Source organism: Diadema antillarum, unplaced genomic scaffold (assembly GCF_040938485.1).
Source record: "Diadema antillarum isolate AM-2024a unplaced genomic scaffold, OU_Dant_1.0 seq00000015_RagTag, whole genome shotgun sequence".
Classification (NCBI taxonomy): domain Eukaryota; kingdom Metazoa; phylum Echinodermata; class Echinoidea; order Diadematoida; family Diadematidae; genus Diadema; species Diadema antillarum.
The window spans coordinates 1,582,796-1,654,884 of NW_027271135.1; the positions used below are offsets into that span (position 1 = coordinate 1,582,796).

The 72,089-nt window shown below is 36.5% G+C and overlaps 1 protein-coding gene across 1 annotated transcript; it reads right to left on the minus strand.

Annotated features, from left to right (window-relative positions):
• Positions 1 to 17,409: 17,409 nt before the first annotated feature.
• Positions 17,410 to 51,514, minus strand: LOC139725120 (pregnancy zone protein-like). The gene is made up of 20 exons (XM_071636207.1): positions 51,413 to 51,514; positions 49,805 to 49,858; positions 49,375 to 49,518; positions 48,603 to 48,678; positions 45,240 to 45,423; positions 43,427 to 43,655; positions 42,181 to 42,322; positions 39,632 to 39,735; positions 37,974 to 38,025; positions 36,189 to 36,281; positions 34,920 to 35,096; positions 34,081 to 34,322; positions 33,096 to 33,170; positions 30,258 to 30,432; positions 29,324 to 29,547; positions 28,500 to 28,739; positions 27,678 to 27,817; positions 26,562 to 26,739; positions 19,346 to 19,448; positions 17,410 to 17,471 (listed from the first exon to the last, which is right to left on the minus strand). The coding sequence occupies exons 1-20, from the start codon at positions 51,512 to 51,514 to the stop codon at positions 17,410 to 17,412; spliced, it is 2,796 nt and encodes a 931-aa protein (XP_071492308.1).
• Between the last annotated feature and the right edge of the window lie 20,575 nt (positions 51,515 to 72,089).

Here is a 72,089-nt window from a genome sequence, read left to right on the forward strand (position 1 = left end):
AAACATGGATTTAGGCCACTGAAGCAGGCACTCTTGTCTTCATTTTGGGAACCTGGTAAACCAGGTTCCCGTATATCAGTTGCTCCCACGGGAACCTTAAGGAACGGGTTAAGTTATTCAATAGTACTGTTATTTTAAACCTACAACAATATATTTTTTTTTTTCAAATACGGCGAGATCTGTACAGTCTGGTTTGAGCGATATTCGTGTGGTTCATTGGTTCATTCTATATGTGACCGTGCACCACAAAACGAACAAAAAGTCGCACACACTGATTTTGTGTGAGGACTGAATATAGGTGAAAAGGGTCAACCGAGCCGAGATTGACTTTTTCATATTTTCTGAACGATCAAGTCTTCTTCTACATAATGCTAAAATTTGGATCATAAAACGGGCTGAAAAAGTGTGCTTTCTAGCCGTTTTTCTGGAACATTATTTGGCAGAATAGTGTGATTACATGTTAGAGTCCCGTTTTCATTTCTTAAAAACCTTTTACACACTCTTCACTTTCAAGTCCTATAACTTTTGAAGGGATAACACTACTGCTTTGAAAGTTGGTATCAATTAAGGCATAATGTTTTGATAAGGCCTGATGATTTTCAATTTTTGTAATCCCTTCATTGTTGTTACTCCGGTGGTTTACATCCTGTTTTTTGTCCCATTCATTGCACAGCCAGCACGGCTTGGTAAACATTAAGCGCTTGAACAGACTTCAGAGCCTCTTTTCTCAGTTCACACTTTTCCTGAGTGTGTGCCTTCTTTCCAATATTTAGATAGGTTAGGAGTTATTGATATGAGTTATATATCATTTTAAAGCTAAAAGTCTGCTGTTTCAGAATATGCTCTTAACTAAAATATCATGTCTGGTGACTCTTTGTTTTGTGGTGCAGGGTCACATTTGTATATTGATTTTTGCGCTGGTATAATTTTAGTAGGTCAAGATAAACATATTCGTTATCCGTCTAACTTCATGGCTATGAATTCGAGAACCTGCAGTTTTACAAGGGTCATTGCTTTTATGTAGGCCCCATCATATTTCTGACATTTATTTTTGACATCCTCAGATGATATGACCATATGCATGTTGTGTAAAGTATGTTTGTTGCTTTTTTTCTTTCTTATCCAATCAAAAGATATGATTGTATATATTTTGTATTCTTGTTTTCATTGTCAATCATTTTGTAATCCCATCACTGACAAAGTGGAAATAATTTGTGAAATAAACCTGAACTTGAACTTTCAAAGGAATATGCCCTATTAAAATATCATAACCTCCAGAGCTTAAAGGGATTGTATAGTTTTGGTTGAGACCTAATTTCAGGTTTCTAACAATTTTTGGTGAGATGATGAGAAACCTCTTGTGAAATATGAAAGAGCGTGTAATTCCACGAGGAATTTAACGTTTATTCGATGAAAATTGGTTTTGAAATGGTTGAGATATTCAAAACAGAGCGAGTCTAGTAAAGTGTGGGAACCACATTTTATTACGATCGCTTTGTTTTACTTTGTTTTTGGATGTTTCAGTCATTCCAAACCCGATTTTCATTGAATAAACTTTGAATTCCTCCTAAAATGGTATGCACTGTACTATTTCGTAAGTGTTTTCTTGGTATCTTGCAAAAAGTTAAAAGCACAATTCTCATCTCCACCAATACTGTACCATCCCTTTAATCTGGGAGACCTATCAAATGATACTTTGGAATTAGTGAGCTTGTTCTCTCATAATCTACGGTTCTGCTGATTGACCTGTAATGATTGACTGATAATCATTGTTTGAAGTTTGGATTAAATGGACCACCTTGTATTGAATAGGAAGTCAGCTTCCATAAATCCACGAGGTGAAAATTAGAGGCGCCCCATTCAACAAGGCGGAACCGAGTTGAATAGTGCGCTTTATCTTTCACAGAGTGCGAGATATTGTTCCATTGCACTAGTAAAGACCATACACTATCTGTTTTATGCAACACCTCGAACTTCAACAGATTTGGTTCTTGAATTTAGCATAGAAATGACTGCCATTTTCCGTGAAAGACGGATGAGTAGCCGCACAGTCGCAACCACAGTGTACAAACGAAGCTGTTTACAACAATGAGTGACAAAAGTACGCTTTTGTAAGCGCGCTTGTAATTGTTGAGTGCGCATGGCAAATATTTGTTTATTGTGACATTTGAGCTGTGCAATGGAACAAAAACTCGAAATATCTTGAGCTTAACACCACGGGAGTCAACGAAAATGGGTGACCTCAGCCATGCGCTATCCATTTTTGCTCAAACACAAATTGAACTGCTGACAGGCAGAGCGTGCGCTGAAACTTTTCAGTAAACGTCACGTGATTGGCAATCGACAAATCGGATAACTAAATTTTAAATGGATGTTGTATAATACAAGAATCTCAACAATACACACACACACACACACACATACACACACACACACACACATACATTGTAATTGCACTCGTGTTCGTTGAATGCAGCCACTTTTTATTCTCCCCTTGAGGTTTCTCGTCTAATTTCACAAAGAGGTGCACAGGACAATATAGGTAGGCCATTTTGTATTTGTATTTCATTTTGTACATGATGGTAGAAAAAGAAGAAGAGAACAACAGCAAACTTGTAAATTGGTCATCCAATTTTATAAAACCACCAATCGTCCTACATGTCTGTAATAATGCGACAAAAATAGATAGGCAATCGGCATTCAGATTGATTTTAGGGCATCTAATGCCACCAACCTGCCAATGAATTTGTACACTCTGATCCGGGTGAGAAATGACCAAGAAACAGTCAGATGGGGTCACACTCCGTTCCGGGTCAGAAATGACAAGGAATGTGGTCAGATATGACCCCATTCAGAATCATAAAATTGGGTCAGGGTGACCCCACTCCGGGGCGCGTGTTTTTTTAGACGGCGCAGATTGGGAACCCTATCCCTAAACCTAACCCTAAGCCTAATCCTAACCCTAACCATCAAACCCTAACCCTAACCCTAACCCTAAAGGTGCATTCACACTGCATTCGACGCGACAGCACGACACGACACAACGACACGACACACGACAAAAACAAATTACTCCAGTGCAAACCCAATGAGACCGTTCACATTTCAAGCATGTCGTGTCGTCCTTCCTGATTCGACGAGGACACGACATAATTTGTCGATTAAGCAAATCGCTCACAGAGCGATTTTTCAAGCACGACACACGACACTTTTCGCGGGGGTAAAGTTTTAGCCAATCACAAACAAGTATCCTCTTGTTAAGTTTGCTCGTGTCGCTGGAAGCGGGAAACAGGCGAAGCCTCTCTATGGACTTTTACATACAAATACCAAAGTTGTAATCGCTTAACTTTTTCAGTCCCATACTTAAGAAACTGCGTTGTTAACACATTGGAGTCAGTGCAAAGTATTAAAGTTGTGCAGATAACGATTACAGTCAGTATGCAGAAGGAACGGCCGGAGCTCGCGAAGAACATTGCGCACATCACGTGAGTTAGCCTAATTTAGTGTGTCACGGCCCGTCAAATCAAACATTCTCGCGGTGCGGCGGCCCCAAACCAGGCTCTCCATCCAGTCTCGATCTCCAGACTACCACCAGAGATATTCTAACATTTGTATTGTAGAATTGTTGAACTTTTTACGAAGTTAACCCTCAACTCCAACTTCCAAGTCAAGCTGCCTTCGAACTTTCAAAGTCGTTACAATTCAAAGGTAAGACAATCAGAACGAGAGTGTCAGTAACATAAAAAACATTAACTTTAAGTTTAAAAAATTAAGAATGTGTGTACGTCTAACAACTCCAGAGTCCAAGTCCAATTCATGAGATTGAAGTTATAAAAATTCGGACAGACTGAAGAGTCTTAGACACATCATGATCATTTACTTTAACAAGTTAGAGTAATAGGATCTAGCTAGGCTAATAATATACACAGGCCAGTCGCTGTACGTAGATTCGTTTTCGCACAGCGTACTAACAGCGTCTGGTTGGGCTAGATCTAGACCGACGCCGCAACGGTGCATGATTTTGGTAACATGTCATTGACGTTGTTTTGAAATTTAATGTGATGATAATCAAGACATTTATTTTAGGTCTAGACTCTAGATCTAAATCAACTTAAATTTGAAATGATGTTTTTGTGTAAATCATAAAATGCATTTCTATCTAACTTTTACTTGTCCGCGATACTACCCAGTCATGATTTTGAATGCTACAGTCCGCAGCCCCATACGCTATGCGTATACGTATGATATGGGGCTGGTCGCAGTAACTTGCTTGTGTTCATGTGTAGTACGGTACCGTATTACCGTATGTCATGTGCTTTTTTAGCCCGACCAGACAGACGATGTTACTACGCTATGACGTACCATGTACAGCGACTGGGCTGTGTATAGTTAGTGCTTTTTTAGATCCTAGCCACTCTAAATTAGTAGAAATTGTGACCGTGCACCTCAAAACGAACATAAAGTCGCACACACTGATTTTGCGTGAGGACTGAAAATAAGTGAAATGGGTCAACCTAGCCGAACTTGACTTTTTCATATTTTCTGAAAGAGCGGGTCATCTTTTACATTATGCTAAAATTTGGTATCATAAAACGGGCAGGAAAGTGTGTTTTTTGAGTAGTTTATCTCGAACATTTTTGGTAGAACAGTGTGATTAGGTGTGTCTTTAGAATCCCTTTTTCATTTCTGACAAACCTTGTCCACACTCTTCACTTTCAACTCTAATAACTTTTGAAAGGATAGTGCTACTGCATTGAAAATTGACAATAATTATGGACAGAATGTGTTAATGAGGCATACTTAATTTCAGCTTAATCTGATAATCCCTTCATTGTTGTTACTCTGGTGGTTTACTTCCTGTTTTTTGTCCCATTCATCGCACAGCCAGCACGCTTTGGTAAAGATTAAGCGCTTGAATAGACACTGTACTTCAGAGCCTCTTTTCTCAGTTAACGCTTTTCCTGAGTTTGTGCTTTCTTTCCAATATTTAGATAGGTTAGGAGAGTCCATTTGATTTGAGTTATACATCATTTTAAAGCTTAAAGTCTGCTCTTTCAGAATATGGTCTTAACTAAAAATTCATGTCTGGCGACTTTTTGTTTGTTTTGAGGTGCAGAGTCACAATTTGTCGAAGGGGATCCTTATTCGTGGTCAGAGATAAAGCAAGCCTCCCATACAACCTTGATGCATTTAAAAAAACCTAAAGTATCGTAGAATTTCTTAACTAGAAAAATATCGTGTAGCAATTGCCAATACCCAGGTAACAAATAGAACTGTAAGAAGGCCCTCTGTAGATGTAATTCATTATTGTATTCAATAAAGATTCATGTTGTCACATTAAAAAAAGAAAGAAGATATTTTAAGTAAGAATGAGATTGCATGAAGAGACTGTTTAGTGTTCAATTGTGTTAAGTGTTAACGTTAGAGTTACATAGCTTCCTTAAGCTGAGGAAAGCTACTCTGGCCTTTACTGTCTAATATAAATCTTGCATAAACAGTAACTTTATAGGCTCTAGAGCTAACGTTCGTTAGGTTATATTTACCGGTACTTATTTTGATTACCGGTAACTTTTACCAGGTACACAAATGTCAGTGAACTTTCAGAAAAATTAAACAAAGTTGATTACTGGTACCGGTACCGGTACTCACAGTTTGTTTAACACTCATGTACATGTATTTATAAGCCTATATATCCAGAAAAGGATTTGTATTTTATATAAATTTTCCTATTTGTGCACTGATTTATAACACAGACATAATTTTCCTGATTTATATCTAGGGGATAATTCTAGGAGCAGCACCACTACAAGCAGGAGCCGAGTCCCCACAAACAAAGGCAGCACCGCTACCATAACAACTGTAGCAGCTAACATCCCAGGAACATCAGCAGCACCTCTCGACGCAACAGCAGCATTAGCAGAGCCTGTAAAGTGCGACCGTAGCAGCTGAACTTCTGCATACAATTGTAGAGGCACAGCCTCTACGTACTACGGTACTGTAGCAACAGAGCCTCTATGCATGGTACCCGGTACTGTAAAACTGTACATTTGTAGCAGCATGACCCTAACTTACAACTGTAGCAGCTGAGACTGTCAGACTGTAGCAGCAGACTAGCCTCTACGTACAATTGCAGAGAGTGGTGGTGATGAGGATGTTTTTCCTTCTGCCTATAATGGTAAGTTTGATTCATAATAAGTGATTACCGGTACTTGTGGATCATACAGTGTACCGGGTACCAGGTATTAACAAACATTTCTCTGGTTTGCATAGTAGTATGTAGGTGAATGGAATGGGTTGTTTATTACTGTCAGTGGAACAGATGATTGGACTATATCATGTCATTTGACAGAAATCACTGTTTTGATATCTGGAATGTAATACTTGTACATTTATTGTAATGTGGATCTTATCTAACTTTACTGTCAAATATCTTATGTAGATATTAACCTGGTGATGACAGGCTGATGTTGATATTACAAGCTCTTCCCTAGACACCTGCCCGAGCATACTTGGGGCAAGTTTTTAATGGCCTTACTGTAATTATTTCATTTATAGCAATGTTGAATGCTACTCAATGTAGTAAAAGATTGTAACCAGAAAAAGAGGAAAATGCAAGCACTTTATGTTTTTACGTGAAAAATATCACATTTCTAATCAATGCGTATCAGTTATCATTATTTGCCTTTGCCAACCCAAAGGTGTAAAAGCTCAAACCAATTGCACTTGAATTACTGTGCTCTTCAGAGATCAGCAGACTTTGATGACAATTTGCAGTTCAAATAGGTATGCTGTAGCTATTTTCATTTTGTCTCACATAGTGTTGTAGTTGATTGCCTGTGAAGAATGTTATTTGTTTTTTCTTCTGAAATTGTGCTTAACTCTAAGAAATACTCTTCTTCACATTTTTTTTTTCAAACCTGCAAGTACATGTAATGTTTTATTACATAGTGTATGACACAACTGTCAAATTTCTTACTGAAATTGTCCGTACAAGTTTTTGTATTTTTTGAACCACCGTAGGCATAGATGTTCTTGTCAAGTGGAAGAGGGACGGTTCTATGAATCCTGTCAGCTCAAGTGACCTCCATCATGCTCAACGGACCAAACTGCAAACGAGGTTCCTGCGTACATGTGAGAAGTGAAAATGGCTGGTGGAAAGGGAGGGTGCTTCAAGTCTTCAACATACCCATGGATGGATGTAGAATGTCGGATGATGAGGGCATTCCTCTTTCTGCCTGAGGTAATTTGAATACATAGTTACCGATACTGATTTATTCTAGATCAATAACTGTACCGGTATCAAGAAAATTATGTTTCTATTCATTTTAAAATATGTAGAGATTTTTATGCATAGTATCATGTAGGTACAATGTACTTTCATTGCATTACCATTTGAATATAAATATTCAATTCTGTGTAATGAATAAAATGAATGTTGTAATTGTAGTTTGTAATGACTGTAGGATGCTGAAGATTGTTAGCTTTCCACTTCCTTTCTTTAAAAGTCTGATATTGATTATTACTTATTATGTCAATGTCTCTTCTCAGTCCAAAACAAAATCAATTACTGATAATTTGCTTTATGTGCATGTAATATACTGTATATTCTAGTGCCCATGATAGATGTTTGCAAGTATATCTAGTATAAATCTTGTAGATTCTACCCTCAGGATGCTCACATAATTTGTTCATTGATGCATTGCTTAAAACTTCCCCAGCAGTATCGTTACTTGTGACAGCAGTAGCAGAGCCTCAACATCGATTTGTAACAGCTGAGTCCCCAGAAACATCAGCAGCACCGCTTGAAGTGGCAGCAGTAGCAGCAGCAGAGCCTGTACATACAGCCTTAGCAGCTGAGCCTCTGCCTCTAAGTACGACAGTTTAGCGGTAGAGCCTCTACTTACAACTGTAGCAACTGAGCCTCTACGTACCACTGTAGCAGCAGAGGCTCTACTTGCAACTTTAGCATCTGCACTTCCAGGAACATCAGCAACACTGCTAGAAGCAGCAGCAGCAACAGAAGCAGCGACTGCACAGCAATCGAACTGGTCTAGTAGTTATCTTTTAAATTACAAGATCAATATAGGGAGTTCTCCATAATTATAATACACCAGTTGTTTCAACTCAGATTGGAAATGGTAGCACACAGTGTAACTGTTCGGTTGATTCCAATGATTTATCTTATCATGGATAAACGTCCAATGATTTGTTTATCTGCCGTCACACTTTATATGTGCATACGTAGTACATTATTAAGTCTTTGTAATTGTACTACATGTACATATCGTGTCATCTGCAATGGTAGCTATAACAAAAGCATGTTTTTGTCCATTTTGCAATTAATAGAAAATTTTCTGAAAAATAGTAATGTAATGTGTAGAGGACATAGTACATGTTATTTTCACCATATCCGCTACCCTGACGTATTATTGTTCCTAAATACTATGAACAAAGGAATTAAGAGTACTGGAGGTCTGGGTTATTTACACAGGAAAGCAATTTTCCCCTACAGAATAGTGCAACATTTATGAAAAATTGGAGAGAAATTAGGATGTTATGACATTAAATTTCACTTTTTGAGGGGGGGGGGGGGGGGGAGAGGAGCAATCATTTGTTAACCAGTCATTTTGAATATCTAAATGAGTAATCGTATAATGTACTCCCATCACGATTTATGAAACTTTATTTCATTCTTTTACATATACATGTACAAGCACGTTAAAACCAATCGGAACAATAATATTTTTCCTCAATTATGTGGGGTGGCTAGAAGGCAAGCTTTAAGGTCTAATAATTGAAATAAGAATTATTGATCATTTTTGTGGCAAAGATATGTAGAGAAAGTAAAGTCCCTCATATTGAGTATTAAACGACTGGTATTTTGTTTCCAATTTTCATCACCATTTTGTGGAGGTAAATAATTTACTTTGCCCTTTTAGATTATGTGAATTCTGGATCTCAGTTGAAATGCGATCCTTAATATCAAGTGAAACATATTCAAGCCATTGCTTTTTACAACCTCAAGAAAATAAGTTCATTCAGGGAGATGAAAGACATCCTGCTTGACCCAAAACTTGCATCTTTTGGATGTAATTCTCTACAGTATATAATCTCATGTTCAAGCCAAGAGAGACACCAACTATCAAATTACTTTACTTGGCCTTTCCAAAACGTGCATTTGTTTGCTAGGATACTGCGCCTGCTGGGGTGGAAAAGTATTCAGTGAACTTTTCTCGGAAACTATATGCCATAGTTGCAAATGAGTCACCTGTTGCCAAGTATCTGTACGAAGAATATTAAAGCATACATTTATTTGTGTGTGGTCCATGAACTTTATCTTCCCAACTCCGAAAAAGTCATTCAGGGATATTGCCCTTAAATATTTTTCAGATGAAAAGAACAATTTACATATTTTCAATATACCATTCATTGTTTCAATGAACAAAGATTGTTAACTCATACCGAAGTAGGGAACAATTTCATCGGTCTCAAACATTTTTGCCTACAGTATCTGAACAATTCACATGAGCCAATGTAACATTGATTTGATTTTGATTTGATTTGATTTGTTTCTGCTTAATTCCGTTACATCAGATAGGATCATGTACATGTCATTTATGACAAACAGTATATCAACACATAGTTTTTAGTACAATTATACAAGACAAATACAAATATACTAGCTTATGGAACTTAAACAGAAGGGTCTCCAAAATAAGCCGAGGCTTGACGGTATGGAGACTATATGCTTACCTACTCTGAATAGAATAGGGAATAGAGAAAGAGAGAAATAGGGAAGGGTATAGGGGAAAAAGGGAAAGTTACAGAGTGTATGGGTACCACTCAACTACTTTACAATGATAGTAATGATGATAAATACAGTATGATAATGATATTAAAGTTAACACGTTCAGTTGCCTTTGCCGGAGTAATGACCAAATATGCACTATGAAAATAATAATGTGTGAATACAAAATATCTTATACATATTGTTATCTGACATTGAACAAAATATATCGTGTTTGTTTTATGTACGCAGTAATGGTAAGGCACATCGTACACATACATGCTCATATAATATACATGATGTACCTATCCTATATTGGACATTGCACATTGGGCTGTAACTAAAATTTAAAGTCTCACTTGCAGATTTATAACTTCCTCACAGAGAAAATTTTAATATGTTATAGGAACGAATGGCTCGAGCATTTTGAGACTGCTTATAACACGCAGATCTTTTAGACTATAATGTGATCTAGATGTTGAAAAGGTATGAATAGAGAGGTGGGTTATAATGAGCAAATGCTCTAGGTTGACATAGGTCCTTTAAGAAGAGTATAATATTGTACTAAAAAAAACCTTTAAAATGTAGATCAGATGTTAAAGGTACTGTGGTATCTTTGTGAGTAAATTCCCATATCATTCCCACCTGATTCATAATTCAGATTTTTAAGTGTAAAGTTAGCATTATTTTACAAGTTTCTTATTTTTGTGAATATCTGATGATGATCCAATTTGTGGGATTTGAAGTCCAATGTGTTTCCCTCCCTTGGGTCTCATTGTTTACAGGTATGAAACTGGTGTATTCTGTGTTTGTACATAATGCATTATTTATCAATGTGCATGTTTACCAGACATCCGTCCTCTGTTAGTGTACAATTTCAAGATGAGATAATATTGATTTGTTGATATAAAACAGTGACGAAAATATACTTGCAATATATCAATATCTCGGCAACAACTTTAGATGGAAGGCAATTATTTGTTAGCCGATTCAATTAAATTTGGTATACTTCTGATCTCATTTTAATGCAGTGTCAAAGGGGAGTGACAGTCCGTAGTGGGTTAGATGGCGTTCTATCAAAAAATTTTATGTCGTCTGAAATAGCACATGGAATATTCAGAAAGTTGGTTTGAGAGAAATCAGTCTAATTGCTGTATATATGGGAAAAGAAAATACATGTACATGTACTTGTATATAGGACTATTAAAATTCAATGTCCAACTAGAATCAGACTCAGTGCCACTGTTGAATCTGACCTGTAAATTTATGTGGTGATTTTATGCCGTTTCAATTAACATTGAAATATAGGCCTATTCTGTGAAAATTTGAAATTGCATTTCTTTCGTTTTGTTTATGAATTTTACTCTGAAGTGTAATATGATCTGAGTTGATCTCATAACGATCAGTGTTTGCTTGTTTGTTTGTTTGTTTGTTCGTTTGTATGTTTTAGGGAGATTAAAATAACGTAGAAACCAAAAATGTGATGAATTGATAAAGTCAGTCTTATTAATTTCTCATCTCCAAAGATGTTTCAAGCTCGCACAGAACGATTTGACTTGTGCGTCACAGGTTTCCAATGATTGCAATCCCGTGACATATAGAATGTTGGTGTTCATCATGATCTGCTAGCAACTGTGTCCATATCCAGCAGTGAAACGAATGTGCGTGTATGTGTGTATGTGTATGAGCGTGTGTTCGTGTGTATGTGTGTGTGTGTGTGTGAGTGTGTGTGTGTGTGTGTGTGTGTGCCTGCACGTGTATGAAACAAAGAACACAAAATACTACAGAGTGTCAGTAAATATACATTATATTTTAATATTATTATTCAAAAAGTGTAACATTCATTAATCATCTACGAAGGTGGTGATATGGATCATCTTTTTATAATAATTCATCAGTCTCACCTAAGGCAAATTGCCATTCTCTCGAGGGAAGATATTGCCGCTCGGAAAGTGGTGGATTGCTTCTCTATGTCGTCACTGATGAGGTGATGGAGTTGCGTGAACTCGTCAACACCCATTCTGAAGTAACCATAAAACCTGTCTTCATGACTCAGTAATTCTCTCACCAAGTGGATATATTCCCCCAGCGATGACGTTTTTTGGTTTATCTCATGCACCCATTCTCTTCTTCCTACTACAAACAAATACGAGCAGGCGATAATCGCAGCTTCCTCATCATCAAATACGGGGGCCGCCATTTTGATTGTTTGTTGCCATGGTAATGGTATTAGATGGGCTACGTTTATCAACTTTCCCCTGTTTAAACGGTTTTCGATAGCCCTTTGGAAAGCCCTTTCAATAGCCCTTTCGGTGAGCCCTTTCCAAAGCCCTGACTGCCTGTACTATTAATGTGCCGCTTATTTTCTAAGAAGGGACGGCGAAAAGCAATTACCATCATAAAGACATATCTTCCTCTGAGAGTGACGAGTCATGATGCTATGCCACATGAATCATTCGCCTTCCTATCTGTGAGGCAGCTCCAGTTTAGCACATACTTCAAATATTTCTGAGAGGCGGCATGAGACTTTGGCTGCGTTTATCAACTTTCCCCTGTTTAAACGGCTTTCGATAGCCCTTTCCAAAGCCCTTTAGAAACGGCTTTCAAAATAGTTGCGTTTATCAACTCTCTTCGCGAACACATTTTTTTTAATTGGCCTGTCACTGCAAAGCTGCATTGCGCTATTCAACCCAAGGAGAAGTACAAGTACTGAAGTACAAGACTACAAAGCCGTTTCAAAACAGCTTTGCGTTTATCAACTTCCAAAAGGCTTTTACAAACAGGTTTCTGAAAGTCTGTTTAGGAAACCTGTTTGGATAGCCACAAATTTGGGGCTTTCGAAAAGGCTTTCCTAAAGGGCTTTCAAAACAGCTTTGCGTTTATCAACTCGTAAAAATTCCTTGAAAGCTGTTTGGATAACCTGTTTCTGCCGAGAAAAGGAGTTGATAAACGCACCCATGGACTAAAAATCGAATGACATCCAACACGACATTTATGGGTGTGTCGTGCACAGTGTGAACGGAAAATCGAATGTCGTGTCGAAGTGTCGTGTCGTTGTGTCGTGTCGTGCTGTCGTGTCGAATGCAATGTGAATGCACCTTAACCCTAACCCCAACCCTAACCCTAACCCTAACCCAACGTTTTTCCCATAGGTTTAACACGCGCCATGCCCCAATCTGTGCCGTCTTAAAAAAAAAAAAAAAAACGCCTCCGGGGCTTCATGACCAAATTCCAAGTCATTTTTTACCCAGAAGGGGTGTGACCCCAACACACCCTTTCCGGGTCAGTTCTGACCAGGATGTTATTAGAGTGTACATGTGAGGCCGAATTTCACCATAATGGATCAAATTACTAGTGTACAGTGTGTGCATCCAATAATATTTTAAAAAGTATTTCAATTTGTGTTCTGTACGTTTCACAATACACATGCGTATGCAATGTTCCAGGTGAGATGAACGTACAAAGAACTTATTCATAAGATTTCGCAGACACAAAGAAATATATGTATACATCGTCAACTCTCTGTTATAGACACACGCCTTTTCTAACTTAATACTGATGGAACAAGAACATCTGAATAATGTCATTCGAGAAATGGGATTAACATTAACAAAAAAAAATGAATCCTTAAAAAAATAAAGTACAATATCATGTTATAATTGTTATAGTGTGTAAGTTGTATCAAACCAGGTAAGCACAGAGGTACATCAAATACACTTGGGCTGGATACGAGTATGCCTTTTGACGAAAATGCACGTCGTAACTTAAGTCACGTGACGTCCCATGCTAAGCTGGAATGCACGATCGAATGATTTCTTTATCTTCTTCAAAGGGATTTGTACGAAATTCAGCGGGGAACATTTATCCTTGTTTAGACGTTCATACAGATAAAATGTCTTGTCTTTGTGTAGATGTCAAGCTACTGCTTATGTCAAGCTACTGCTTATGATCGCGGTCTCCTGCTTTTCTGTTATTATAATACCCAAAATGTTTAATTTCTAATATCAATTTATTTAAATCCCCTCTGTTATATTGTTTTCTCTGAAATTCGTTTTAATGAAACGACGTGATCAAAAAAATGCTCTGAATGAATATTTCATTATTATTCATATAATCTACAAGTGTTGATTTGATGATTCTCCTCCGAACTTTCTTTTTTGCGAGTGATATGCTACATGTTTTATACATCGAATACTGTCATGTTCATAGTGTGTATGTGTATATGTACCTTGAATTAATTTGTAAGACAGTATATGCTTGCTTAAATGTCGTGTAACATGATTGCCAAATATGTGTATTCTTTTGTTATGTGTGATTTGGAAAAAGGCAGAAATAAAATCAATCAATGAATCAATCAATCAGATAAAACCGTCATCAAAATCAAGTATTAAAACATCAAGTTTTTATTCAAAGTTCAATCTTGCGCCCTTTTCAATGCCTGTAATCCCACTCATTTCATTATCTAGCCTTTTATTTCAAGATTTCAATCATGTAATTTAGATTGATTGAAAGTTTAAATGCTGTATAAAATCATATTTTGTATCACTGATTTTCTTTTTCAAACTGATATCAGTATTTGACACAAATGAAGGGTTTGTTTGCAAAAACCGATAAGTCCGTTTTTGAAGATTTTGAAGTACGATCTCTGTCATAGAGTACAAAATAATACCTTTTTAAATGATATATTGGTCATTACATATAAAGGTATATTTTTGAAGTTATGGTCAAAAGAAGCAAAACATTTCTTATTATTCTCTTTATTTTTCTTGACCTTTAATCGCAAATATCTTCATTTGGCAAATATGGACTTCTCTGTTTTGCAAACAAACTCTTCAAATACTCTGATTTAAACCATCAAGCTTCTTTTTTTTTTGGCAGGAAATGTCACAGTAGCTGCATTGATATTTGCTATTCAGCCTAATTGTTATTATTCGGAACAAAATATCTATCTGGTGTTAATAGAAATAGGATTAATTACTTGAATTTCTCAATCAAACAGAATCGAATTATATGGTTATATCTGTTATCAAACATTGCAGGCTTATGGATAATCTACATCTGATTAAAAACAGCCAGAAAATATGCTATACAAAGAAAACGCGACGATTATAAACTTGGTTTGTTATCGTATACAAATATTTATATATACATATATATAAACAAAACAAATCTATTCTTTCTTTTTCATTTTCAGAAAATACAGTCTCCTCGACATTATTTCATAAGGATTAGAGTCATAAAACGAATGAAGAATTTGATTCCTTTAGGATTTCTTTTTTCTGGGACACTTTCTGTAGAATATTGTGATTCGGTATGTAAAATACTGAGATCCCTTTAAATTTATTATACACCTTTTACACACTTCAATTTATACTCTGACATATTTTAAAAGGATCATGCTAATGCATAAAAGTTAGAATTCATCATGTATAGATTGTTTTTGCAAAGCATGCTCAATTCAAATTTAATCTGATAATTCCTTAATTCTTGTTGCTCTAGAGCTTTACAAAGATTAAAGTACATGTATATTTGATGAAAATTGGTCTAAAATGGCTGAGAACCCAAAAATAAAGTAAAACAAAGGGATCGTCATAAAGGCGGGTCCTACCAGTTTGATTAGGACCTCTTTGCTTTTTTATATCTATATAAGCCATTTCGTTACCATTTTCAATCAAGTGAATTTTGGCAGTCCTCTTAGTTTTGCTTGGTCTGATACTTCATAAGAGATTTCTCATTATATCGCCAAAAATAGTCACCTGAAGCTTCAACTTTACCAAAAGTTTACCATCCCTTTGATATCTAGTTTAATACCAAACTTACAATAACTGCCATACCCCTATATAACTATCATTAAAAGTCGAAAGAGAGAGAGAGAGAGAGAAATACAACGAGAGAGAAAGGGAATGAAGAGGGCGGTTTAAGAGAGAGAGAGAGAGAGGGAGAGACGTAGTGAGTAAAAGATTTGAGAGAGGTATGAAAAAGAATGCAAGGGAAATAAGGAATGGAAGGCAGGACAGCACAAGAAACGAAAAGATAAAGCAGATCAAAAAGACGAGAAAAAAATGGAAAGGGAAAACAGAAGATTACGCAGATTAAGAGTACAAAATAGATCATTAAAATATATGTAAACCGCTACAACAAAAGGATCCTAACGTCGCTGACGGGTGAGCCGAGAAAATCGAGTTTGAAGTCATATCATCAAAATCGGTCAAAACGTTCGGATTTCTGTTTTGAGATAAATTTGTAGTCAAATGTATCATCAATCATCTGGCAAAATCTCGAAGCTAAATGATCAAAGGAAAGGCAAGAAAATAGCGTTTACCAGGACCATGATATTCCGACTTTCAACGGAACAGAAACGTCTCTGAAGTTTTGGATTTAGCGCTGTAGCTAATCTCCGCCCCTAATATTAAAGAAGTGTTCTCATTATTCAGTGCGTGCCATCCTTGTTACCGATTGGCAGTGCGTAGACCGCTGGCGCTAAGCTTGAATGAACATCGCGGAGGTTGCTGAGAGCGTACCTTCTATTGTCAAATAATGAAAACTCTCTTCCTTCACTTTGATCATGACAGTATCGGAAGGGAAACTTTGAAGGCGGCTTTCTCGAAACGCTGATATCCTAAACCACTCGACATGCGCTAGTAAAATCATCGATATCTCCGCAACCGAGTGATTGCATGAGTCATGCTATATATGACATTAAAGTGGAAGAGTAAGGAAAAAATATCATGTCATTTTTCAGAACATTGTCCTCCCCCGACTTTCGGATGCTTTTGTTGCAGCGAGTGACAATGATAATGCACACAGAGCTACTATACTATAAAATTAGGCCCAATGTCTAATAAACTATCCACACTAAAGACACGTTATGGGGTGCAAATATGTCAAGAGATACAAACGTCAACTCAACAAACTTTGCGATGAAAACATGAAAGGGGATCTAAGTTTGTGGGTTCTGGCTGTAGAGCTTTATTATAATATGAAGAATGCTACAGGGCTCTCTCCCTTGCCTTGCTGTGAGAAGTAAAAGATCACCAAACACACGCATCACTCTCACACACAAACACAAACACATGCACAGAGCAATAGTGAACTTATATTTTAAACGTACCATAACATACAATGCCATTAACACTCTTTGAAATATTGACTCGGGGCAAGGTTTTTATATACCTGACCAGTGTTACCGATGATTTGGGTAAATCGATTTGGGCAAATTTATCAGTTATTCACTAAAAACAGTATGCGTTATTTCGTATTGGTTTTGGTTATGGCAACTAATGTCCAATAAAAATACGTTAAGTGTGTACATTACATCTGCAATTTACTGCTCTGGCAATACAAACAAAAGTTTGGCTTCCTTTATCCGTTCTTCAATGTTTTCGGTGGCGTAAACATTTTGTCATATGACTTTTGATATAATCATCAATCCTTTATTAATTGTGATCACATGGATTTATACCTACACACCTTTGTTTACGTACTAATGGATACTCCCATTGTTTTCTTTAATACGGTAATGCAATAAACTACCACTTCTTTTGTAAAAGATAGATATTCTCATCTCTTTCCACTTCTGTAACCATTTGACGTCATGATTTGGCTTCTGGAGACGGACACCATTACATTCTTTCTTCATTGCTTGCAAGTTCGCAGAGATGGTAATTCTTGAAACTGACAAGATCTAAAAGACAAAACAGCAGTAGAAAAGAAACCAAAGCTTCGATAAGCATTTTTAGCATTCACCACAGATTTACAAGTTGGTCAAAATGCGGAAATGAAGAAAAATGTTTGGACATTGATGTAGACAATTGGCCTTCATTAAAGGTACAGTTTACCGTTGGGAGCAGCAATTAAAAAAAGATCAAATTTCACGTTCATGCACGTTTGTACGTCAGTTGCATCACAAAACCTCCCACCATATAATAATTTTGCAATAAATCCTGAAATATGAAAAGATATCACTTTCTCATTATAAAACCATAACTGTCGACGGTTTAGTCTAGAAACATTTTTTTATTATACTTATTTTTCACTTTTTTTAGGTTTACCCATTACCGACATTGATTATACTATTCAAATATTCATATTTTTCTTTTATTCCCGATTTCCATTTTAGAAGTATACATTTGAAGAGCTAAAGCTTGGTTTTTTGTTTCATCTGCAATTGTAAATAACGGCCTTTAATTTGGCTCTCTGCCATAACCCCTCACAAAACCCTTACCTATGAGAAATTTCATTTAGGTGTGTTGAGAGTTCGGGCGTTATGTGAAAGATGGCACCGAAACAATTTCCGTTCTCCTCAAACATTATAGTTTGCAAGCCAACATTTGATTTTATGAGTGTAAATCTCAATATATTGGTAAACATAAATGACAATTTGTGACCCTGCACCACAAAACAAACAAAAAGTCGCCAGACATGAATTTTTAGTTAAGACCATATTTTGAGAGAGCAGACGTTAAGCTCTAGAATGATGTATAGCTCAACTTAAATTGACTCTCCTAACCTATTTAAATATTGGAAAGAAAAGACAAACTCAGGAAAAGTTTGAACGGAGAAAAGAGGCTTTGAAGTACAGTGTCTATTCAAGCGCTTAATCTTAATCAAGCCGTGGTGGCTGTGCGATGAATGGGACAAAAACAGGAAGTAAGCCACCGGAGTAACAACAATGAAGGTATTATCACATTAAACTGAAATTAAAGATGCCTCATTAACACATTCTGTCAATAATCAATGCCAACTTTCAAAGCAGTAGCATTATCTTTTCAAAAGTTATTAGAGTTGAAGTGAAGAGTGTGTACAAGCTTTTTCAAAAATGAAAAGGGGACTCTAAAGACACACATGATCACACTATTTTACCAAATATGTTCGAGATAAACTGCCAAAGAAACACACTTACTTTCCTGCCTGTTTCAAAATCCAAAATTGTATAATGTAAAAGAAGACTTGCTTTTTTCAGAAAATATGAAAAAGTCAAGAATGGCTAGGAATGACCCATTTCACCTATTTTCAGTCCTCATGCAAAATCAATGTGTGCGACTTTTTGTTCGTTTTGTGATGCAAGGTAACAGTTATTAAACATATTCTGTAATTACGTCACAGGTTATGTGTCATGAGAATTGTACGGTTGGAATTGTAGAAATTAGCAATTGTCTGAAGATTATGTACACATTTTCGATGATATTACCAGTAAAAAGGATAAAACAAATGTACATTTTATGATACAGGGAACAAGAAATAAAATCAGATAAAGACAAATAAACAAAGATAAACGTACACAGATTGTACAAACTGCATGTGTAGTTGTAGCTAGTGACCTCATGCTTCAAATATTAAAACAAAGACAGGTAAATTTTGCTGATGGAAATTTAGTAGCAGTACTATGCATCTAAGTTAATAGAGACAAATAATAAATGAGACTTAGGTTATACGAAGTAACCCTGCTGAAAAGAGTGTCCCACAGTATGAAAACGAAAGTGTAAATACATCGTAAACACAGTGTGAAATTTCTTCATATTCTTCAATTGAGAGAAAAAGAATGAAAGAAGTACTTACCTGGCTTGTAGTAGTCATAGACTTTAATAACAGATGATTTGGCATCTTTCACGACCATATCCTGTTTCACTTTGATGGGCACGCAGCGCTTTCTGCTATCAAACTATAAGGGCAGTTGTACAAGTGAACATGTATAGTAATTATACAACTTTCCATTGAAGCTTTGAAATACAATGGTGTTCTGCCAGAACAATTATTTCATAACTTCAACATCATCTATGCAGAGTAATATAAAAAAAATACAGCAATATACTGAGAGCGCTGTATGAAAGACAATACGTCGTTAACGATAATGTACGTTATGATAATGACATTATTATCGTGTCTTGAACATTGTGCCTGAGAGCTACATTGCAGAAAGAAATCATAAGTCAAATATACTATGACCTCATCCAAGGATATCCATTATTGTACGTAAAATATTCATATTATTGACCATCTTAAATATCACACCATGAAACATCATAAAAGATACACACAGAGAAATTAGGGTTCTATTAGGGTTCTTATTTGCACCCTACGAGCAAATCTAACTAAGTGGCACCTTATAGGGTTCGGGATGGATGTAGAGGTGCAAATCCGAACCCTAAAGGGAGCCAAGTCTTAAGGGTTCGAATTTGGAACCATTCCATAGTCTTTCCCGAAAGCTGACATGTGGGTGTTGAATGGTGTTTGCTTAAAATGCCACACTATTTTTGGATATTATCGTATATTTTTATTTGAAAATATAACTACACGTTGTTAAAGACTGACAGTGTCATCAGTAATACTGTACTAAAAAAATACTACTTGAATTAAACATTTGTTTTTTCTTCTCGCACCGGGATCAAGAATATCATTTCAATGACGTTATCATAGAGAGAAAGCAAACGAGTACAAGTACACGTATCATGCGTGCACGCGTGGACCGTTGAGCACTTGGTCAATGGCAAAGCTAAAATCGCATGCGCACGCCACGCCGTAGGTCGCGCGGTATACGTACGTGCATACTACTGACGTTCCTCGTTTGGAATGGACAGACGACCGTGAGGTTTGGATGATGAATTAATCTTTTTGATGAGCCAAACGTTGTGAGTAGATAATTGTACTGTAATTCCGTTGAAAATATTTCACAGTAATCGATGATATGTGTGAATTATGCTCATAGAATGCTGAGTGGTGAAAACTGATGCGAAAGAGTTGTATCGAGGTACATGTGTACTAACATGTCAGAAGTGCGATCATACATACAGTAAAGCATAGCGAATAAGTCAATGAAAGTGCACGTTAATACGGAAAGCCTCAACCAAGGTACTAACTACGACCAACAGCCCCATATGCATAGCGTAATTACGCTATGCGTATGGGGCTGCTGGACGCAGTTACCAAGGTACGTACGTAAATAGGTGACCGGATATAGTCGCATCATTTTCGTTAATGGGAATTATTACGTTTGAGCCGAGTTGAGGCTCAGTTGGATATTGGTTTCTGTGAAGTTGACAGAAAGAACGATGTAGGCATGTATGATGTGCCTAATGAAGAAAAATAGTGTTCCTGGTTCATTTAGGAGAATTTAAGACATGTATGAAGATTGAAGTCAGAAAATTTAGGTTGGCCTTGACTCCTTGTTGTCTATCAATGAAAATAGAGTGTGTGTTATAAACATAAAATGTCTGTTATCACAGAGCATAAGCAATGACACACGATATGTGAATTTAGATAATATCCACTGGAGAAGTTGCATGTGCTAGACATGACATAAAATAAGTCACACAAACAAGGTATGTAAACGGTAAATCACTTCAGAAGTACAAATACTTGATCCCATACTTTAGCAGGTAGATACTCCAATATTGACTGTATGTTGAACTTTGTTTTATTCAATTACAGGTTGAACCTTGCTGATCCATGCTGATGCATGGTGTTAACTTGGTCTCATACTGGGCCAAAGGGACCTGTGTTTGATTGATTATTTATCATCGAGTTCACTATGCATGAAGTTCAATGATGGTCTTCAGGATGAGTGATGCAGGTCAACCTCGAGAGACTGCAGTGAGCCATATAGGATGCCAGAGCTGGAGATGGAAGATGTTCAGGATGTCAATCCTGGTTCCTCGTTGAGTCAGTGTGGAAGCCATGCCAGTTCTTCTGAGAGTGATGGCCAGAAGGGCATACTATTTGGCAGCTGAAGCAGCTGCTATAGAAACGCATCAAAAACTAGAGCTCGAGGAGTTTCGACTTATGCAGCGTAAGATGAGATTAGCTATGAAGACCATGCTGCATGTTGCTGAAGCAGAGGAGCAGATATACCTTGACTACGAGAACAAGAAGTTGGGAGTCGGCTTTCCTGTGAAAGCAGAGGATGAAACCTTGCTGTACCCAACTGAATGTGCCAACCAACCTGTACACACGAGTGCACCGATTTCCCTGACTAGAGAAGTAGCAAAAAAGTTATTTTCAAATTTTCTTTGACTTTTAGCAGATATAGTGCAAAAGCCAATAAGATCATCAGCATCATGTAGTATCCCTGATCCAGGTTTGATGAAAGCCCATCAATTTTTCCGTAGATACATCCGTACAGACCGGGAGACAGACAGGCAACCTGAAAACATATGCCTCCGGCACCATTCAGGGCGGAGGCATAATAATGAGACTCCTATATGTCATGTATGTTTAAACCATATAAAATTTGAGACGGGCTACATTGAATTCCCACCCCCCCCCCCCATTAGAATTGCTAAACACCACGGCTCTAGAAACATCTTTCCATTTTAATCCAGAAAGTAATCACCTCCCTGTTTTTAGCCGAGGGTGAGAATAAAGCCACTCCATGAAATGAAGATTAGCATTTTTTTTTGCAAAATATATGTGAAAATGTCTAATTTCATAGATAACAGTAACTATTTATTCTGTCTTCTAAACTGTTGTCAGGTTATTCCCTGTCTTAGAATGCACTGGCCTTGAATATTAACAAGAATACTCTAAAGAAATATATAATAGAAAAGTACAAGAGAACGAACTTGCAAATTACAAATTTAAACACAGTCTAAAAAGAACTTGACTTCTATTCACTTTTATCTTCTTTTTTTTTGGGGGGGGGAGGGTGCATTATGAATGAAAATATGGATCTGCTAATGGATATGAAATACTCAAAGTATGCTTTCCATTATATTTCATACTAGATGGGGTTAGTTTTTATTGTTCATATTTTAGTTATTTCTTCACCATCGATAGCCTCAGTGCTTCAACAACACATGCACACTTTGAATTGATTGTTTAAGTAGGGAACACAAAAAAATAAGTCGCTTGCTGTTTTTTGTAGTAGACAGCCACACAATGTATGTCAATTTTGGGCAATCTCTGGCAATGCAATGTCATAAGTGGAGTAGCTTTGTGACACTTGACAAAAGCATGATTTTCTCACAAACCCTTTATGTATATAAGGATTAAAAAAATAGAGTTTGTTCCAAAACCTGAGAAAGCTCAACATATCATATCTACTTTTTTTTTTTGCATATAAAAGAACACTGGACTTCACTCTTTAAGAAGGCAGAAACTATTATCAATTCCTTACATACGTCAGTGACTTGTCAAGGAAATGTGCATGTTTTTCCTAAAAGAAAAAAAAAATGAAATTCTTTTTAGGTTTTCCTTGAATTGTTCTACGCATGTGACATCATAAACTCTTCTCACTCTGCTGCGACTGCACAAATGATTTAAAGATTATTAACTTTTGAACTGAATGTCCGCTTTTCAATTTTTTTCTGATGTGTTCTAATAGTATAAGCCCGCTTGGGGTACCAGTTTGAGCATGTGCAGAAAAAGGTTATTTGTACCGAGAGACAGGTTGTTTTTTTTTAATTTCACTGAGATAAGCATGTGTAATGCTAGGATTATTCATGGAATCCTTATAAATGGTGCCTGCCAGTACATCCACTTGACAGCAAGCCTGGTATTTGGCAATATTAACACACAAAAAAAGTTTGTTAACATATTCAAGACAGCACTTAATAAAATAGATGATTCCCTAAGTGTTGATTGACGAACCATACTGGTCACTTCATCTACACTGGTTAGGTTCATTCTTTGTTTGAATATGAGATCCATAAATGGCTATGGTGGGCAAGCTGCTGCATTATGTCACTTTGCATTTGTACCTATGTGCACATGAGCTATCTCCGGACTGGCTTATTGCTGCGCATTCACTCAATCCACATGTAGGTCTATTATGAAGGTGGACTTGCCCTCTAACTCTGATTATAATTTCAAGCTTTCTTTAAGTAGGTTGTATAAAGTGGTGATATATTTGTGTAAGGTTTGGTGAAAATTAAGTGTTAAAATCATAAATGATTGGGAGAGTTGTGAGACTGTAACATCAACACTTGAGGTATTTCTCATGCATGATCATAAATCTCTGTAAAATATTGATGGTAATAGTAATAATAATAATAATGATGATGATAATAATAATAGGAATAATAATGATGATAATAGTAATAATAATATATTTTGCTCCTGATCATTATGCTTGTGATGGTGCCAATACCAATACCTGCTTTATAAATGTGAAAAATCGACTGCTCTTTACAATATTTTGAATGTTGGGGCTAAACTGCATACATTGTGTAATTATATTTTTGGTCTACTGAGTACAATGTGCTTCTTGTTTCCATCGCTTGGAAAAAAAAAACCAATGTATCAAAAAAAAAAAACTGTTTTTAAACTTGTCTCACTGAAGACATATTCCTTCCTCTTCATGTCCAGTCTGTCATACCACTGATTGGTTAACCTTATTTTCCCTTTCTTAGGTAACATTTTCTGTGGAATTGTTAATGTTAATTTGATGCAATGAAAAGTGTTTTCAGATGTGCTATTCTGCCCGAGATTTATAACTGGGACATATCTTTAGCTGTGTGCATAAAAAAGTAACCAAATTTAGATGTGCATTCTTCATTTTTTGATTCTTTTTTCACCTTATCATTGGTGTAATTGTATATGAAAAACAAAATGTGAAGTATACTAATTGTATAATGGGGCACATTCGCAAGCTCTCAAGCTTGGAATTGGATGGAATATGTCAGTACAAGTAGTGAGTTTCAAATATATATGACAGAACTTTGCCATACCCTTCATTGTTTTGGCAATAACTTGTGTACGAGAAATCAGAGTTGACATATCGCTGTTAATGTCTAAGAGCGTCATAAAGGTGCTTTGTAAGATGTACCGGTAAATTCAAGGTACATATCTATGATCCATTCTAGAAGTAAAAGGACAATGTGAAAGATATTTGTCACATAGTTTACTATTACTCTGCACAAGCTTCAGGGATTTTTTGTATAAAAAGAATTAGTGCTTTTTGTCAATGTGGTAACTTCCTTTAAAAGAAGAAAAAGTAATCATTTGATGGAAAGAACGAATATTTTTCTTCTTATTCAATGTACTGACCAAATTTCATACACTTTTGATTTACATTGCCCTTTTTATGACAAAATATGCATCTCGTATGAGAATTTGTAGAAATACAATGTATATTTGATGTTCATTTTAAAGTAAACCATGAAAAAGAAAATCGCTGTTAACTTGTCCCTCTTCCATGAGACATATAATAAAATGTTAATAATTTATATGTAAGTATGCACTGTATTCATCATGTTTATGTTCTATTTGTTGTTGAATTGAAGTCTCTGACTTCAGTTTTCGAAAGATTGTGGATTTAATTGACTGGGAAACTGTGTGTAAATCTGTGCATTCTATTTTTGCTTCATGTCTGGAGTGTTACCTTAGGTAATTGTTTGTGAAGTCAGTGAATGCATCCAGTATATGATTATTTTGGTTTAAAAAAAAGGTTATAATTTTCACCATATGGGGTGCAGAAAGGTAACCCTAAATAGAGACGTGTGCAAATTGTATTGCATCCTATATTGCGGTGACTTTATCACCCCATAGGGTGCAAAATTACAACAATAACAGCATGAACCATAATGGGTGCAGGTATGAGGTGCAGAAGGGGAACCCTGTATAGAGGTCCATATTTGCACCTTATAGGGTGTTGAATATAGGGTGCTAAATAAGAACCCCCCAAAATAGAACCCTAAATGGAGCCGCTGGTGTTACAACGATATGAACCAGAAAGGGTGCAAATTTGCACCTGAATTTTTGTTCACCCTATGGGGTGCAGAAAGGGAACCCAATGGAGGGGTGCAAATATGCACCATATCTGGTGTTAAATATAGGGTGCTAAATAAGCACCCTCAAAAATAGAACCCTAAATGGAGCCGCTGGTGTTACAACGATATGAACCCTATTGGGTGCAAAAGGGAACCCAATGGAGGGGTGCAAATATGCACCATATATGGTGTTAAATATAGGGTGCTAAATAAGCACCCCCCAAAATAGAACCCTAAATGGAGCCGCTGGTGTTACAACGATATGCACCCTCTAGGGTGCAAATTAGAACCGTAATTTCTCTGTGTGTACGATAAGTTTCCATATGTAACCCGGCATCACCAATTCAACAAAACGGTTGCCAATCATGGATTTTTAGTTAGGAGCAAATCCTAAAAGAACATACTAAATTACGCTTTATTATGACGTATAACTCGATTCAAATGGAATCTCTTATTGTGGGGGAAAAAGGCACACTCCGGAAAGCATAAACCGAGGAGAACAGTCTACGAATTACTGGGTCTATTCAGGATCTTAACAAAACCTTGCTAGCTGCGCGATGAATGAAAAAAACAACAACAAACAAACAAACACACAAAACAAAACAAACAGGAATTAAACCACCGGGGCAACAACAACGAAAGAGATTTTCAGATTAAGCTGAAATTGAGCATGCTTTATTAGCACATTCCTTAAAGTTATCAACGTCAAATTTCAAAGCAGTAGCATTATTCTTTCTAAAGCTATTAGAGTTGAAAGTGAAGAGTATGAACAGTGTCTTTGTAAGAAATAAAACGAAAAAAGAAAACTGCTTAAAACACAGTTTCCTGTTTGTTTTATCATACCACAATTTAGCATAATGTAGAATAAGACTCGCTCTTTTGGAACTATGAAAAACTTGATAAAATTACATTAAAAAAGAAAAATGTGGAAACCAGTGACACAATTCCCAACAACTGTTCAAATAATAAAACATATAATGAAATACAATAGTTATAAATTTAACTTAACAAAAAATAGACGAAACTTCAAACAAACAATAATACATCGAATTGCACTGGTTTTAACTTACAGAATCAAAATAGAGGGCCAGAGGTTTTCCATTGGCATACTTGTCAATGCGCTTCAAACCAATGGCGGCGCCACGTCTGTCGCGGAAGGTTTCCAAAGAATCTTCGTGGGGGATGAATCCAGACACCATTTTAACCTCTATTACAGCCATACCGGTCTCCACCTCATTGCCTGTATACCTGTCAGATGAGAGAGAGAGAGAGAGAGAGAGAGAGAGAGAGAGAGAAAGAGAGAGAGGTATAAGAGAGATGAAAAAGAAAGACGAAAGAGAATGACTTTAACATAGAGAGAAAGTTACGATTTTCATTGTTTTGGCTCCGTCATGCTCACTAATAAACTTTAAACCTTCCACATATTAGACATCCATTTTTTCCCCTTTAATCACGTTGAAACATGGATTTTGTCACATTTATATTTACCATGCCAACAACACGATTTCTTTTGTATAATTTTGTCTTAATAGCCTCGTGTATCTTATAATTAATGAAAAATGTCTAGCCTTAGCTGTGGAGACACACGAATGTCTGAGCTGTGCGAGTTAGCCTGTTAATGATTGCCTATGCCAGATTTAAGTATTCCTATCAAAGCAACTAAAGCCCTTGATTAAATTTACCTCTTACAGATGAGCACCTTACTACTGAATGATATTACACCTGACTGATTGTTGATTAGCAGAATTCATTTACCATTTATCCAATTTCGAAAAAAAACAACCAAACAAACAAACAAACAAATAGACAAAAAAAATTCCAAATACTTTGTAGTTACAAACAAGATGTTCAATTGCCATGTCCAGCGTTGAAACGTACAGGCCTCTTTCCTTAGTTTGAGTAGTCAAACAGCTGCGCATACAATAACTATAGATTAAACTTATTCTCTGTCTCTTTCTCTTTCACTCTCTCTCTCTTTCTCTCTCCTTTTATCTAACATCTTTACAGTATAAAATAGAGCCTTTGATATTTAGAAATCAGTAGAAATCACCAGAATTTATTTATTTTTGTAAGTGTAACCCGCCCCAATAGTTCTACAGATGATACTCACTGTCAGTTTTGTTTTCGTCGGTGTGCTGTGATTGAACGGATTAAAGAATTAAATGAAAAAAAGTAGACAAACTAACCTGACACAGATGTGCACAGTTTTGTCTCCACATGTTGCAGGGTCACTTGGGGATCTTTCATTCCATTCACGGATCGTAACATTAATGTTAAACAGCGAGCGTTGTGGAGGAACCACGGGTACATTATAACGTATCTCAGCCTGGTCAAAGCAAATGCAATATCAAGGAGATAGAAAAATGTCTTTAAAATTTTTCATATCTATTTTGTGTTCAAATTTGTACGTATTTGTCTGGGCTACACGTTCGCCTTAATAGGTCATATCCAAAGTGACAAGAGAAAACCCTTCAACAAACCTGAATTTTGGTTTATGCCATGGCATAGCGCAATGTGTATAATTCATTATCACTTCCCGTGTTAGATACAACCTGTTAGCCTTTGCCCTGTCGATTTAGGCAAGGTTAAAAGCTGTGTCAGCGTTTATTGTGTTTGTTTCCAGTTTGATATTGTTGGCACACATTTTCCAGCTTTCTGACTGTTCTATTAATCCATTAAAATTATTCCACATTGGTGACACAGTCTCTGCGTATGCTTGTAACAACCCTTTATTCATCTTTGTTACATTAGTTGAAAAATAGCAACTTCTGCCTTTAATAAAGTAGAGTGCCTCTACAGCACGTATCAACTCCCCGCCCATAAATGAATAATCATTTTAACCTTGTGTGCCAGAGAGCTAAACATTGAATTGCGAAACTTGGCATGACATCCGTACACCCGCCAAAGAGGTTGCTGTACACAATCACTGTGGAAAATCTAACAAAACACACAGACCGTACAAAAGTCTGTTAAACAGAAAGCGTTCAAATACTTGTTAACATACCCACCTGGAACAGAGCGCACCCACTACCCCTCGCTGTGACCCATAGATCTGCCGGAACCTCCCGCAGGTCTTCACGCTGCAGCACGAGGTGGTTGTTGTTATCGATGTCGAAGGAAAACTCCTCTGTGACTTCATTCGAGCCCGACTTCAAAGTTTGAACGTCAATTCGCAGATCTAATGGCGAATCAGGGCCATACACTCTCTCTGCAAACTGAGCCACAGCTTGCAATCCAAGAACAGTGTCCTGAAAAAGAAAAATGAAGACATACTCAATTCTAAATAATTATGATGTCAAATATATATTATACATCTTTCCAATAAATCGTCAGTTTATATAATTTCAACTTGTTTTTCATCCTTTGGTAACTTCTAGATTAAAGAGTGCTATATATCCCTTTCAGTTGATCCAAGAAAAAAAAAGACGAATATGCTTTCTGATGCCTATGGGATCATTAAATGCCATAACAAACTGTCAGCAAAGCATGCTCTTAGGACATCAACCTTCTAAAGAGTTTTCAATGAAAACCGATTAACCTCAATCATGAGTGATACTTACCGACCTTCGACGTTCTCATCGTTATGCCTGTTTAATAACTCTTAATCTACACAAGCAGTTTATACGTCTCTTTATTGTCCCATGAACTTTAGATTTCCATTCAGAATCATTTTTTTAAATTTTTACTCTCATCCGTAACATTTTATCACCTTTTTTATTATTCAGTTTTCATAATGATATTGCGATGTATTCTTCCTCTTTCAAAGCTCCGTTCTAGCAAAGGATAATTGATTAGTAGCCGAAACGGTGACAACAGCTGGTGAAATTCTAACCTGAGTCGAAGAGAAACCACCGAGGGCGTTTCGCTGAGCATTCAGCCAGCGGATTATTGGCAAAACATCGTCAAAAATCTCATCGAAGGGCTGATTCTGATGAAGATGTGCCAGCAGAACGTAAGCTGTTATCTCTACACTGGAGGAGTCGGCATGGCAATGGTGGATGCACAAGCTCTCTTCTTTCTCAACAACATCACCGCTGCTCCAGAAACGAAACCCATCTTGGAGGCAAAGGTTTGATTTTTTTTTTCAAAAAAAGAAAGAAAAAAACGGTTACCAAATGTTGAATCTGCGCATTATCCATGAATCATCTCCTTATAAGGTTAATTTCAATATCTCTGTTCACCTTTATTTCAAGAAAAACAGAAAAGAGGGAACCAAACAATTCTGTCTAACTTTGCTCAAGAGCAAATGCACTTACACATAATTATTTGCAAATTTTGGACATAAACACTAAAGTGTCACATTCTCGATCAGAAAGAGCTATGGCAAATGATACGAAATCATTTTGAAATTGCAGGTGAAACGAATAATGCCATAGTATTATGGTAAGAAAAATGACTGAAATGGATGATAATGCATATATTCTACCACATCCAAAAGTAGAAATAATATGATAAAACCCAAAATAAGAAAATACAGCTTAAAATATGAGATTATGTTCTGTACGTAATGCTTTATCAGCTAGCTACATTGCACCAATAAAAGCAAATTATGTTAATTATTTACAGCTAATTGGACGCTTGCGATGATGCATGTTCTTAATATCAGTTAGCCATGCAAACATATTTTCTCCAATCTTACTGCTTTGGGCGATATTGAGAGCTTATACATTCTGGGGTCGGATGGAAAAAAAAAATAGGTGGTAGCACGATTGGAACACACAGGGTTTTCTTGGAGTGATAAATTTGCGACCAGAAAAGGGGCTTACTTTTTTCTTGTGCTCTGTCGTTAAGGAGGCTTAGAGCTCGAGACTGGCTGGTGAAGTAGTTGCCCAAGCCAAAAGCATAGCTGGTCAAAGCCAGCGCATAGGTGTTCATATCATCTGGAGATGTGGTGTTCAGCCAGTATTCCATACAATACAACCCAAGGACTACTTCATGACCCTACATGATGTGAGATATAATGAATGAAAATGAAAGGAGGATATGTGCTACGATAAGTACTGCACTAGAAAAGGAGGTTCGCTCGTATTATCAAGTCTGATTCTTAGACATACATCATAATTACACACAAACTAGATATCTTAGAAAGAAAACAACAACAACAACCACAACCACCACCACAACAACGAAAATAATGTAAAATGGTAACGTAAACCAAATAATGATGCGGGTAGTCCAGACATTCATTATGTGCAGCTACAATTTATTTGAGGTGGGTAAAACTCCGAAAAACATGAACATTATTAAAGTATAAGGTATAAAGATGCGTTTACACGATGTTCCCGGTAACCACGGCGGCCCCGTTTCAGGCCACCGTGGATTAAACGGGATGGAAATGAAACAACGCGGTGAGACGAGATAGTCAAACGTGACAGGATGTGATTGCCAGGATGCTCGTGTTAGAGTTTTAAACTGAAAAAAAAAGAATATATACATATATATATATATATATATATATATATGTGACCGTGCACCTCAAAACGAACATAAAGTCGCACACACTGATTTTGCGTGAGGACTGAAAATAAGTGAAATGGGTCACCCTACCCGAACTTGACTTTTTCATATTTTCTGAAAGAGCGGGTCTTCTTTTACATTATGCTAAAATTTGGTATAATAAAACGTGCAGTAAAGTGTGTTTTTTTTGTTAGCAGTTTATCTCGAACATTTTTGGTTCAATAGTGTGATAAGGTGTGTCTTTAGAATCCCTTTTTCAGTTCTGAAAAACCTTGTTCACACTCTTCACTTTCAACTCTAATAACTTTTGAAAAGATAGTGCTACTGTTTTGAAAGTTGGCATTGATTATGGACAGAATGTGTTAAAGAGGCATTTTAATTTCAGTTTAATCTGATAATCCCTTCATTGTTGTTGCTCTGGTGGTTTACTTCCTGTTTTTTGTCCCATTCATCGCACAGCCAGCACGGTTTGGTAAAGATTAAGCGCTTGAATAGACACTGTACTTGAGAGCCTCTTTTCTCAGTTCACACTTTTCCTGAGTTTGTGCTTTCTTTCCAATATTTAGATAGGTTAGGAGAGTCAATTTGATTTTAGTTGTACATCATTTTAAAGGTTAAAGTCTGCTCTTTCAGAATATGGTCTTAACTAAAAATTCATGTCTGGCGACTTTTTGTTTGTTTTGAGGTGCAGAGTCACATATATGTGACCGTGCACCTCAAAACGAACATAAAGTCGCACACACTGATTTTGCGTGCGGACTGAAAATAAGTGAAATGGGTCAACCTAGCCGAACTTGACTTTTTCATATATCTGAAAGAGCGGGTCTTCTTTTACATTATGCTAAAATTTGGTATCATAAAACGGGCAGGAAATTGTTTTTTTAGCAGTTTATCTCGAACATTTTTGGTAGAATAGTGTGATTAGGTGTGTCTTTAGAATCCCTTTTTCATTTCTGAAAAACCTTGTCCACGCTCTTCACTTTCAACTCTAATAACTTTTGAAAGGATTGTGCTACTGCTTTGAAAGTTGGCATTAATTATTGACAGAATGTGTTAATGGGGCATGCTTTGATTTCAGTTTAATCTGATAATTCCTTCATTATTGTTACTCTGGTGGTTTACTTCCTGTTTTTTGTCCCCGTGTATTCATCGCACAGCCAGCACGGTTTGGTAAAGATTAAGCGCTTGACTAGACACTGTACTTCAAAGCCTCTTTTCTCAGTTCGCACTTTTCCCGAGTTTGTGCTTTCTCTCCAATATTTAGATAGGTTAGGAGAGTCCATTTGATTTGAGTTATACATCATTTTAAAGCTGAAAGTCTGCTCTTTCAGAATATGGTCTTAACTAAAAATTCATGTCTGGCGACTTTTTGTTTGTTTTGAGGTGCAGGGTCATATATATATATATATATATATATATATATATATATATATATATATGCTACGGCAGCCCCGGTGCCAATGAGGAATCTAGTATGCAGCGATGAAATGGGGTGCACGTAACAAAGCGGGGAGGCACGTAATAGGCCGCAACAAAGCTTGGAGGCTCTCCGTTAGCGGTAGCGGGATGCGACTGAAAAAAAAAAAATATATATATACAATGATAGTCTAGAATGACAAGACGATGTGACAACAACGTCTGATAGCAATAAGTTCACCGGAGCGAGGATTGAATCGAATAAAACTAGAATGCGAAGAGGGAAAAAACATGCGAATGTCTTATCTACCCACGGCGCACTACGTTTCAGGCAAATGGGGCTGCAGAGGCCGCCGGAAACATGGTCTAAACGCACCTTAATACATGAAGTTAAACATACTTGTGTATTCCATTTTGTGAGCTAGATCTACCTGTGCAGTACAGGTTTACTGTCATGAAGGAACAATAAAAGCATATCTGCATGGTCAACATTGCCCCTCCGTGCGTCACAGGAATACTGAAACAGATCGGAAAATAAATTGTGTATAAAACTAATTCAAACTCTACCCGGCCATATATATGGTTGAGATCAATGCAGAGGAATAGCAACTATACCATGAGGGAATTGGAAAGCGGACACATGTGAGTTTAGATAGCACATGTTATGATATCAGCCCCAATTTGTTTGATGACTTGAGGTGGATGTAAACCAATTTAAGCAAACAACTCACATCAGGGGATGCTCCAGATTCAAGCATGGCGACTGTCACAAATGCTGTCATGGTAACAGGGCTGGAGACGGATCCCTGGGTTGGAGAGGATGAAGAAGTGGACTCATGTGTTGGAAAGAAGACAGTTGTTAGCGTCGGCTAGGAAACTTGCGGCGGGAATTCTGGGAAGCTTTATCAAGAGTATGATAACTGGGTTACATTTCGATCACAATTAGCCGATCAGACTTCGGGGGGGGGGGGGGGGGGGGGGAGGGGAAGGGCAACCAAACACCCGATTACAAGTGAGAAAGCTTTGCATAAGCTGGGACGAAGAAGAAAATGAAAATTATTTCAGTCATGACATAAAATCCACTCACTCCCCACTCTCCTTCAAGTGAATAACCATACATTCTCTGACGGAGTATGGTTTTACAAACATTGTTTGTTTGTTTGTTTGTTTGTTTGATTTATTTTTCTGCCAACACAATTTCATACTTAAATCAAGACTATGTGTGCGACTTTATGTTCGTTTTGAGGTGCACTTTCACATTTTCAGTAATATCAAATAAAATATCAGTTTATACTGATTACAATGTACATGATTTAGAGAAGGAAAATATAAGTATAAATCAAGTCCAATAACAATATATAATGATTACCAAATTTCCAAATAATTACCTGAGAAATTATGCGGAAGAAGGACTGCCACTATGAGCAAAAGCTCGAACACGTGGCGACCAGGGACCTATCTATACATAATGCACATATTAAATTAAAAATGCAGTGGCAAATCTTCATATTGCTACTCATTTTAAAATTAAGCATTGCAAACGACAAGACGGAAAGTTTCTTGGCTAGTTGGTCATCACTCTATTTCAATATGACGTGACGATTCATTTTGATTATTATTACTATCTGTGTGTGTGTTTGTTTTTTACATTAGCTGAAACTGCGTACTGATAAGGCACTATTAAGAAGTGTTGTTCATGGTAAAATCTAAGTCTACCTGCATTTCTTTGTGGATGACTCGACCCTGCTTGATGATGCAACCTTCTGCGTCCGTAGAGTGCTGAAGAAGCCATTCCCTGGTTCTCTCAAGATTGTTTTCGTCAACTTCCATAAACTCCTTTGCCAAACTGAAAGACTTTAGGACGAACGCGGACAGCCAGGTGCTGCCGTGAACGTCCCTGATCCCAAAGGCGCTGTAGGACCCGTCTGGTAGCTGGTACGTGAGCTCTCGCTGGTAGCCTTTATTGCAGTATATTTTAAAAGCAAAGTATTATGCCTTTGTTGATGTAAGCAATACCATCGGGAACGTGGGGGAATGCAGTAAACTTTGTGGTGTTATCATCGGTAGGGGAACTATGATGATTCATTAATCTAAAACATGTGTCTTTGTTTCCACAATGGGAATTTTCTCCTCTAGTTTATTGTCCCCTCCCCATCTTTAAAAATACAATAAGAAGGATTGCACAAACAACTTCCAAACAAACCCAATCAGAACCTTGGGGACGGCTTCTTTGCAGAAAAAAGACATATGATTTGTTCATTTTAGAATTAACTTTCACATCATACACTGACCAGATCCATCTTATATTCTCTCTTCTGCTGAGAGTCCATACTACGTTACGTAATGTTGCATACAAATGTTTTCGATTGATGCAGCTGGCCTAAGCCTCTGTTTACACTGTGTGAGCACATGGACTCTTAAAACTGACTTATGCTTGCCTTCACAAGGCAGTCTTTTTTGCCATAAAATTGTCACACTAAATTCTGAATAACCATATTTTATAGCTTTGAAACCTACAGCCACCCAAGGGACTAGTCCGTTGTTTGGACACTTACCGTTTTCCATGTACTCCAAGGCCTTTGATGATATCCCATTGGTCAGCTGGTTTGTCTCCGTCAGGTAATGCATCACAAAGATGCTGGGTGCCATGGTGATCATATTCTGCTCCCCGCATCCAAAGGGCATCCTCAGCAGTTGTCCAAGGTTACTCATGACTGGTCCAATCACATCGCCTGTAGAACAGGATCACAGCAAGCTTTGTTCATGTGTGATCCCTTCGCAACTCTGTTCTTATTCTTTATTACGTATATAACCTGTAAGTCTTGCCTTGCTACACATTGAATACAAAGGCAATGTCATTTCAGTGGATGCGGAAGTATCAGTAGAACATAGCTGTGCAGTTCAAGGACTGTAGCTCAATTATTGCAAAAGTTATACACTGTTAGAATTTCGATTAAAGCTATGTGTACGAATGTATAGCAACATTTTGAGGGCGCTGAAAAAGCAAACAAACAGAACTGTATTGTAATTGACATGGAAATCATAGAGGGGTAAACAGTGTATCGTATGAAATTGGCAGTGTTTTCACCAAAAAGGCACGGAATCATGGAAGTTTGTCTAGAGAATAGATATAATACCATGAAATCCAGATATGAGATTGAATTTGGAGTGACACGACCTCCTATCTCAGCAGCCATCATGAAACCTCCTAACCCGATTTTGAGTATGAAGTATACCGAATTGAGTTGTAAAACATTACAATTATTGGTAATATCAATAAATCAAGAAGCATTGTGTACAATGCTTCTGATTTATTTGATGTTAACATTGATGCTTTTATGAGAAGACGCAAAAATATGAAATCTTAAGATAAAAGATAAATCTTTTTGCTCTCCTAAAATATATATTTTAGATACAATGTATGAGGTCTTATAACCCAATGGACGATTGGTCATTATCAAGTGGAGGTAAAAAGACGCCAAACGAAAAGGAAACAAAATAGAATGGGCTTGAAAAGCTGTCCTGAATCTGAATCTAGATGAACAATTTCCTTGAAGATATTTTGTGTGTACCGATGTCAAATATGTGCATTCTTCATGGCATAGAAAAAAAGAAACATCGATGAGGTGTAAGTCTCTTTTTCACGTGGATGCGTAACCACATAAACACTATTTTTGTACACGACATGATTTTCTTGTTAATATGTCAAGTTTTAAATTGATACAAACTACTTGTTTTCTGGTTATGAAAGAAAGAAAAGTGAAGGTGGCAAATATGTTTAGAAATACAAGATGTACACAATTACCAAATCATATCAATCTCACCGATAACTTGTATTCTTCCTCGTGCAGATCCTGGAACAATTACCTCCGGTAGAGCGAGAGTCACCATCTTGGAATATGGTTCATCACCCTCATCTACCAGAACCAACAAAAACGACGGAAAGTAAGAGAAAAAATCAAATGCGACCCTGAAACACAACACCACCACCAACAAAAAGTCGACAAGAATTTTTGTTAAAGGCACATTCTGCAAGAGCAGATTTTAAGCTTTGAAATTATATATCACTCCATTTGAATGAAGTCTCCTAAATAAAATCTAAATCGTTCAATCTAAATATTCAAAAAAAAAAACATTCGAAAGTGGAAAAGTGTGCACTGAAAGAGGCTCTAAAGTATAGGGTCGATTCCAGCGCTTATAATCTTCCCATCTCGTCCTCAGTGGAATGAGTGGGGATACAATAGGCTGCCAAACTACATAAAAGTAACAATGAAGAAATTATACGAATAGGATGGACTTTCACATGCTTTATCAACACATCCTGTTCATGACTAAAATCATCTTTCAAAGCAGAAGCATAACCCTTTCAGATTTTAAAAGAAAATTAAAAAGGGCCTCTAGGGCATACCTAGGCACAATATTCTACAAATAAAAAGATTAAAAGATCAAAACAGACAAACCTCTGCAACACAGGTTTCCTTCATCGCTACGATCCCAAATGATAAACTAATGTAAATGAAGAATATTGCTCCTATGGAAAATATGAAAAACCAAGATTGACAAGGTTGACAAGTGCCACCTATTTTGAGTCCTCTCGAAAAATCAGAGCGTGCACCTTTTTGGTTGGTTTTGTGATGTATATATCGTCAAATAATAATTGGAATTGAAATTGAAATTGAAATGGAAATTGAAGTTGAAGGTGTTTTGAACCCTTTAAATAATTAACCAATAGTTTTTTTATTCATTCCAATTCTAATGATAAACTTGTGATTAAAAAAAGGTACAGTTAAAAACCACTTAACACACCTGACAGCCTTAACTCTTTCCATTTTCAAGACATTAGAGTATTGGGGAGACATTTGAGTTAAAGAAAATGCTAATGACAAAAGCTGATATTTATATTGCGCAGCCACTATGAAAATACACTCTACAGAGCATTGCATAGTAATAATAGTAGTAGTTATAACAATAAAAACACTAAGAATACAAATAATAACAATATATCTATATAGCGCATTTCCATAAACGTACATGTTCAAATGCGCTTTACCAGTGGATTATAGTGAATATCACAAAATACATAATTCAAAAATAGAATGCATTGTTAAAAAGATGAGTTTTTAACTTGACCTTAAACTCAGTAACCTTAGCTTCCTGGCGTCGGGAAAAAAAAAAACAACAAAGGGAGATTATTCCATAATTTCGGTGCAGCATACACAAAAGCCCTGTCACCAAGAGTAGCTTTTGATTTCCCTGATTGATATTTCAATAGTGTTTGATCCCGTGAACTTCGGAGATGATAGAATGTTTGAAAATATTGGATTACAAAATAGATAAGAAATATATATTAGATAATGAATGAATAAAAAGATGAATACATCATTCATGAATAAACGACACAAATGGATAAGTAATTACATGTATTATTATGGAAAACGCCAATTCTCTCTCTCTCTCTCTCTTGAGAGAGAGAGAGGGAGAGAGAGAGAGAGAGAGAGAGAGAGAGAAAAGATCCCTGTAATTCATAATAGAAATTCATTCAAGATGATTTCTGTAACTGCATGATACGACCTCTTTCCAGGATTGAAAGATCATTTCAAACTTCTTACCATCTGGACATATCATTTCGCTGAAAGTTTCTTCTCTTTCTGCACCTTCAGGCTTTCATGCAAGAGAGAGAAAGAGAGAGAGAGAGAGAGAGAGAGAGAGAGAGATACGAGATGTTAACATAAATCCTAAATAAACAATACTGATAATGTATACTTTTCTTCGTTCACAGGTTGATGTGAAACGATTGTACATGAATATATGTGTATGTGCGTGTGTGTGTGTGTGTGTGTGTGTAGACAATAATGAAATTAACATAGCAGATCATTTTTCTTTATAATAAATCTTAAGATAGCCGAACAACTACTTTCAGTCTTTCAACTTAATTGTTCCATTTTAGTAAAACTGCTATTCTATCATATGTGACCCTGCACCTCAAAACAAACATAAAGTTGCCAGACATGAATTTCTAGTTCAGACCATATTCTCAAAGAGCAGACTTTAAGCTTTAAAATGATGTATAACTCAAATCAAATGAACTCTCCTAACCTATCTAAATATTGGAAAGAAAGCACAAACTCAGGAAAAGTGTGAACTGAGAAAGAGGCTCTGAAGTGCAGTGTCTATTCAAGCGCTTAATCTTTACCAAACCGTGCTGGCTGTGCGATGAATGAGACAAAAAACAGGAAGTAAACCACCAGAGTAACAACAATGAAGGGATTATCAGATTAAACCTAAATTAAGCATGCCTCATTAACACATTCTGTCCATAATTAATGCCAACTTTAAAAGCAGTAGCACTATCCTTTCAAAAGTTATTAGAGTTGAAAGTGAAGAGTGTGGACAAGGTTTTTCAGAAATGAAAAGGGGATTCTAAAGACACACCTAATCACACTATTCTACCAAAAATGTTCGAGATAAACTGCTAAAAAAACACACTTTCCTGCCCGTTTTATGATACCAAATTTTAGCATAATGTAAAAGAAGACCCGCTCTTTCAGAAAATATGAAAAAGTCAAGTTTGGCTAGGTTGACCCATTTCACTTATTTTCAGTCCTCACGCAAAATCAGTGTGTGCGACTTTATGTTCGTTTTGAGGTGCACGGTCACATATTGCACTAATTTAATCTAAGTTTATGTCTTCTTAGTCCGTTTGTTTTTGGTATTCAATGAGGGTTATAGAAGCTATCCGAATGAAGGAATATTTTTTGTATGTCATCAACTAAATTCAAGAAAAAAAAAATCCCACTTTGCGATAATTAAGATGAACGCTCAATTTTCGAGTAAAGATTCTAAAGTTGTTACAAGTAATGAACAATGAAAAAAACATGACAGAAAGAAATCCGTAAGATGCAGTCTTAAAGCTTGCATGTATACCATGACAATAGATTCGACCTGTGTTGTTGTTGTTGTATTTTAGGAGATTAAAAGTCGCCCCAGTCAAACGACATCTCACTACCACTATGCCCTTAAATACTTGTATTTTCGTAAGTACTCCCTTAATTATAGACGTTATGAAAACGAAATTACTGATTCGTCACGTGATTCATGTGCACATGTTGATAAACAAAACAGAATGGAATTGAAAAAAAAAATTCTAACACATCAGATTCTGCAGGATTTTTGTTAATAATGTATGAACTGTATCTCGTTCACCAATTCTTCCGGCCTACTGCATGATACTACGTGGAGGGAGGTTTGAACTCATGAAATCACTCACCTCCACAAGTATGGTGTCCTCAAGGACATCAGCAACTGGAAAAGTGTAATTACCTGGAACAATTTCCACATTCTCATCTGCAATACGGTCTGCTACAGCATCGACTGGAAAAATAAATGGGAAAAAAATACATGTACAACTTTCCCATCACATCAACTGCCTTCTTTGCCATCCAGTAAAACATCTCCAAATCACTAGTTGAAACGTTTCTAGAGCCTTTGTAATATGTAGCTGCTTCAAAAGACGTATAAAGAACCAAAGAAAAAAGAAAATGAAATTACTACTCAATATTTACCTGTGTAGGTATTCGAGCAGGAATTTCCACGTAGCAACGTTTGAATGTGACAACGTTGACATCCAAAGATTAGAGAAATCATCAATTCAATAATACCAGGATACAAACCCAACCTGCGTGTAACGCAATATTTATTTATGTTTTTTACTTCAATGTAATGTGCGCCTAACTTGCTATAAAATTCGTATGGAAACGTCTATGACGATCAATGGTGGGTTCAGTACATATTCGCCTTCGTTTCGCTGACCCCATTCACGTAACTTTCTGTGTAGAAGTTTTTTTTTCAGCCCATCAGCGCACGGTTGATTTTTACCTTGCGTACGATTGGTATTTTAATTGTTCAATGACTCATGTAATTGGCCGTTGAAAAAAAAACAAAAAAAAACAATGTATGTACCGCTTGACTGCGTTTATACAGCCAGGTTACCATTGAACCTGCCCGTTCTCCGTTGACCTGCAAAAAGAATTAATTTCGTTTTGGGGCGCTGTCTGAAGGCTCTCGAGGAAGTGCGGGAAGAACTGGGTATTAGATAATCTGTGAATAAGCGATTTTTGTTTTTGTTTTGTTTTGTTTTGTTTTTGTTGTTGTTGTTGTTGTTGTTGTTTTTTTTTTTTTTTTTTTTTTTTTTGGGGGGGGGGGGGGGGGGGGGGCTAATGTGACCCTGCACCACAAATCAAACAAAAAGTCGCCAGACATGAATTTTTAGTTAAGGGCAAATTCTGAAAGAGCATACTCTAAGCGTTAAAACCATGTATAAGTCAATTTAAATGCATTCTACTAAAAACCTATATAAACACTGGAAATAAAGCCCACACTCTGGAAAAGTTGGAACTGAGAAAAGAGACTCTGAAGTACAGGGTCTATTCAAGCGCTTAATCTTTACTAAGCCGTGCTACCTGTGCCATGAATGGGACAAAAAAAAACAACATGGTGTAAACCACTGGAGCAACAACAATGAAGGGATTATGGGATTAAGCTCAAATTAAGCATGTACTATTAAAACATTCTGTATATGATTAATGCCAATTTTCAAAATATTAGCATCATTCTTTCAAATGTTATTAGACTTGAAAGTGAAGCGTGTGCAGAAGATTTTCAAGGAGTGAAAAGTGGTCTCTAAGAAAAACCGGATCACACTTCTCTACCGAAAGAAAAAAAAAAAAAGAGAGGGGTTTGTAAACAAACTGCGGGAAACCCACTTTCCCTTACAATTTATGATCTCAAACTCAAGAATAGAGTAGAAGAAGATTAGCTCTTTCAGAAAATACGGAAACTCTAAATTGACTTGGTTGACCCAAGGTCAAGGGGTGCAACTTTTTGTTTGTTTTGAGATGCACGGTCACGTAATCATAATCAAAACAACCTCGCAATGATTCCATTCGATGATAGGCTTGTTATATTAGGTCTGTCACTACAACATTATAGAACAAATGAGATATACAGGTGTAATGATTATGATCTTCTATCACAAAACCAACAAAATGTTGAACTCTCTGGTTGTGTGAGAGGATTCAAAAAAGGGTGAACCGAGTCTATAGAGTCAATCTTAACTTTTTCTTTTCTGAAATAGTTATACATATTTGACATTATTGTGCAGTTTTGGCTATAAAAAAAACGGAGAAATGTGTTTTTGACATTTTTCCAGAACACATTTATTTTTGAAATGATGTGATAAGGTATGTCTTTAGAGTCCCTTTTTAATTTCTAAACATGAATAACTTTTGAAATGGTGATGCTACTGCTTTAAAAGTTTGCATTATTCATGGATAGGATGTGTTCATAGAACATGAGCAATTTTAACCTAGTGTGATAATCCCCCTTGTTGTTGCTGTAAAGTTTGATTGTGTGTGATTTTTTAATCCAATTAAATCCAATTAATTACGGATCAGAAAACGTTAACGCTTGAGAGCACTTTGTAATATTTCACAACTTCTTTTCTCACTCGACAATTTTCCAGAATGTGAAAAAAAAAAATCCTTTTCTGGCGACTTTTATAGTTCTGTGATGCAGGATCAAAATATTGACCACATAAATTGGTAAATTTTCCATTAAAAAAAAAAAAGAGATTGACTTACCAATGAAGTAATTATGTCTCCCAAGCTATAAGGTATTCTCCTTTTTACGATTTTTTTTTTGATTACTTGTTTCTCAGAAAGACAAGATGAACAAACAGAGTACAGGGTTACAACAACAACGGAATAAAGATGAAAACAGGAAAAGCTTCGGAGATAAAATACATTCTCGTTGTACTACCTCTAATGGGAATATCTCCAAGCCCACTGAAGATCAGTTCATACTCCATAGTCCGAGGGGTACTTCCACACACCTCAATAACCGGAGACTCGGGTTCAGCCTCAATAGAGAAGTCAGCACTTTCAGTCATCGATAGCTCAACCTCGTGAACATAGCAAAATGAAGAACATATAAACATATGTACATGTAAACATATTGTTGGGACCCTGAGTCAGTACCCAAGACAATAGAGATCAACTCTATAGACGCATGAAGAAACCAAGCAAACCAGTCATTTCGATGACCAATGTCTCAATCCAGTATTTTATTCGAGCTCGCAAGACTTCATGACTGTCACATACCAGTGCTGATACCAAGACTGACTTTCTCTCCATTCAACGTCAGAGGAATTACCAATGAAGATTGACTCTTGGTTTCTTACAAAAGCCAGACATCATCCATCACCTTCGTATATATAATCAACTACTTCAAGAAAAATGACGGTATTCTACAGTGACCGTATCAACCGCTGATCATTTGTGGCCTGGTCTGGGGACAGCGAGTCTACTTGGGGGTGACAAACTCTAGGGGGCTCGTCAGTTGTAAGGGGAGAGGAAGAACCACAGATACAAACAATGTTCTCAGTTAATGTGTCCACCCATAAGACCTGCCCTACCAACTTTCAAGTGGAGTCCCAAATTTGCCTCACTCTGGGACTGTAACGATATCTTGCTTATTTAACGTGGAGCAGACACCCCCTCTGGCGACCGACGTAGACAGCTATTCGAGAGGTAAGTTACACCAAGTATTTTTAATGGGCAAGACAATCACACACCTCAAAAATACACCCTCAAAAATATTATTTGTATTAGTGTTCTATAGTGAAGTTTCTTTCATCAAACATAACCTTAAGTGTGTTTTCTTTGCCGAAGGACATGTGTGGACAATGATAGTGATGACAATTATAGTTTACCTAGTCCCCTAGGTTTTAGGAAAGAAGGTCCCCTCTCTTTGACTGTGGCATATATCATTGATATGCCAGCATTGACTTCATTATGGCCAGTTTTTTTGAGGAATGATCTGAAATATGTTAAGAGAATGCATGGTAATCTGCTATTAAAGTGTCTAGACACCCATCAAGGGAGAATTGATATAGATGTCTTAGGTTCACAATGCCTTATTTACTTGGGGGGGGGGAGGGCAATCTAGCCCCTTTTGTAGCACACTAATGGATTCGCTTTGTGAAGGAGTACAATATAAAACTCACAGTTAGGCAACCAGTCAAATAGTTGAAGACTGATACTTTGACAGGAACTTTCTCATCCCGGAGGACGGAATGAGGGAGTGTGTAGGAGAGGAAGAACGGCTGGAAGGCTCGGATGGACGTTGAGTCAGCCACGCCCACTCCGTGAGTGGGTGACAGACAGAAGGCACTGGCCACCCAGTCCGTTATGGTGTGTGGAATTTCTTCCCTGGTAACCTGCTGACCACTTGCCCTATACAAACCCAATAGGAGACAATTTAGATAATGGCTGTAGATCCAACAATATCTTCAGGGTAAGTTTATTGTTTCGAACTAAATGCATATGTGTCCCTGCACCACAAAACAAACAAAAAGTCGTCAGACATGAATTTTTAGTTTAGACAATAATTAATAATCATTCTAAAAGAGCAGATTTTAAGCTTTAAAATGATATATAACTTAAATCAAATGGACTTTCCTAGCCTATCTAAATATTGGAAAGTAAGCACAAACTCAGGAAAAGTGTGAACTGCGAAAAGAGGCCCTTAGGTACAGTGTCTATTCAAGCGCTTAAACTTTACCAAGCCACGCTGGCTGTGCGATGAATGGGAAAAAAAACAGGAAGTAAATCACCGGAGAAATAACAATGAAGGGATTATCAGATTAAACTGAAATTATACATGCCTCATTAACCCATTCTGTCCATAATTAGTGCCAACTTTCAAAGCAGTAACATTAGTAGTAGTTGAAAATGATGATTGTGTACAAGGTTTTTCTGAAATGAAAAGGGAACTCTAAAGGCACATCTAATCACACCATTCTACCAAAAATGTTCGAGATAAACTGCTAAAAAAACACACTTTCCTGCCCGTTTTATACATGATCTCAAATTTTAGTGTAATGTAAAAGAAGACTTGCTCTTTCAGAAAATATGAAAAAGTCAATATCGGCTAGGTTGACCCATTTCACTTAATTTCAGTCCTCACGCAAAATCAGTTTGTGCGACTTTTGTTTGTTTTGTGATGCACGGTCACATATTATGATTTCCATCATTTTCCAATTTCCATTCCTTTCTTTCTTTTTCATCAAAAAAGACCACTAAGTTTGCAATGCTATGTACAGTAGTACAGTTATTAAAATGCCTTATATGACATTTTGAAAACAATGTCTTTTATCACGACACAATTTACCACAACTATCCCCCCCCCCCCCTCCCCGCAGAATTCTTTATTTCCTGGTGGGTATCCTAAGCATAGCTGAATATTTGCACATTATTATATGCATACACTTAAAGGCATAACTTGCCATTTGCAGATGAAACAAAAACAAAGCATAAGTCCTTTACGATAGCTCTCAAAAGTGAGTTTAAGATATAAACCACCATTTTAGATCTTCGATCGGTAAAATCGATGTTAACTATTGTTTAGTATACAATATGTGAACAATAGTTATAGTAAAAATGTTCCCAGACTTAACCGTCCACAGTTTTGGGCTATTGAGAAAAATTCAAATTTCTCCTCATATTTCAGGCTCGATCGCGAAAATTTTTTATGATAGGATGTTTTGTGCACCAACAACAGACCTACACGATATGCATTCACTGCCATACCTTGAACATTTTTAAAATCAATGTTCCGAAAGGTAAACAGTACTTTTAAATATAACCATAATTATTATAAAATAAATACAAACATATAGTTTCATACTAATAGGGAACGTTTTTTTGTTTTTTGTTTTCATTCACTTAATCATGTCACAGAGGATATTAGTATGGGATTTACTGATAAAAAATGCAGTCATGTATGTGGAAACATGTCATAGAATAGAATAACTTTACCCTATTCTCGATAACTTCCAAAGCCACGTTTCCGGAAAGTAAGATCTCAACGCTGCTAAGTGTTGGGTTTCATCTACTACAGGCTCCTGTTCAATCCTTTCTGGATTCAACGTCCTCATCTTTGAAGTACGTTGTAAGTGATTCCCTCCTTGTCGAACATCGAACACCCCAATCACCCAAGTTGCTTTTTCATGACAAAAAAGATATCCAAACAAAACAAAGACAAGAAAGCAAAAAGAGAAAGAAGCAAATTAGTGGGTGGACTTATAAATCTCTTTTTAGCAGGTATTGTGATCGGAAATATGCACAAAAGGGAAGACCAGAGACGCTGAGAGTCGCGAATACCCACGACTTATAACACAATTATGGAATATCATGAAAATGTTTTTTTTTCCTCATGAACAACTTGTACTCTCAGCTCCTACGCTGTATATAACTCTCATAATGTTCTTTTACAAGACTTTAAATTAATTGGAGTCAGTCAGCTCACACTTCTCCATAACGGACAATCATGTCAATGGTTTGATTTGCAATCTTCACCCACGGTGACAAAACAAGGAAGACGCATTTCGATTTAACAATATCATAAAGTAGAGTCAATATACAAAGCAATGTTTTGTTGTATGGGAGACAATGTTTTTGGTTGCACATCACGAGTTCGATATCAAAGAGTCATTCAGCCCAAGAGTTCGTTCATATCACGAATCCTGCTCTCGAGCTAGACATTGCGTGAACAAGGCTAATGAACACGACATCAAGTAGAAGTAGATCCACGAGTTGCTAACGAGCGAGACAATAGCAAATAGGGCTCATTCAAATAGGTCCATTATTTATACATAGTCACGAGACATGTAACCCCAGGGGCAGACAGGTCTGAGGGTAGACACCAAGCAAAACAGTAGTAAGAACAATTCTAACTTTGTAGATCCCCCTCTTCGTATGAGTCGCCTGCACTCATTTAATACTTAAACATTTATGGTCAAAATTTACATTGAAGAATGATAGTTGACTTCAACTTTTTGGCACTGAATTTTCACTTTCTTTTTTTTTCGGCTTGAAGGCCGCAGGTTTATTCATACATCATTGAAACCACCACAATATTTGTAAACTGCAAAACTACATTGCTGTATAAACGCCTCTGGTTTCGCCCCGAATCATTGTTATGATGCCTAGAGCTCTGCGTATTCTTTTTCTTTCCCTTGAAATAATGATGCAGTTATAGTAATTTTCTCCACTCTGTAATGCATATAATTATGTGCGTGCGTTATTTCAAATATTATATACCATTTAGGCTGACCATTTTATATAAGTATGTGTGTGTGTGGTTGGGTGTGTGTATGTGTGTGTATGTTTGTGTGTGTGTGCATGGGTGAGTTTAAATAGTGTGCGATACACGCTCGCGTGTATTATCTGTTATTCGAATTTGCGTAAAGAATATGAAGTATTCATCAACATAAATACGCTACCTTTAAAATGATCTCTTGTTGAGACATGATGCTTTTTTTTGGGGGGGGGGGGGTGGTAAGATTATTACTTTAATAATAATTAATATTAAATAGTTGTATTTGTTTATATGAGTAGCTCCCTCATGGAGACGATATGAGCTCCCTTGTGGAGACATCATGGTACGTTTAATATTCTTGTTTTAATATCTCTAAGATTTATTATGTTTGTATTAGTATTGTCTTGGGCAAATAATTTGTTTTATGGGGCCCCAATTTTTCTATATTCTCTTTTTTTTTTACAACAGCAACAACAACAGATCCACGACAATGACAATAACAGGCACACGGGACAGACGATATGTAAATAAGGTTCCCGAGCTCAAGACTAGCCAAAACGGTCCATGGGCTAAACACTACAGTATTTCATGTTACTAATCTGTATTTTGGTGTGGGAAATACATCACCTTAATAGTAATTGAAAAATGTTTCGTATTTCACCCATTTAAAAATAAGTCAGTCATTGGATAAGAAATGTTAAATCTTATTACGTTGATAGTTCATTTTGAGTTTGATATTTGAAGACCTGAAAATAAGAACGACCCAGGTCCAATTTTTGGCCAAATTCAGTTTGACATGGGAAATTGTAGCTTATGCATGAACTCATCTTGTGTGTAAATGATAAATCCTAATTACCCCCGGAAGTGCCTGAAATGAATGAGTTAAATCTTAAATTAATATACGAATGAAGAACTTGGGTCATTCTTACATTCATATAATAACGCCCTCTCTCATCCATCTCTCATCTCTATAGCAGAATATCATGTATATGAATCAAAGAACGACCCAAGGTCATATGAATCAAAGAAAGACCCAAGTCCACCACACAAAATGGCCTCTCCACAATAAATGAAAATGTTAATTGTCATAATGATAATATGTTCTAATTTGTATATATGTGACCCTGCACCTCAAAACAAACAAAAAGTCGCCGGACATGAATTTTTAGTTAAGACCTTATTCTGAAAGAGCAGACTTTAAGCTTTAAAATGATGTCTAACTCAAATCGAATGGACTCTCCTAACCTATCTAAACATTGCAAAGAAAGCACAAACTCAGGAAAAGTGTGAACTGAGAAAAGAGGCTCTGAAGTACAGTGTCTATTGAAGCGCTTAATCCTTACCAAACCGTGCTGGCTGTGCGATGAATGGGACAAAAAAACAGGAAGAAACCAACCAGAGTAACAACAATGTAGTGATTATCAGATTACCTTGAAATTAAGCATGCCTCATTAACACATTCTGTCCGTAAATAATGCCAACTTTCAAAGCAGTAGCACTATCCTTTCAAAAGTTATTAGAGTTGAAAGTGAAGAGTGTGGACAAGGTTTTTCAGAAATGAAAAAGGGATTCTAAAGACACACCTAATCACACTATTCTACCAAAAATGTTCGAGATAAACTGCTAAAAAAACACACTTTCCTGCCCGTTTTATGATACCAAATTTTAGCATAATGTAAAAGAAGACCCGCTCTTTCAGAAAATATGAAAAAGTCAAGTTCGGCTAGGTTGACCCATTTCACTTATTTTCAGTCCTCACGCAAAATCAGTGTGTGCGACTTTATGTTCGTTTTGAGATGCACTGTCACATATACAATGTTGCCTTCCCATCACAGTTAAATAGAATATTTTGGGACAAATAAAAAAGATTGAAGTTTGTTTGTTAGTTTACTCGGAATGGTCTTCCATGAACTTGGGTCGTTCCTATACTCATTTGTGTGGGACTTATATCATACTTGGCCTGGAATTTCGTGCTGTACATTAGGTGGTGTTGGTTTTATCGGCGATGAGACGTCTGAGATTAAATAAATAGCATTCAGAAAAAAAAAAGAAATGCAAGAGATGAATAAGAGTCAACTTACGAGAACTTTCTGTAGTAAATACCCAGCAAGGCCTTGTTTCTAGCTCAAAGTTGGATATGAAATCAAGTCCAGCCATCTGAAGGAGGTTAACACAGCAAATGGTCATGATAAAAATATCACGTGCTCACTAGTTCTCACCCTCCCCGATGAAAAGTCTTCGTCATCAACATTTCATCGTTCTCCATCTGAGTGATTAAAATCCCTTGATATAAGACAGCGTCTAAACGTAATGGCCCTCCTGAAAATATTTCATAATGTTTTGCGGAATGGAGAATAATAAAACTTACAGTCCACCACAAAACAACAATATTCATAAAAGCTCTGACGGGTGTTTGAGGAAGCCGCACAATATAGTAAATTTGGCATGCAACGAGGCGATACATTGCAGTTTGAAACATGCTCTTTACATTGTATGCATTCTGAACCAATAAAGCTTGCGGTAATGCACACCCTGCAAATCATTTCTTTGGACAGCTGTTTATAATTATGATAAATTAAATAAGTGTCCCATAAAAAACAAGAAACAAAATAACCTTTTGCGTTAAAATGCATCTGACATGATTTCACGCTTCATTTCAGGGTCTCAGTGTTTGAGATAGAAAATGAGAATTTTATGAGCCACTTTATTTGTCATATGGGTATTCTGTGATAAAGTACTAACATTGCGAATATTCTGCCCCTCAAAACAATGCACAGCAATGCGATCGTAATATCTCTTTGCCCTGTGGTTACAAGGTTCAACTTGTTTTGCAATGACCATTATTCTACTTACCCGAAAACTCTCAGAACTGTCAGCATGCTTACTATACCACAAGGCCTCAGAATTTGGTGGAAGCTCAATCTCCTTCCTCTGCCGTAAGCATGACTTGGAGCTTGTGAATTGGACATCGTTTATACTATTAACTGGGGTAAATACCTGCAAATAATCAAGGGGAAAAAAAGGACACGATCACTTCAAAGGGATAATGGATTTTCCTATTGTAACATTTACTTTCTGCTTCTCACATGATTTTGAATTTTCATAGTTTTTCACTTTTCATTCACGATGAATCTCTTCATTCCACTCACTTTGTATGTAGGCTGTGATTTCTGTTTAGAAAAAAAATACTTATAAGATAATCACTTATAAGATAATCACAAGCGTATAAGAAAATGAACTTACTTCCTGCACAAAGTGAGGATGGCTTGGCAGACACACGTACAGAAGTTGGTTGGCCTGGTCGAACCTCTCTGCCTTCAACAAACTCTACCGACACCTTCGGGAGAGGGGGTTAAAAAAGAATAATGGATGAACAGATCTTAAATAATATTCTTTATGACCTTAGATATTCACACTGACAAATTATTCAATTCCCGTGACCACAGTTGATATCTCAGGTACTCATAACTCATGCTGAATGAAAAAAAGAAAATCAGAAACATTCGTTTCATATTCCCCTCACGAGAGGGTCTATCTACCTCCAACTTCTTGATCTTTCCAAACATAAATAGACGGCAATGTAAATATTATAATCTCCTTTCAAACACTCATCTTTATGCCACAGTACTGCTCTCAGGATTTCTATTATAGAAATTACAGAAATCTCATATTTCTGCTGTGTAAATTAAAGCGTGTCTTAAAACCAACAAAACTGTAATTCTGATAATATATATTTGTATGGGAGCATGCTTTCAGTTATATCAGCTAAAAATATTTTTCCCGAATTTCATATTAAGCATTCATAAAATATGTGAGGGTATGACATCACCATGTCACTCATTCGAATAATCATGACGACTGGTCAAGAAATGTTTTCTGATTTTTTTTTCTCCAAAATAACATGTTGTTTGTCCATATTTTCTATTCGATTTTTGTTATCATTTTTTAGAGAATGATCGTCTCTTTTTATCTTTTTTTTTTTGGAGGTTCATCTATTTTTGTTAGTTGATTACTTCTTTCACGTTTAATGTTTGAAACAAAGTATTCTCATCTGAACAGCATTATTCATTCTTATGATGCAACGAAACCTCGGAGTTTGTCATCATCCACTATACCGGACAGCATTGGTAAAATGAAATTATTCTTAAAGATCCTATCTAATGAAATATTTTAACAAATGAACCAAAATAATATAAGTCATTGCAACGGTTTAGAAAAAACAAAAGTAGATTCAGAGCCTAGTTTGGTAAATTCTGCCAGTACTTCACAATGTTTCTTATTTGGCTCGTATTGTTTGTGCACCATTTGTATTTTATAATTATGTTCCTTTTTTTTATTGTGAGATTCTTGCATTTACATTAGGAGCTTTTCCAATGAGCCCGATAGGTTTTATTTCGCCCCAAAGGAAATGTGTCTATGCGTTGACTTAAAAACTTTAGGAATTCCTTATTTCAATATTGAGATAAATGAAATAAAACTATCAAATAAAACCGGATCATGTTAAAGAGGAGAAGCACAGTATTTGTTCAGACACAAATGGATTGATACAATCAGGCCTACTGCGTAGTGAAAAAAAAAAAATAATGAGTGTTGTGAAATAGAAATCACTGCTTTTTTTTTTTTCCTTTGGGCATGCTCATCAGATGATACTTTCAGCTACTACAGTATATTGGCCCCAATGGATAATACCAAAGATTCTACATGTAGTGTGTAGGATCTCTGATATTACGCTCCATGCTCGACTTTGATAATCAATCTTTTCTCAGCTAAATCTGCCACGTCACTGCGTGAGCTTTGGTTGACAATTCTAAAAGTCACGTAGTCGATTTTTTTTTAACTATATGAGGATATGTTATTGGAAAGCTTAGGTACTGGGCATGATGCTGCCAACCTTATTCTCAAATGCAGGCGCTATTTGAATTTCCCCATTGGCGCTGACGACCTCACCGTCTCCACGGATGTAAAAGACGAGAAGATGGGCTAGGGGAGACATTTGCGTCGTGGCAGTAAAGGAAAAATTCAAGTTGTCGATAACAAAAGAAGGATATGGTGGAAGATCAGGCGCTGTTTCTTCTGTATTGGGTCATAATGGGAAAATGATTTTTGAAACGTCATACAGAATATCGTACAAACAATAGACAAAAAAGTTCAACCATGTTATACAAAACTCATGGTCACGTCATGTTTTCCGTTGGTATTGTTAGTATCTGCTCAAAGATTGCTCCTTTTTGATAATGAATATATGAAGAGTTTGTTCGCAAACACCGATAGGTCCAATTTTGGAAATTTTGAAATACGGTCTCTGTCATAAAGTACAAAATGATACCTTTAACATGATATATTGGTCACTACATATAAAGGTACATTTTTGAAGTTATGGTCAAAAGAAGCAAACATTTTCTTATTATTCTCTTTTTTTCTTGACCTTGAATCGCAAATATCTCCATTTGGCAAATATGGACTTATCGGTTTTTGCGAAAAAGCTCTTCATATATATATGGGTGAGAATTTTGAACCATGTACAATTGCCAATTTTCGCACCTTATGACATTCTTTCCCTTAGAACACGCCAGGATGATCTAAGAAACCAGATTTTTTCATGTCATCTCAAAGATTGGTAAATTTCCTTTCAGGAAATATATGGTTTGGTTGACTTTTGCCTGATATTTTTCATTTGACAAGGACTTAAAGCGTAAAAATACGGTAAAAACGCTATTTTCACAATAATTTTTGTTTTTCAAACTAATGGTGTGCATTTTTAAGCGTACGTGGCATCTAATATCTGACCATGTTCTGGATCTGACATATCATAGGTACGAACCACAAAATTATAAGAACTTTATGAGCACGTATATAATCACAGAGAACAATTGAAATATCAAAGTCCTAAACAGACGAACGTCCGTGGTGCTTTTATTTCTATCGCTGCTGCAAATTCTACTTTGTTGTCCCAACTGTAATGTATACGAAAATTTGGTGTTCCACCTAATGAACATATCCTGCAAAAATTGTACGTCTGCTGGCTGCACATGGGACGTAATATTCTTTTATGCAAAATTATACTCAGTTTTCGTCACGGACGTGCTTCCGCTATTATCTAATAAAGATCGTATCCCATTAAACGCTATTGGTGATATTGTTCTGAGTCGTAATCAACTAAGATCTAGCCACACGATAATATGTTTGTTTTGAGTTTCTGTCAATCCTTTGTCAAATAGGAACCGAAATTATATTTTTAGACGAACCTCCGAGAAAAAAAGAACGTCCGTGATGATTAAAACGTTTTCGAGTGGGACACCATCTTGCTTTGATGACGAAGGTGCATTTTACCTTTGGCTCTCTAGCCGAGGAGCTGTATGTTATTTTTGGAGCGGACTGAGGCTTGTCCGCAGTTTTTGGACCATGCAATTCACCGAAAACCAAGCAAATAATTAATATTTTCTCTGAAAATTCACCTCCTGATCCCCCTCTGAGCAATACATATGTTGTAAGGATGTCAAATTTCTTATAATTTGCAGTGACAATACCTTTTCAAATTTTTGAAAGAGTTAGGAAGGCTAAGTACTCTCTGCCGATTAGTTATCCGTCCGGGAACATGACCCTATCAGTAGAACGAACGTCCGTGACAATTCCAGCGAACGTCCGTGACGTATGCAATCCCTTCGATAGGGATAACTTGTCCCGAAAGTGTCCTGTATTCTTTAAAATTTTTAGCTCCAATAGCCACAAATAAAGTTTTACAAAGTAAACAATGAGTTTAGGGCAGTAGTTTCAGAATTTTTAAGGCGTTATGTGATCATGATGAAGAAAACGTTGAAAATTTACTCACAATTTTACGCTTTCCCTCTAATTATACAAAAACAGCTAAACACTGAAAACAAAGTTATAGGAAAATGGAATTTTGCGTAATCTGTAATTTCTGTGCATTTAAATTTCTTTCTAATGAGGATCTGGAGACAATTTGTACTGTTACAGGTTCTGAAAGTTTCGTTCACGGACGTTCTGTCCGAGAAAGGAAATTGCTGATAATTACAAATATATCACTGCACATAAAGTTAATGTTAGTTGAAAATATTACCAAATCACCGAGCCGCTCATACCCAAAAGTGAATAATGTTCAGCACTCAATTTACTTGAAATAACAAAAGGAAAACGTTTCGGTCACGGATGTTCGTTGGTAGAATAAGTCAATGGATTACATAGTAGGAGAAAGAGGATCAGTGCCACATTTTAGTGACAGGTGCGCCAAGAGTTTATCTTTTGAGTATGGTAGCTGCCGTCTCAGACAGAACACATCCAGTTTTGGCCTCCATAACGGACGTTCGCTGTAATTGTCGTGATATGAAATGCCTTAATTCATTCTTATTTTTCTCTTCATGACGATTTTTTTCTCATTCCCTCAATAGCCTGGACATGCTGCGACCAAACAGAAAACAGAAAACAAAACAAAACAAACCAAAACAAATCCGAAAAGTGCTACGTAATCAGATGCAGGATAATAACGGAAAAAGTCTGTAATGGGCATGTGTTGAATAAAAAAATGGAAAAGTTTCAAAAGGACGTGGAAGCAGTTGAATAAAAATGACTGAGAAACAGAGAAGGGATCGAGCTCCAACAAGCAGAGAAAAGAATTGCCAGTGCACTCCCGTTGTACCAAATTCCTCTGGAGAAGTTTTTGTTTGTTTATGTTTTTTATTCATCGAAATGCCGTCACAAGCGAACGAAAATAATGCAGTATACAATTATTGTCTGATGAAAACAAACAAATCCTTCGCTTATCATCACATGGTGTTGTTTTATACTCATCAATGAAAAGCAATGTTCATTTGTAATTCTTTCCAAGATTTTTTTTTTCATTTTACATTTTAGAGACAGAGAGAACGTCGATTTGTTTGTGCTTTTGTGCTTACTTTGAAAACACATGTTAAAAAAAGTAATGATTAAGAATAGGTTTAAAGTTGCACTTTGATACGTTCGCTCTTCCTAAGATTCGTTACTCCGATGTCCAAAGGTTTGTTATTCCGAAAATGAAAAAAAAAAGTTTGTAGTTAATTAAGGAGGTTTGTTATTAAAAATTGTCTTGTGTGTTTCTTATTCCGAAAGTTTGTTAGTCCGAAAAATAAATATTAAGGATCATTATTTTAGGTCCGTTCTTCTAAAAGTGGAAAGGGCCTGATATTCGTTTAGGTGAAAGCGGTTATTATGAGGTTTTGAAATTTGGAGGATTTTAGTTGTTAACTTGTTTCTCCACATTTGGATAAGCGAACATGATTTTTCATGTTCCAATTAATAAACCTTTCGATTAACCTTCGGAGATTCCTATCATTTACCGAATAAAAAAGCTTCATAATTATACGACCTCTATCAATTTTCTTATTGACAAACTGTATGAATAACGAGCCTCCGAAATGACGCGCTACAAAATGTTTGTTATAACAAACCATATTGTATAATATCGAAGTCACAAACATCCATCCAAGTAATATGGACTTATTGTGTCTTGTTATGACGAAACTTCGCAGTATCGAACCTATCATCATTTCTGACTAATATAATAATACAAATTCTCCTCGGTAACTGTGTGTAACACAAAGAGCAAACATAGAGGGATTTCTTCCCAACGTATTCGTTTGCCCTCCCCAGCTAAACTTCGTATTTCTATAACGGAGCACATTTCTTTTGTCTTTCTATGTTAATTCTTTTTCATAATTTTAGCTGTGACCATGTTCGTTATAAGCAAATTTTGCATTGTAGACTTTAGATAACAAATTTGGGACCTGAATCTTTACTTCATGATAACGAAATTTTGATAAATATATTCGTTCTCAAGGATGGACTACGTCACTGAGATTACACGTACGTTTGTACGTTCATTTACGAGAGAGGGAAAAATTGTTTTCTTTGATTCCTCAGTATGAGAAGATAAACAAGCTTATATAATTGAGAATTGGTAATATCTGTTCAGGATTTTGCAAAGGAGTTTGTTCTCGACATGGAATTGCTGTTTGTTGTGAGTAGAAGGCGTTTCCAACTCAAGAGAGCTGCATCTGCATCTAGATCTGGCTGCATGGAAACAGATTTTAATATCAGAAACGTCTTCATTGTATAATTACCTGTAGTCTTTGCTTATCCTTCGAGCCACACATGGTACCAAACGAGAAGAAAGTTCCAAACATGTTCGCAGACATTTTGAACCAGAAAGCGTGCTGTAATGCAGATCCTGCAAATCATTTCTTTTGACAGCTGTTTATGTGATAAATACCAATGTATCGGAATAAAGAGTACCCTTTGGGTTGAAATGTATCTGACTTGAATCTACACATTATTTTTAGCATATCGTTCGAGCCACATCTGTCAAAGATGTATAGAGTTTATTCAACTTTCGTCATAAGAGATTTAGATATGAATGTTCACTTCAAACTAAGTTTGCTTTATTCTCCAATAAAGTCAAACTTTGTGAATAATTATCATCTAAAGAAGAGATAAATCACACAAACATACCAAGAAAGAAACAGGTCAACATACAAATCGGACTTTTCATCCGTCGCTGATTAATGTTTCCTCTCGTTGTGGTTGATGCATTATCCATCCGTATTGCTTTGTGGACCTCTGCGGCTGGACTTATAACATCAGGATTTGTCCATGTCACTTTTCCATTAGAGACAATACGCCTTCGTGACAAAATCTGTCGAAGAAGCGAAATATCTCTTAAGAGGTGGAGACAACCATAACAGTCATGTTCGCGACACGTTCCTTTCATTCAGTAGGAAGTATTCTGCGTTCATTCTGTAAACGCTGTCAACTTGCGAATAGCCTGCAAAATATAATGCAACATCTTGCTTTTATTTATGAGAGTTCCCTAATTATATATATAAAAGACAAAAAAAAAAATACTACTCAATTATTACATACGAATTCGCAAAATGCACAGATTGTGAGGTACTATGATTGTATAATATTACACATGTCATGAATAATGGCCACGAACTTACCTGTAATGCCTGAAACTGCTGAATAGCAAACAATAAAAATACCATAGCCATCCAGAGATCCAGATTTCAAGCATCATGAATTGATATATGAATACTGGACATATCTTCATCTAACGGTTGAATAAAGCTCAGAGTTATCATGATATTTAACATCGCTTAACAATGTCATACTATACATTATGGGTCCTTTAAATATAATGGTGATTGTAATGATAACAATGATAATGATAATAATACTAATGATAACAATAATAGCAATAACAACCACAATAATAATCATAACCATTACAATGAATATTATTGTCATCATCATTATCACTATTATTATCATCATCATGACCATCGTTCGTATTCATTTTGATGATCATAATTGATTTTATTACGGTATTACATTATTAATCATTCCAAATAATCATACAAACGCAAACATAAAAAAATGACCAGAAATGAATGAAATGCATTAGTGTAGGCCTAAAAGAACAAAAAAAAAAAACTGGATTCCATCGGGATGGAATCTCATTTGCTTTGCTCGTTTTTCGACAAATAATTATGCATCAAATATAACAACATAATTGTTGAGATAGAACAAAGGTAATAGATTGGATACCAACCCGGTAGAAGAACTTTATATTGGAGCCTGTCTCAGAAGTAGGTCTTGTAAAGGTGAGGCTGACATTTATATCTTGACCACTGTTCACCCTTTGCCCAGAGGTTTCGATTTCAAGAAACGAACCGCTCGGTGAATAAAATGCTTTCACTGATTTTCGTGGACTCGTAAACCGTGCTCGAAAGCCAGGGTCTACCTCAGAAACCTGTACGTCACCAAATGAATGAGAGGAAACTCTAACAGCATAACTTTATTGATCGTTACACACAGGATACGTATGAAATGCGGAATAACAACTATGTTTTTGTTTTTGTTTTCCAAATATTCCCAGTTTATTGGTTCCCCATATTGTGCGCGTACGTTCATTCAGACATTGGTATACATTTGTGACCGGCGACAACGGTTTCAGGCAAAAGTGAGGAATTTCGAAAATTCCTTTTTTCACTGATTCACATTGCCCATTTCCTAAGCTTTGCATTGATATGAAACACATGTATTCTCCGCCACCATAAGTGGGCATAGAAAGAAAAAAAAATGCACCTTTTAAGTTATTACCCTGACAAAATTGCGAGAAAACAGGCTTTGAAGATTCACCTCTTTCTCAAAGACAATGTCCGAGCGGCGATGCGAGTGGAGAATCACCCATCCGTACGATGGTGCCAATCGATGTTAAGCTCCGCCTCTAGCAACCACATCGCCTTCTGATTGGCTCACTGAGAGAGTCAAATTTCCCGGGCACCTTCCTCGGAGCTCATCGTAAGGAGCCGTAAAACAATGCGTTTCGCTCGGGTTTGTTTACAGTACGTCTTTCAAGATGGCGAATACGATAATTGCACGTATGGTGTACATGTACATGTGTATGGTGCACGCATTACGCAATGGCATCCACACGCCATGACCGTATGCATGTATCAGGAGCGGTGGCGAATCCACCCATTTACAAATTGCGTTTTCATTGTGATTGATTTGTCTTTATCATTGGCGACCCTTTTGAAGGCAGAAAATTGCTAGTGCTGCCAAGTGTCACGCTTCTTGCAGTGGCGGATCCAGAGGGGGGCGCAACCGGCGAACGCCCCCCCCCCCCTTTAATTTTCGTTAAAAACAAAGAAAATAAAAAGAAAAAAACTGCAATGGCACCAGAAATATTAGTCACGCCCCCCCCCCTTTACAGAATTCCTGGATCCGCCCCTGTCTTGTAATGTTTTGCTTTTACAAGACATGCATGTGTTGCTTTGTTCGGTGGTGCTAATTGATTAAAACAAACAAACAAACACGACTCGTTAGTTTGGTGCGATCTTGACGTGTAGTATTTGAATATAATTAGTCACATGTGACTGCTCCTTTCCTCTCATCTATCTTCCATTGAGTCAGTCTGCTGTCATGATTTTTTGTACATGTACAAGTAGACAAATTTGAGAATATCTAGTTTTCTTTTCACACGATTATGTCATGCTACATGATTTTTGTTTCACTTCCGTTGTCGAACATTGCGATAGAATAGTTTGCATAGAAAGCCAAACGAAGAGCACGCACTACAGAGTGAGCGTATTATTATAAACCACGAAAGCAAGAACAATGGAGCATGTAATCGTGCACGAGTGGACAAATCATTACCCAAACGCTGCAACTGGTGTCTCCGAAAGCCGAATTATGTAAATGTATGCGACGCACCAGCCAATCGCATGCGAGACCATGCGCCGTAGCAACGCTGGGGATATTGGCGCGGCGTTCGAAAGAAGCTCGAAACTGACGAGTACGACCCCCCTTAGCTCCACCGTTGGTACGGGACTAAGCAAAAGTTTGAAAGAGTAAAAAGCCCTCTAGGGTGCTTAAAATTCCATTTTTGATAGGACAAACTTAGTATTATGCTCTGAAATTCAGTGTAGATGTAGAAAATCTATCAAAGATTCGATTTCTGCAAAAAACCTAAATCGACAATAATAATGGTAAACATCTTTGTACCCCGCCTAAGAGGGAATTTGCTCTTGCGACTTTTGCCTGAAACCGCTGTCGCGGGTCACATTTACTCTTGTGAATGTTCACCGAGATTTCACAACAGCAGGCACAATAAGTTGCACTCCAATAGTGGACCACCTAAAAGTCGCAGGATAATATATTTCTTAGGTATTCAGAAGTACTTTTCTTGAAAGGGCACATCTGAATCTTAAAAAAAATACTATAAAAAGACGTGGTATAATACACTTATTCAGTTAAATATTAAACGGAAACTCACACACAAGATAATGCATGCAAATGCTTTTCACTATTAAAGAAGGAGGCCTTCAAAGATTAGGGTCTATTTCAAGTGCTTTATTTAACCAGGTATTCAAAGTTAAGGTTTTATTTCAAGTGTTTGTTTCACCAAGTAGTCAATGTGGAATCAAAGGGAACAACTAAAACAAAACAAAGCAAAGGAAAACAAAACGAAACCCTCTAGAACGGGTACTGTGATAACATCACATACAGTTGGTATTTTTAGTTTTTTACCTTAGTTTAAAAAAAAAATCGAAAGATAAATTTTGCCCCCTTTCCAAAATGAAAAAAAAACTCCCCTTTTTAAGATTAAAAAGTGTTCTTTTCTAAGTGCCCTATTTGGCCATTGAGCCCCCCCCAAAAAAAAAAAAAAAAAAAATCGTTCCTCCACCCTTTGCTAAACCAATTAATTTTACTATGGTGATTGTGTGAGAAAAGCTACAATACGTAATATATGCCTGGTGACAGGACATTTTTGCTCCGGCATTGATATCTTTCTGAAAATAGAGTTAGCATCTTGAGTCTGATTGGGCTGTTGGTTCAAGGTAGGGTGAGGATTAGGATTATGATAGGGTTAGGTGTTTTGATTTGGGTTAGGGTTTATAAAGCTTCAACATTAGCATTTCGATCTTGAACATATGTCATGGAACCAATATGCCTACACATACTTATACAAATGATTTATTTCACATAAAAAAAACAATAGAAATACAATGAAACACTCGTATACACAGATGTCAGGACTATAGAATGCAGTCCCCTCATACAGAAAAAAAATGTAATTGCAAAAAAAAAAAATACAAAGATTGACGCAGCTTAGGAAAGTTCAATGTAATTGCGGTAATTATCATATCACAAGGGGCACCCGGTTGTCTGGAGACCAAGAGAACCCTTTGTATTGCATGGACCATGGTCGTTTTGGTCGGCTTGAAAGTACATCTCTATTACCTCGTGGAGAATAAGGTAAAATTTTGTTTCATTTCCATTTTCTTTACCACTCATAATAAGAGATTGCTAGCAACTTAAATTTTTGAGTTGTTTCCTTCTCTCATCTTCGACCCCCTCATCTTCTTGCTGAAAGACAAGTACAATGTATATGCATAATCATATGCTAATACGTGTTTGAGCTCTTGTGTATACGTGTTTACGTGTCCACCACTACGCTGCCCGGACGCGATTTTGTTTTTGCCCGGACAAAGATGGCGCGCGGCCTCTTCAACTCGGCACACAAGCACTGCCTATATACGCGCCACACGCAGTCCGCGCTCTAGTATATAATTAGTATACATCTCTATGGTCTGACTGTACACTCCATCAGCTTAAATTTGAATAAGGACTGAGTATTCAGGTCATCTATTCACTGAATAATCAGCACCAGTTTTCATCTATGATGTTCAATGTTTCAATTGGTTGTACACTGTAACATTCTCCATGATGATTTCATTTTATTCACTACCTAAAGCAAGTATTTGGCATGTTGGTAATTGTGCATGGGTGGAAAGGGTATTGATCAATGTGTGTGTGTGTGTGGGGGGGGGGGTTGGAAGTGTATGTGTAGTGGGGTGAAGTGTAATATTTTGAAAGGGGCTATTACCGTCAACCTGAGAGTCGTAATGAATGGATCAGACGGCCCTTGAATCTCAAATCTTCCAATACCACTCGCGTCGGTGACAACTTTAATGTGACTACTGGTCTTTCGTATGTTTACGCGAACTGGAACGCCTGGAGCTGGGATGCCATCAGGGTATGAGAGAAAAACCTTTTTTACAAAAGAAGAAACATCAACGCAAGAATGTTATTCCAGTGATGACTTAAAACAAAATCAATTATCACACATAAGCGTATCAAATATAGCATTGTAAAGAGGTAGCAAATAGCTTGTTTCAAATACGATTTTTGTAACCTTGAAAATTATCAACCAGGTAAGAACTTATTATAAAGTTAAACATAGCAAATTTTAAAGTTTTGCATTGGGTTTGTTTGAGTCGGCATCCTCCTCCCCCTTTCAAAAAATGATAATACTTGCACACAAATGGCCACACAACACAAAGCTTTCTTTTATCCGGCTGATTTGCGACAATAGTATAGGAGAGGGCATCAACGCATAAAATTGAACAGTGTTTGGTGGTCTGAGCGTCTCCGTAAATATTGGCATTTTTAACGGAGTATGTATCTTAACTATTGCGGATCTGAATGCACGCACAAATGAAGAAATAAAGTAACTTTTTCGGTGCATGTGGTGAGTGAACTGTAAGTTGCGAAGTTTGAAAACACTTTCAGCAAACTCCTTTGCTTCCTACTTTTTAAAATTGAGAATCTTTTAGTAAAATGACAGTAAACGACAAGAGCGGATCGTCATAACTGGTGTGGGTTGATCCATTCCTGAACTGGTGCTTTGAATAGAAAACATTGATATTACTATAATATCAATCCCATTCAATCTAATCGCAAAGTCTTGTTGATGTAGATTCTGTATACAACGGGGACATTTTTTGATAACGATGTTATAAAAATGCATTTCTATAAATACCTGAGAAGAATTTAGAAATGCATTATATGCTGATTGATGTTATTCAATTACTAAAAGCAAAATGGTACAGAGATATATTATATTATATTAACTTTATAGTTAAAAAAGATTTTAAAAAATAGCGCTATTTCCACATACATCTTCAACCTTTTTTTTTCAAACACGTGGCACGTATGCTATGTCATAGTATTATTGGCAAATGAAGCCACATAAAAAAGAAGAAGAAATGTCGGAAACAAAAATAAAACCATGAGAAAACCACTAAGTGATTTCATGATCTCATCTAGAATCTGAGTGACTGATTTAATCGTAAGATTCTTTACCTGTCCTCCACAGGGTAATCCTGGTTTGAAGAAATCTGGTCCATTGATCATGACTCTATACTGTTCACGAGCAAGGGGAATAGCGACAGTCGGCGCCCTCATCCGTACTCCTTTAGTCACGGAAACACACAAATCCAAAAATAAAAGGGAGTGAACAATAAAAAAGGTAAATGACAGCAAAGTTAAAATACCAACATTTTGCTAAACTGGACTGCATGGTCTCACCTTTATTTAGATCATTTCATCTTTAGTCTGTTTTTGGATATCTCAGCTTTTTTTCAAGATCAATTCTTGTCAAATATGATATTATTCCTCTCGAAAATGTATGCTCTTTGATAATTCATATATGAGTGAATAACTTTCTCACAAAAATTTAAAATCTGAATCCTCATTTCAACAAAACTTTACCAATCATTTCAATACAGACAAATTGATTTTGTTGCTGTTGGTTTTTTCTGACTTTTTATACTGATTACCATTTTTTTTTCATGCTTATGTTAATTGTCATTATTATTTTCTTTTATTGAAAAAAAGGCGCAATCTGATTGCTAACAGTTTTTAAGGTATTGCCAGACAGATCATGTTTATCTTATTCCTGTAGGTAACAAACAAATGACGAATTCGTGATACTTTAAACATGCACTGCAGGTCAAAAATTACAGTTCGATGTTAGGGTTTATCCGCAGCGTCGAAAAGTATTTGTCAAAGTCAAGGCAACTTTCAACAATTTGAATGAAAATCTGATGAAACTGCGTTGGAAGATCTACACTCTCTATCAAGTGACTACCCGCCGCCCTTTTTTTTTTTTGTGCATTATTTGGCCAACTTTAAATGTCTTAAAACTTTCAGGATCACAACCTTACAGACTGCCAATAAAAATAATTCATTCTTTGTTAGCAGGACCTCCACCGGACTGAAACATTATGTTCAAACGCTTTATCTTCCAAAAGAATACATACTGAAGAAATACACCCTGGCAGGACTGATTGCCAGTAGTAGGCACACAAAGGGGTTCGTTTTAGAACAATAGAAAAGCAACTCTATCTTACTTGTTCCTGCCTCTTTGAAGATTGCGACGATTCTAATTTCTGTGCCTCTCTTGTGTCTATGAATTGTTTCATTGAATTCAGCACATCCAGTAGCATCTGCTTGTAAAACAATCTGTACATCGTGTTCAAGACAAAGAGTTAAATCAAAATACCAGGAATAGTGATTTAAATTCATCATTTGCCCTGAATTTCTGACAGGATTTAAAGCACCTGCTCCTGACGTGATACACCATTAGTTTACTTAAATATAATCGTGTTTGCCAGGTTCGTTTAGTGTACAACTGTTGGGTCCGAATAGGTTTTTGCTATAAAAAAACTAAGAGAAAATATCACCATTTTTCTCCATAATATGATATAACGAGCAAACTTTCACTTCTTTTATGTCGAAAAATATGCAAAATGATTAGAAACTAGCTGTTTTCTAATCGCCTCATAATTTGCCTCATGCTATCCACAGAACATTGAAGAGGTGATGCAATTTTGGACTCACTATTCCTCTTCTACCGATAGAAAGTGATGACAGGCAGAATGACAGAGAGGAGATACATGATTGAGAAAACATAATGATGCTCAACGTGAATGCACATGAAAATCATGGCATTATTATTGTTGTAAATTTTTCATTTCATTTCATTAGTGACGATTTGTGTTCTCTTGTCAATGCAATTATTCAAGACATCAAACACCCAAACTGACCTTTTTCAGAACTTTGGTCCTGGCAAATGAGTTCTCCTTGATTCTGGCTTTAATAATCCCTCTTACTGGCTGACCATACGTGTACCTTTAGGTCGGAATAAAACTGAGATGTTATTGATTTTCAGGTAAACTTCAACCACAGTCTCACTGTATGATAATGATAGCCGTTGTAATAGTTGTAAAGTAAAAAAAAAAACAAAAACAAAAGCAAAAGACAATTATAGCTTAATCTTGATGGCAACGTAGAAGGGGTGGTATAGTTTTGGTTAGAAGGGACTAAATGTTTCCAACTTTTTTCTAAGTATAGATCACGAGAAGCCTCTTTGAAATGGCTGAGATACTGTATTTGAAAACCATAGACCATCAGGACTCTCTGTTTTGCCTTGTTCTTTAATATGACACATATTTTAAGACCAATTTTCATGAAAAAGGGATAATTCCTGTTAGAATTGTTAGTTGTTTGATTTTTCATTTTTGTTTCTAATTACATCACTAAAAGTTAAAATCTCAATCCCCATCTCAACAAGATCTATACCATACCTTTCAAAACATTTTTCGGGGAATGGCGAGTTGAGTTCCCTTTTCACTAAATTTCAATTATACCACAAAAATGTTCAATGACAAGTAGCTGCAATCAATTCTACTAATGTGGAAACTCATCAGTATGATGACAAAAGCTAGAATAAACTTGATGACAGATATTGAGTATGAGTTGGCTGAAGTATACGATCGGTAGATTTATTCTTTACTGTTATAGCCTGTTGAATAATATAATAAAAAGTGCATTAAGCTAAACTTACACCATGATAATCAATGTGACAAATTTTACAAATAGAACTGAGGTACTACTTACTTCGCACACACTGCAAATACAACAGGCGATGGCTCGTGGGCATAGATGTATCCTGTTTTAGGTGTCACCTTCACTTCAAATTTTGGCAGAACTGGGAGAATCGCAATACACTCTAATACTTATCTTTGTCTTATACTACTGGAGAAATAAACTGACTGAAGCTGAAAAAAAAATCAAAAAAACCTGCGATATATTCATAATAACGAGAAAGTTGACTTATAATCCCTTTTATACAAAAACTTAAGTAATGTGCCACTTATATGAGTCTACTTTCACAGCTACTAATCTTTTACCATTTTTCATAGATCATTAAGTCATGTGAAGTTATACTCTAATAGGTTACTCTCATTGACAGGTACTATAATACAGTTTCATAACACAAGTGGGGCAGAGTTACAAGGACGCAAGACAACAATTATGCAAAAAAAGAAGAAAACAAAACAAAAACGTGTCACGAAATTGTCATTATTCTTAATGAAACTGTTTCATCGAAGGAGGCTATGTATGTGTATATGCATGATAGAAGACGGTAGCGTATGATATAACCAGAAAATGAAGAGTCTTATGGCAAAAAGAGCCAAGCGTCCTTTTCTATTTTACTTTTCAAAGTGAATCCATCATCAGATATAGCAAAATCAAACCTTCCTACTAATACATCACTTTCAACATCACGACGAACTTTCTAGAAGTTTTGATAATTTTTTTTTTAAATCAAAATACCAGGAATAGTGATTTAAATTCATCATTTGCCCTGAATTTCTGACAGGATTTAAAGCACCTGCTCCTGACGTGATACACCATTAGTTTACTTAAATATAATCGTGTTTGCCAGGTTCGTTTAGTGTACAACTGTTGGGTCCGAATAGGTTTTTGCTATAAAAAAACTAAGAGAAAATATCACCATTTTTCTCCATAATATGATATAACGAGCAAACTTTCACTTCTTTTATGTCGAAAAATATGCAAAATGATTAGAAACTAGCTGTTTTCTAATCGCCTCATAATTTGCCTCATGCTATCCACAGAACATTGAAGAGGTGATGCAATTTTGGACTCACTATTCCTCTTCTACCGATAGAAAGTGATGACAGGCAGAATGACAGAGAGGAGATACATGATTGAGAAAACATAATGATGCTCAACGTGAATGCACATGAAAATCATGGCATTATTATTGTTGTAAATTTTTCATTTCATTTCATTAGTGACGATTTGTGTTCTCTTGTCAATGCAATTATTCAAGACATCAAACACCCAAACTGACCTTTTTCAGAACTTTGGTCCTGGCAAATGAGTTCTCCTTGATTCTGGCTTTAATAATCCCTCTTACTGGCTGACCATACGTGTACCTTTAGGTCGGAATAAAACTGAGATGTTATTGATTTTCAGGTAAACTTCAACCACAGTCTCACTGTATGATAATGATAGCCGTTGTAATAGTTGTAAAGTAAAAAAAAAAACAAAAACAAAAGCAAAAGACAATTATAGCTTAATCTTGATGGCAACGTAGAAGGGGTGGTATAGTTTTGGTTAGAAGGGACTAAATGTTTCCAACTTTTTTCTAAGTATAGATCACGAGAAGCCTCTTTGAAATGGCTGAGATACTGTATTTGAAAACCATAGACCATCAGGACTCTCTGTTTTGCCTTGTTCTTTAATATGACACATATTTTAAGACCAATTTTCATGAAAAAGGGATAATTCCTGTTAGAATTGTTAGTTGTTTGATTTTTCATTTTTGTTTCTAATTACATCACTAAAAGTTAAAATCTCAATCCCCATCTCAACAAGATCTATACCATACCTTTCAAAACATTTTTCGGGGAATGGCGAGTTGAGTTCCCTTTTCACTAAATTTCAATTATACCACAAAAATGTTCAATGACAAGTAGCTGCAATCAATTCTACTAATGTGGAAACTCATCAGTATGATGACAAAAGCTAGAATAAACTTGATGACAGATATTGAGTATGAGTTGGCTGAAGTATACGATCGGTAGATTTATTCTTTACTGTTATAGCCTGTTGAATAATATAATAAAAAGTGCATTAAGCTAAACTTACACCATGATAATCAATGTGACAAATTTTACAAATAGAACTGAGGTACTACTTACTTCGCACACACTGCAAATACAACAGGCGATGGCTCGTGGGCATAGATGTATCCTGTTTTAGGTGTCACCTTCACTTCAAATTTTGGCAGAACTGGGAGAATCGCAATACACTCTAATACTTATCTTTGTCTTATACTACTGGAGAAATAAACTGACTGAAGCTGAAAAAAAAATCAAAAAAACCTGCGATATATTCATAATAACGAGAAAGTTGACTTATAATCCCTTTTATACAAAAACTTAAGTAATGTGCCACTTATATGAGTCTACTTTCACAGCTACTAATCTTTTACCATTTTTCATAGATCATTAAGTCATGTGAAGTTATACTCTAATAGGTTACTCTCATTGACAGGTACTATAATACAGTTTCATAACACAAGTGGGGCAGAGTTACAAGGACGCAAGACAACAATTATGCAAAAAAAGAAGAAAACAAAACAAAAACGTGTCACGAAATTGTCATTATTCTTAATGAAACTGTTTCATCGAAGGAGGCTATGTATGTGTATATGCATGATAGAAGACGGTAGCGTATGATATAACCAGAAAATGAAGAGTCTTATGGCAAAAAGAGCCAAGCGTCCTTTTCTATTTTACTTTTCAAAGTGAATCCATCATCAGATATAGCAAAATCAAACCTTCCTACTAATACATCACTTTCAACATCACGACGAACTTTCTAGAAGTTTTGATAATTTTTTTTTCCAGTACATGTGTATTTTCTCTGTTTTTTAGCCGCTTTAGTGACAAATATCTCAACCATTAGGAATACAGTCCGTCTAAGGCAACCCGAGTGAAACAATGCTTTGCTAGGGTTTTCGACACCGTTTTGTCTCACCAGCCAAGCTTCTTATCTGCACAGTTAATCCCTTGTACAAACATTGACCTATAACAGAAGAAAGCACTCCTTTGGATCCATACACGAGTGGCAAAATTGATCTAATTGGCAAAGGGTCTGGGATTCAGACTACCCTTATCTAGAAAACGGTGTCGAAATAATCCCCAAACCCGAGTTGGGAAAGATTTTAGACGTGCAACTCCTCCTCCAACTCGGGTTTGAGGATTATTTCAGCACCAGTTTGTAGGTTTGTATAGTCTACATCAAAGACATTTATACATTTGCGGCAGTGGAAATGCATTGCTGATGACCACATTACTTCTTGTTGCATGATTGTGATGTGGGCATCGTAATATTGTGTTAATTTTATACGAAACACAAGCTGCACGATTTTTTTTTTATTACGTATTCTATTCAAGAAAGTGCAATCTTTATTTGTGCAGGATTTTTTTTTTCTCTGCAAGAATACTTCACAGTTCTTTACCACTCTAGTCTAGGGATTGATTCAACACTGTTTTAGGGGATTGCAAGGTCTAAAACCTGAATTGTATAAAGTATCATATTCTGGGAGGTGGGGAAGTCTCTTCCAACCTTCCCGGCATGTAGAAATGGCAGAGAGAATACTCGTGACAACATAGCAACAGCAATGTGCGGCAAAGCACACTGATGTGTGCGTCCACCCATGCATGCAGTCATTTTACACTTGCCAGACTGAGATAAAAACAAAGAAGGGGGGGGGGGGTCTCTGTCATGACAGAGCTAACCGTTGGTAATGCTGGGTATGGCAGTATAGGATTAAGATAACAGCTTCTCTTGTGTAAACATTCAAAACGGTGAGTTCAATTTAGACGAGGCGTTCTCGTCATGCTCAACAAGAAGGGATTAATGAAGAATGGATGCTTGTTTTGCGATATAAATCTCAAAATATATAACCATAATTCATATTATTTTGGAATGGTAATGTAAAAATTCCCGAGGCTTTATGAAAATAATACAGTTTATATAATCCAACTTGACAAATCCGTCAAGAACACCATGTAATCAATATTTTAGATTAAGAAAAAAAATGCAAGTCCTATAAATTTGACCCTATGGAAGGGGGGGGGGGGTGACTCCCTTCCGTAAATTATGGGAAAACGTCAGAGTTTATAAATCTCATTCCGATACTTCATGATTTTTTTTTATATATAGTCATACATATCAAATCATACCTAATTTGCGTATACTTGCAGCGAGATTATGGAGTTACGTAACATTTAACGGTCACATGTCAGTAAAAAATGGCGTATTTGTATACGTTTAAGCCAGCAAGGTTTCTTCACAGTTTGATTTTCAGCTTTGAACATCTGATGCGAAGTTTGAATAAATAGATAATTACATTGAATAGATAAATGTTTTTAAACTTACAAAAATATCAAGATCATAAATAAATGATACATAAAAAACCCTGCTTTACTTCCTGTGAAGACCATCCCTGGAAGTGACCCAGCTACACTGTCATACAAAATATCTGTCGTAAAATAAATTGGGAAAGATGTACATTTAGGTCCAATGATCTGCTGCGATGCTCTGTTAAGTTTATTATTAATATAAGATGCTAGGGCCTATATATGGTTGATGCTGGCAGCCTCTTACCGTACTCCTTGACATCAAAGGTCTGAATGCTATCGGGCGTATGCCCATGCTGTTTAACCCGTTGAGGACGAGTCCCGAGTATACTCGGGCAGGTGTCTATGGGAAATGCGTGTTGTAGCAAAATCAAACCGTCCTCAACGGGTTAACACGGATCCGCCATGTTCCCATCGCCGGCTCATCAGACAGGGCAAACTGTAGGTCTAGAAGGCCATCCGGACTGAGGAGCTTCCTCCACTGCTTCATACGAGTTCCACTCGGTGATTCAATATACACAGTGTGTGCCTGTCACGGGTGAAATGAAAGGGTGAAAAGGTGAAATGGGTCAACACACTTTACTGAGTCAATCTTGAGTTTTTCATATTTCCTGAAAGAGCTATCCTTCTTCTACACTATTCTTTAGTTTCGGATCAATGGGAAAGTGCGTTTTCAGCAGTCTTTCTACAATCTTTTTTTTTTGGGGGGGGGGGGGCAGTGGAATGATCAGGTATGTCTTTAAGGTCCGTTTTTATTTCTTGAGATCGTTCGCACATACTCTTCACTTTCAAGTCTAATAATATTTGAAAGGGTAACACTACTGCTTTGAAAGATGACATTAATCACGGACAGCATGTGTTCATAGAACATGCTTAATTTCAACTTAATCTGATAATACCTTCATTGTTGTAGCTCTGGTGGTTTACACACGGTGGTTTGTCCCTTTCATCGCAGAGCTAGCACGGCTTGGTAAAGATTAAGCGCTTGAATAGACCCTGCACTTCAGAGCCTCTATCCTCAGTTCACACTTCTTTTTTTTCAGAGTGTGTGTTTTCTTTCCAGTATTCATGTAGGTTAGTGGAAATCATTTAAATTGAGTTATACATCATGTTAAAGCTTAGAGTCTACTCTTTCAGAATAAACCCTTAACTAAACATCCATGTCTGGCGACTTCTTGTTGGTCTTGTGATGCAGGGTCACCTATATAAATATTTGTTGTAGGCCTAGTGCATAATTAACAATTATTATAAAGGAGGAAGTATGTACATAGGCTGCTATTTGAAATCAATATACTCAAAATGTGAGCACCTTAAATTACAAAAGTATAAACAATGTAAAATATATGATGATATTAATATGCAATACATTAGGATTTTGCATCATACACTTGCTACTCTATTATGCACTGGATGTGAACAATACCGATATGTACGAGTTTTCTCAATTTTTCTCCCTGTACAAATGTAATGTGTAAAGATCGCAACTGCTGATCTGTCGGAAAAAAGAACCAGTGGGACTCCAACCTGTCATCTACCTATTTCCTGGCAGTGACTCTACCACCGGATATCCCGCCTGGTCGCCAGCAGTAACACGATGAATTTTGAACAAAAACCAAAGCTCCAAAATCCCGACATTGTTATGTTATGTTGTCTAAGGCCGACAAGGCATATTGAATGAAAGTGAGATATCATTCGAAGGGATGGAAGTTTCGGGTAGATGACAGGTTCGCGTCCAACTGGTTCTTTTTTTCTTTTTCTTTTTTTGTTGTTGACATGTTTGTTAATTTCAAATCAGCTGTTGCGACCTTAACAGATTTGAGGGAGAAAAATTGAAGAAATTCATACGTCAATATTCATCCCTCTAATTCATATCATACTTTCAGTAAATGTGTTCATTAAATGACGTCATCCCACCTCAGCTAAAGTAAAGAGAAACATGTTTGTTTTAGAGACGGCGGAAAAGGAAAGGGAAAGGGAAGCGTGTGTAGGTGTTTAATGTATTTGTGTGGGGGTTGTGACCTTGGTCTATTAAAAAAACTTTAGATAACAATTGCCTTGTCAAGAGAACAATTCACGAGCTAATGCTGACACATGTTGAGTACATTCACACTCCCATTTGCCAATATATGACCGTGCATCACAAAACCAACAAAAAAGTTGCACCAATTGATTTTACGTGAGGACTTAAAAAGGTGAAATGGGTCAACCAAGTCAATCTTGAGTTTATCAATTTTCTGAAAATCTATAATTCTGCATCAATCCTAAGTCTTGGGATCATAACGAAAGGAAAAGTGTGTTTTCAGCGATTTTTCTACAACAGTTTTTTTTTTTTAAAGTTATGAGATCAGGTATGTCTTAGAGGCCTCTTTTCATTTCTTTGAAATCCTCTGCATACTCTTCACTTTTGGTACTTCTTCCAAAGTTAGCTTTAATCATGGACGGGTTTTGTCAATAGAGCATGCCCACTTTGCGCTTAATCTGATAATCCATTCATTGTTGCTGTCCTGTGATTTGCACCATGTTTCTTGTCCCTTTCATTACACAGCTAGCATACTTAGGTAAAGATTAAACGCCTCTTTTCTCAGATCACACTTTTTCAAAGTGTGTGCTTTCTTTCCAATATCTAAATAGGTTGTGGGAGACCATGTAAATTGAATTATACATATTTTTAAAGCTGAGAGTCTGCTCTTCCAGAATGTACCTTTTTGTGTAATGCAGGGTCACATACAACTGTCTTTTAATGAACCTTTCCACGAACAGGACTGGGATAGTATTTTGTTGTTAAATGGACACATCCTGTGATGAGTGAAAATGTAGACGGTTCGCATGAAGCGCTTATGTGTGCATTTGCGAAGGCATACGAAGCACATCTTAAATACGAAAAGTTAGGAAATCAGCTTGATATACTTACATGGTCAG

Excerpts from the sequence above, each read along its gene's own strand:
- LOC139725120 (XM_071636207.1), bottom strand. The coding sequence starts at position 51,514 with ATGTCTCCCCTAGCCCATCTTCTCGTCTTTTACATCCGTGGAGACGGT. Across the intron at positions 49,519-49,804 it reads GACCAGGCCAACCAACTTCT|GTATTTACCCCAGTTAATAG; the intron begins GTACGTGTGTCT and ends GATTATTTGCAG. Across the intron at positions 35,097-36,188 it reads AGGAAGAATACAAGTTATCG|GCGATGTGATTGGACCAGTC; the intron begins GTGAGATTGATA and ends CCTGTTCTACAG.